Consider the following 72,089-nt stretch of genomic DNA (forward strand, 5'->3'; position numbering starts at 1 on the left):
AAATGCGTAAAAATACGTCACAATGCTGTAGACACCTTGGGGAATACGTAGAAAGCGTAAGCTCATTCGTAGCCCATTCACAGCCATATAAAATATGGGGCACTTCCTGACTGGATTTTTATCTGGGTTTCACCTGTAACATCAGTTCTGTTGCACTCACAGACAATATCTTTGCAGTTTTGGAAACGTTAGAGTGTTTTCTATCCAACACTGTCAATTATATGCATAGTCGAGCATCTTGTCGTGACAAAATATCCTGTGTAAAACGGGAACATTTTTTATACAAAAATGAAATACCGCCCCAGAGTTTTTTAATTAATGTAACTTTAGTTGTTCTACAAACGTTGGGCTATATGTTTAGATTTTTAATACATTGTAAGGCTGCATGATGAGAGAGCGCATGATGAGTGCATGAGCACTGCTTTGTTTTTGCGCAGACTGTACACACAACATCAGTCACTCATTCACAATTTGAGAAGCACTTGATAATGCCCTTCTCCCTGAGTGCTGCGCGCTCAATCATGTGATTGGGTCTTTCTCACAGGCTACAAGTGAAGGCAGACACATCGGGGACACAACTGCATGCATCCTTATCCAATTCCTGAGGTGCATATTGAAGATATCATCAGCCAACAAAATGAGTAGGCCTAACAAACAGCAAAAGCACTCGTCTATTTCAATCTACTATTCCCCACAGTACAAAGGTTGACCTATTCTGTGCGAGAAATAAATATTCCAAACATAGACTGGGACAGTTGTGGACAGATCCCATATTAATACAACCACTAGCATCAAAACTTTTTTTCTGCAATGTGGCTGACACAACAGATCAGAACCTTTAGCTTAACATGTTGATAAACTATTAGGTTATTTCTTCACACTATAAGCGCAGCAATGCACACATGGTAGCAGGCTATAAGCCTGAATGTTCCAATAGCATAAAAAAATATTATCAAAAGTGACCGTAAATGCAATTATGGATGTAATGCTTTGATTATAAAGGTGCATTTTTATGGTAAAATTATCTTCCCCAAACGTGAAACTCACGCGCCGCTTATGTATGCCACTTAGGTTCTACACCCCTTGTAAAGCGGATTAATGTGCTTAATTTTAAGAAGTTATTTGGCCACTTCAGTGATAGAAACCTATAGGGCTATGGGCTACATGAGGTGTGCAAAAAAAAGGCATTGTTTCTTATGCTGGGCATCATTCACAAGTGATAAGCTAATATTGTCATCCATCAGACTGTTCTTGATTTAATACTGTCTTTACATATACTAAATAATATACAGTACCAGTCAAAAGTTTGCACACACAAAAAAATATGTAATCTTTGCAAATAGCGAATGGAGGATGCTTTTCCCTGTGGTTTATTTTCATGCCAGCCAGGTAGGCTATACTCATGTTGTAAATATAAACAATGTGCTTAATATTAGGAAAGTTGAGAAATAAATATAGTAGGCCTAGCCTATAGAAAGCTGATTCTCCTCTTTTTAGTAGAGGAGTATAAGAGGCCTCCCTCTGTTTTCTTGCGCAATTCAATAGACTACGCAAGCATCTCGCGCAAGCATTTCGCTACACCAGCAATAACATCTGCTTAACACGTGTATGTGACCAATAACATTTGATTTGAAATGTTATGCAACATGAACTCATAGGCTCTCATGAAGTGTTTGATTTGATTTTTGAATACATGCATTGATGTCAGAGTGATTAGAGGGACAAGAGAGTGCTGAGTACCAGGCAGTTAGCAAGTTTGGAAGGCTACTAATGACCATCAGCAGTATCAGAGCTTGGAGAAGCCTAATTACCGTGACGAGACATGAACAACCAATTAATATACTATAATTAGAGCCCGACCGATATATCGTTTCACCAATATTTTCATCTGATATTGCCATTTTACCACCGTTATTCATGCTTATTTGAACACTTGCGGCAGATCTCATGTCATTATTGTCACAATGTAAGAACAAAAAATTTGGAGCATTGACAATTGCTCTTTTGGATATTGATTTATGAGAACTCAGTTTTGAAATTTTTTGTATATCGGCAGATGTATAAATATTGGCAAGTTTCAGTGAACAGTTGTGACAGCTTATCAAATGTTTTTGAAAGCTTAGCTCAACATTTTTTTGTTTTTGAGCAGGTGATGTGTTCTATGGTTCCAGATGGGGAAGAGAGTGCCATTTGGGACAGAACCACAGCCTTTGCTGGACAGTATAGAAGCATTCAAGTTGACACTGGTCTGTAGCGAGTGTATGGATACACAGTAGTGTCTGTGGTTTATGTGACTATGTCCATGCATATGTATATTTGATCGTGTGTACTGTTCGTCTAAGTTTGTACAGTACCGATGTGACAGTTCATGCAAGTCCCAAGGAGCTTTTGGGGGTCGTAGAGTAAAACAGAAAACGCCATTGGCATTCTCACACCCCTCTGTGTAAAGGTGAGACGCTCACGAACATGTCTGTTGTTCCATGTAGTGAATCTGTCATTCAATGCGTTTGTATGGGGTAATAGCAGTAAGGCCAAATAAAACTCTTCGTCAAATAATGTTTTTAATATAGATTTTTTTACATTCCTTAATCAAATAGCAAAATTATCCACGGTATGATCATCTTAAAACTATTCTATATAGCTTAGTAGACCCTCCCCCAGCTTGGACAGGGCTTAAGACTGTTTAGTGCTAAACATAAGGGGTTAAATATATGTTTAATAAAATTGTTTCCTGATCTTTCTTATATCGCTCAGATATAAGACCTCCACTTCAGAACAAACTTTATTTTTGCGGGGACTATCTGTTCCATGTCGTGAATCTGTTATTCAATGTGTTTGTATGAGCTAATAGCAGTAAGTCCAAAAATTCATTTATCAAATAATTTATTCATATTATTTTTTTTGATACTTCAAGGGGTCTTAAAATTCCAAATCAAATAGCAAAATTATCCTTGGTATGACCTTAAAACAATTCCATACAGCTTAGTATTACCCCCTCAAGTTTAGACTATTATGGTTGAATGATTGAACTTGAGCGGCAATATTTCTATATAGCCTACACAAGTGGCTAGGTGTCGGCTATCACTGGTTAACGCTTGATCTGATTGAATCTACGCGTAGATTCTAAGATTGGACTTAATCTTACAGTTGGTGAAACATTTGTCACAGAATATGTTTCATTTCCTAACCTCCCGTTGCTTTTCCAATGCATGTGACCCTGATCCTGGCTAAAGCTCATGTCCCTATGCGACCCTAGGCGTTTTATATTTTGTCTCTGACAGTATGTCCGATTCAGTGAAACAATGAAATAAAATACTGACTGTTCATTTTTAGAGCAGATGGGACAATTATAATAGAAGTATAATTATATTTCTATGGGTAGGTTATTGTTTGACATGGCCTGGCCAAAAGCCATGACTGCTCAGCAGAAGGTGAAGTGCTACCCTCGAACCTTCTGTGACCTACTTCCCTCAGCCAGGTCGCGACGTGATTGACAGGTATGCCGTCAGACTCGTCACAGCTTACAGGAGGCTATTTTGTGAATTGACGGAACGTAGAGGGGGAGGAATTAGTGGTCTTTGACAGACAGGTGTTAGGTAAGGTAGCCAATGTCCAAGGACAGGGTAGTTCAAGGGAGGGCAGGTACAGCTCAGGTGTTGCGTCATTCACCCACCTCTATAGAGATCATGTGACCCAGAATGACTGGGTCCCTCTATCCTTCCCTCCCTGCTCTGCAGGCAACTACATTTAGTGTAATCCTTCAAATTACACCCTAATAGGAACAGAAAGGATTTAGGGCTCTATTCAAGCCGTAGCTTTATAGCGCAATTGACAATTAAGACATTGTTCCCACGGTCGCGGCGACTGCATTCACGCTAAACATGTCGGCTCAATCGGAAATTCTTAATTTTTTTATGCTGCTCTTCCGCAATGCGGATTGAATTCTGATATTCTTCCACAAATTGGTCTATTGACCAATCAGATCAGATATTTTGCCAATTAGGCAAAGGATCAGAATTCGACTGCATAGACCATGCTGCCATACATTTCTGCTCATGGAGAGAAATGCTATAGTCGGGGACAGTAATTGTGTCCTGGTGGAAAAAATAGTGACTTGCAACATCCAATTGGTGGAAGGTTTATAGAATGTGTATAAATCAGGTTTTCATTAGAACCCCGGGGTGGAAATTTCCCAATGCTACCTCAAAGACAGCAAGTCACTCCACTTTAACAAACCAGTCAAACCTGACTCTTAGTTCTAGTACTGTATTGAACTGTAAAACTAAAAAGAGGACAAACAGTCAGGTTGAAATGGTTTATTAGTTAAGAAATATCAGCTTGTTACAAATGTGATGGAGCACTTTCCAATTGAATCATTCTAAACTCACAAAAGAAAATCGAAGCCAAATATCTGAACCCCTTTCAAAAACGCTCAACACAACAGCATCTCCATAATAGTAGATTAGTCAGAATGCAGCAACAAAAGAGTTGGTTAGCGTGTGTGTTACTAAACTGGCACTGGTTTCGTTTGATGACTCAGACATGTGCGTCCACTACTTCCTCGATTGGTAAATCAGCAGTGTATAAAAATATAAAAAGGGCATTAAAGATCTATGAAGCAATCCAGCTTCAGTCTAAACTACACTGCCATGGGAGTTACCCTCCTTTGAATAAGGCTTCAAAATGGCAGATATTTAAATGTGTGAGCTAAAATGACAGTTCAAAATGGAAAAAAATATTCAGAATCACTTTCCTAAAACAAGTCAACTCAGTTTTCCAGTACTGTCACCTATTCTGAACACACCAGTAAGTCCAAGGTAGTTTTGGTGACCAAAACAGTAGGTGTTTCTCTGTAAACCCTCAGAAAACAATACACAGAACTTTCCAAGAAACCCAAGATGTTGGCATTCTTAATACAAAAAATAAAAAAAGCAATCTAAATATATACAGCACAAAAAATATCGTATGCAATATGCAAAGGCTTGATGTTGCTTTAGGCAACCCTCCCAAAATTATTCCCGTCCCTCCCGCTCACATACAGAAAATCACAAAACACAATTAAAAGCACTAAGCATGTTAGTTTGAGACCCCCCCCATAACCCCTGACCCTCAGACGGAAGAGGAGAGGGCCTCGGCGCAGTCGCTCCACTCGTCCGTCTCAGGGTCGTACACCTCGAGCGTGTTCAGGAAGTTGTTTCCGTCGAAGCCGCCCACGGCACAGATGGCGTCACCCAGTGCAGCCACACCCGCATTGCTCCGTGCCACGGTCATGCTACCCAGCATCCTCCACGTGTTATGGACTGGGTCATACACCTCTACGCAGCGCAGTGCATGGGAGCCATCGAACCCACCAACCACAAAGAGCTTCCCTAGAGAGGGGAAGAGAAGGAGATGAGAGAGAACAGAGAAAGAAAGAGCAAAGGGTCAGCACAAATCAGATTTTACCTGAGGAGTAATGATTTGGACATTTCTGCCAAATTCCAAGGTTGCAACCCCAGAAACCTGCATTCCTACACCGAACTGATTACCCTATACATGGTAATCCTCTCGAGCCCGCCCCCGTTTAGAGCAGACCATAGAATTGGAATATTTCATTTCTATGGAGTAGTCTCTTACCATTGTAGACGGCCACCCCAGCCCCCCTGCGAGCTACGTTCATGGGGGCGATAAGGGTCCAAGTGTTATTCTCAGGGTCGTAGCGCTCCACTGTATTCAGGCAGTTCCACGACTCAGCACCTCCAATCACGTACATGAAGCCATCCAGCTCACATACCGCAGCCTGGTGCCTCTCTAGGAGAACACAGAGTTAACACGGCACATTAGTCAATTTTCACAGAACTCAAAGCTGTTCCAGTTCTTCACGAATACAGTATATGCGATACAGCGAAATCGGAAAGTATTCAAACCCCTTCACTTTTCCCACATTTTGTTACATTTCAACCATATTCTAAAATAGTTTAAATAAATAATGGAGTGCTGTATGAGATGACCTGGCCACCACAATCACCCGACCTCGACCCAATTGAGATAGTTTTGGATGAGTTGGACCACAAAGTGAAGGAAAAGCAGCCAACGAGTGTTCAGTATATGTGGGAACTCCTTCAAGACGGTTGGAAAAGCATTCCAGGTGAAGCTGGTTGAGAGAATGCCAAGAGTGTGCAAAGCTGTTATCAAGGCAAAGGGTGGTTACTTTGATGAATCAAAAATATATTTTGATTTAACACTTTTAGACTTACTACATCATTCCGTGTGTGTTATTTCATAGTTTTGCTTTCTTCACTATTATTATATAATGCAGAAAATAGTACAAATGAAGAAAAACCCTTGAATGAGTAAGTCTCAACTTTTGCCTGGTACTGAAAGCATTTTGCACCCTTCCCCTTTTCCACATTTTGTTACATTACATCCTTATTCTAAAATGGATGAAATACATTATTTCCCTCAGCAATCTACACACAATACCGCACAATGAGAAAGCAAAAACAGGTTTTTACAAATGTATTAGAAATAAAAAACAAATACTTTATTTACATAAGTACTCAAACCATTTGCTATGAGACTAGAAATTTAGCTCAGGTGCATACTGTTTCCATTGATCATCCTTGAGATGTTTCTACAACTTGATTGTAGTCCACATGTGGTTGATTGGACATGATTTGGAAATGCACACACATATATACATATATATATATATATATATATATAAATAAATCGACGGAATTAAATCGAACAAAAGGGACCATTTGTGATGTTTATGGGACATATTGGAGTGCCAACTAAAGAAGCTTGTCAAAGGCATGAATTTTTATCTGTGTCGTGCCTGTGGGGTTGAAATACGCTTTCTCTCTTTGTTTACTATGGTGCTATCCTCAGATAATAGCATCGTTTGCTTTCGCCGAAAAGCCTTTTTGAAATCTGACATGTTGGCTGGATTCACAACAAGTGTAACATTAATTTGCGGTCTTACATGTGTGATTTAATGCAAGTTTGATTTTTTATAGTAATTGATTTTAATTTGGCGCTCTGCATTTTCCCTACGCTAGCGTCCCACATAGCCCAGAGAGGTTAATCTTCCAACAGGACCACGACCCTAAGCACACAGCCAAGACAGCATCCCACCGCTTCTGAACAATTCTCAATGTCCTTGAGTGGCCCAGCCAGAGCACAGACTTGAACCCGATCGAACATCTCTGGAGACCTGAAAATAGCTGTGCAGCGACGCTACCCATCCAACCTGACAGAGCTTGAGAGGTTCTACAGAGAAGAGTAGGTGAACCTCCCCAAATACAGGTGTGTCAAGCATCATACCCAAGAACACTTGAGGCTGTAATCGCTGCCAAAGATGCTTCAACAAAGTACTGAGTAAAGGGTCTGAACACATTTCATTTTTTATAAATTGGCAAAAATGTCTAAACCTGTTTTTATTTTGTCATTATGGGGTATTGTGTCTAGATAGATGAGGGAAAACCCATCCATTTCAGAATAAGGCTGTAATCTAACAAAATGTGGAAAAATTCAAGTGGTCTGAAAACCTTCCCGAATGCACTGTACATAAGCACCATACTAAAGCATTCAGTCCTGTGACAGATCAAAGAAACCCTTTTTGGTATAATCTTAAACCCTTTTTGCTCAGTGTGTGTGTGTGTGTGTGATATTGGTACAGCATGTGTACAGTACAATCATATTTGAACAATGAAGCTAAAACTTTTAATTTTTCTTTATACTTCAGCATTTGGGATTTGATATAAAATGTTTCATATTGAGGTGACAGTAAAGAATTTAGCCTTTTACGTGAGGGTATTTTAATACACATCTGTTTTACCGTTTAGAAATGAATGCACTTTATGCATCTAGTCCACCCATTTTAAAGGTGTCAAGTACTTTGACAAATGTACTTCGTGTATTCAATTTAGTCAAAAGTTTAGTATTTGGTCCCATTTTCCGAGCATGCAATGACTAAGGTTGTGACTCTTCAAACTTGTTGGGTGTATTTTTAGTTTGTTTTGGTTGTGTTTCGAATTATGTTGTGCCCAATGAATGGGAAATCATTTGTCATTTTTGAGTCACTTATTGTAAATAAGAATAGAATGTTTCTGAACACTTCTACATTAATGTGGAAAACCCCTCAAATAATCGTGACATTCTGTACTGTCGCCTCATATAAAACATTTGATCTCAAATCAAATGCTGGAGTATAAAGCCAAATTCAAATAAATATGTAGGGAAGTGTATGTGTGCTATTGGTACGTACTGATGTTGAGGGGGGCACAGTTGTTCCAGGTCTTGGTCACAGGGTCAAAAGCATCACAGTTCTTCAGTCCTTTCTGCCCACAGGGGTCTGACCCTCCCACCACAAACAGCTTATTGTTCAACGAGCAGACACCTGCGTTGCAGCGATTGGTCCGGAGCTCTGCCACCTGAGCCCACGTGTCAGTGTGGGGATCGTAGGTCTCCCCACAGCTAAGCTCGTCTGAGTGACCGTTGGAGCCACCCATCACATACAGCTGACCCTAAGAGATCAGAGGAGACAAAGAGGCAGGTTTAAGTCAGAAAACTATTGATCAGACAGGCACCTGTCAATCATAGGAAATGTGGGTTCAAAGGACAGGGGTGTGTTGTACCATGAGCACGGCCATCTGGAAGCGAGCCCTGGCAGTCCGCATGGGAGCAGTAAAGGTCCAGAGGTCCTCTTTGGGGTCGTAACACTCCACAGTCCTCAGGCACTCCTCCCGGTTATACCCTCCTGGAGGGAACATACACAGAAAATACAAGGTCAGTAACAGGAAATTTGGACAATGTAAGATTTGAGACCTGTCAGTGCCAGTCTCCAGATAGAGAGGCCCATTGATTGGTTAACCCTGCATACCTGCAGCGATGAGCCTGCCGTGCAGGGTGGCAGTGCCCAGGCCAGAGCGGGCGTAGTGCATGGAGGTCAGCGGGTGTTCCTCCAGCTCCTCAGACTGAGCCTCAAAGCTCAGGCTCTTCATCAGACATGGTGTGGCAGAGGGAGAACCCTGGGGAGAGTTGCGGCCATGCAGGAAGATCACACACAACACCCCGTCCAGTACAGCCAGACACAGGTAGGTGTTGTCTGGAAGAGATGGAGAAGGAGGGAGGTGATGTATGAGCGGAGGTGATGTTAATAACTAAATAAAATTTAGGAAATGTTATTATCTTAAACATTAGGCTATTCATACACATTATTATGCTATACACCCACTCCTTGACATCGAAGGCTTCAAACATTCTTCGACACATTCACTTACTGGTGGTCTTCTCGGAAGCGATGTACTTCCACTCTCTCCTGCAGGGTTTGGGTGTGTTGGAGGCCAAGCCGGAGTGTGAAGAGCTGCCGGAGGTGGAGGAGCTCGGCTGTCCCTGGGTGTTGCTGTTCTCACGGGGGGGCTTCTTCTGCAAGAGCAGAAAGCAGCTACAGAAGCCCAGCCAGAGGCAACAGCCACATCATCCCACCACTGCCTAATATACCAGCTGGCTGCAGAACGCACACTCCACAATTTGGCCTGAAAATGGACTAAACCTGGGTTTAAACCTGCATAGAAATACATCCAAGGACATTCTTTTAGCAGTGCCAGTCCCCCTGAAATGTTTCAAACCAGCCTACAACAAATTGTAAAACATCTGAACAAGCTGAAAGACAATGGGAAGACTTTTACAAATGCAGAAGCAGCTACATACTGAGACAACACACACAAAAGGGTAGTAATCACGACCCAATCGCCAAGACTGATCTGAGAACCAGTCTAATATAGAACATGAGCTAAGCAAGCAGGTCTGTAGTATCACCAGGTTCTACAAACTAATTGTTTGCCTTGTTGCCAGGCTACATAAGGTGGGATAAAAGCAAAGTTGGGCCAAGCGACACTCTGGTAGGCCCAGGAAAGGTCCAGGTAGGGGTGGGTTGTGTACCTGAACCAACTGCATGTGGTCCTCCTCCGCACCAACCCCAAACATCCCATGTTCCTCAATGATGAGTGCGCCATCGAGCAGCTTGTGGTCGGCTGAGTAGTACAACGTTTGCACCTGCAAGACACACAGCGACATCACCCATGTGGCAGGCTGTCTCCATGGCAACACAGCAGCATCCCGGGCAACAAGAAAGTGAGGGAGGAATGAAGGAGGACATTGAGGGAGGAAGGCTGATCTGTTGTCACTGGTAGGAGCCAATGCTTCTTTATCAACATAGACACACAGAACGAACAGAGGTGGTTACAGGACATGTAGGGGTCCACACAAAATCAGCAGTTTCTGCTTCTGTGCTGCCCTCTCTTCATAAGATCTAAAAAAGGAGGAGTCTGGGTTTGGTAAATACGCAACATTTGGAAACGTCTTCAGTCCGCATGACCTCACAGGCTGCTTGGAAACCAGAAACCACGCTCCTGGCTGGCTGGCTGAAGTCGGGCATTATAATTATAATAAGAAAACGTTTTTTTTTTTAAAGGCACTGCAGTTTCCTGATGTAAAACCATGAGGTATGCTTTCATACAGCAGGTGAAGGCAAAGCTTCAACATACATTGACGTTTCATACAAGTAGTCATAAAATAACAAAAAAGTTGTTTTCAATCAAAGTTAGTATGACAAATCTGTTGAAATAAGTGATTGGATTATGATGTGGGCATTTAGATTGTGTGTGGAATATGCTTGAGCAGAGACGCATTTCAAAAGGTGGTTTAAATGGCCGTCATTCTGCTCTTGCCCACGTTAAAGGACAAAGCTCTTAAAATGTACTGTGCAATCACTGATTTGGATAAATATGGTTCATATTAAATGCGGTTCCAAAATAAGGGGTTAGATCAGTGAATTATGAGGGGTGTATCAAGTCTCAGGGGGGGTGGGCTGGTTGGGGTAATCATGGTTATGTGCTAAGCAGATGTACTGTTCAGTGGATATGGGTTTCATTGAGTAATTTTGTATATCCGGATGATCAATCCGGCTGTATATCCGGCTGTAGAGAGAGGGAGGTGCTTCTCTCCTCCCTCTTTTTCTCTCCCTGTTTCTCGCACTCATTACCCTGGTGGCTCAGTCTTGGCTCTTCAGTCGTCTCCTGCTGCTGTTAATAAACCTGGAGGACAGAGAAATCGACGGGGAGGAACAGTCATTAGAACTGGAGCGCTCACTGACACACGCACAATTAATGCGCACACACACACTCCTGCTCAGAAAGAGAAGGGCATCGGTGAGACAGAACAGAGTCAAAGACCTGCTCACTCACTTTATTTCAATGCAAAAGAGACCAAAAGTCAATACTGTGGGTGGAACCAACTGATCTCTAAAACATAAATATCAAAGAGCGAACAGCCACACGGCTGTGTCTCTGCTCACCTCTAGTTTGCAGTATGGCCAGGTACACTGTACTGCATAACTTAACACTTAAAAAAAGAACGAAAAAACAAACAGTCCTAACAGTGTGTGAAATGACATCATGCCACGTTGAGTTGTGAACAGTGCCTTAACTTGGTTAGAGGAAAGTGCAGAAAGGAGGGATGCATATGGGGCGGATGAGTGCAAGCTCGTCTCCAGCTACGGTACTGACCTCCTCCATCAGTCTATCCAGTTGGTCTCCATTCTCCCACAGTCTGCGCTGGACCCAGTTAAGCACCTTGGAGTAGAGCTTGCCATTGCTGGGCAGGCTCAAGCTGTCTTCCAGCATTACTTCTAACTGTAGAGACAGATAAGAGGAGACCAGTCAGAAGAGGTGCTAGGATCAACCATGGCTAGGGTCAAATCATAAAGACACTGATTCCTTATTGAACCATCATAGCCTAGCTAGGGTTATGATGCGTTCTACATTAACTGGAGACAAAGACTCTTCAATCAAAACCTGTAACTGGTGAATTCTGTAGTACAAAAGTAATAATGCAACTAAGTGTATTTGAAGGCCATAAATAACCAGTTGGGTCACATTTTGCACTAAACGTGCAACACAGAATTTCTAACCTAGCCCACAATATCTACTGTGTAGATCGAGCAGTCATTTGAAAGAGTAAGAACATTTCAATGGGACAACTCAAAAGGCGAAATCCATTAAAGCCAAGATAATGGAATTCATTGTCCTTGACATTCCACTGTTCTCTGTCGTGGGTGATGTTGGCTTTCGCCGACTGGTCGAGCACCGGTACACAATACCAAGTGCGCTATTTTTCCCCAGATGTTGCCCTACCGGAGTTACACAGTAATAGCGTCACGAGATACATGCTATGGAATCCAGTTTGGGTCTTTGCGTGTCAAAGATACAGTAGCACTGTCAAAGACTGGCCACGAACGATGTGTTTACAATACCGCATTAGTAAAAGCATCATTTGTTCGACCGCAACTTCAGGGGTAGCTAGCTTTAGCTTGGTACCTAGTTAGCACCAATATAACCAGCCTGAAAACAATGACCAGTAGAAACTGAAATCATTTTCATTATTCTTAGCAATGATTTAGGAATCCTTGTGAGTAAGTATTAACTAGGTTGCCACTTGATGTTTGCCTACTGAAATTGAACTTCAGTTCATGAAAATGAATAGCTAGTCAGCAACTTAACTCTGTTGCCCAAAGCTAACTTTATAAGCAGCTAGCTAGCTTCATCTGGCTAATGAGACTTAACTTCGTCGAGATAGGGGGCGCTCTTAATTTTTGGATAAAAAACATTCCCGTTTTAAACAAGATATTTTGTCACGAAAATATGCTCGACTATGCATGTACTTGACAGCTTTGGAAAGAAAAAAACTCTTGACGTTTCCAAAACTGCAAAGATATTATCTGTGAGTGCCACAGAACTGATGCTACAGGCGAAACCAAGATGAAACTTCAAACAGGAAGTGAGCAAAATTTGAGGCGCTGTTTTCCATTGTGTCCTTATATGGCTGTGAATGCGCCCTGAACGAGCCTACACTTTCTGCCGTTTCCCCAAGGTGTCTGCAGCATTGTGACATATTTGTAGGCATATCATTGGAAGATTGGCCATAAGAGACTACATTTACCAGGTGTCCGCCCGGTATCCTTTGTCGAAATTGGTGAGTAATCTTCAGCTGCAAGCATTCTTCCATGTGATTGTAAGTCGCTCTGGATAAGAGCGTCTGCTAAATGACTTAAATGTAAATTCAGAGGAGAAAGCAGACTTCCACGAACGATATATCATCGAAGAGATATGTGAAAAACACCTTGAGGATTGATTCTAAACAACGTTTGCCATGTTTCAGTCGATATTACGGAGTTAATTTGGAAAAAAGTTTGGCGTTTTGATGACTGAATTTGTTTTTTTTTTTGGTAGCCAAACGTGATGAACAAAACGGAGCAATTTCTCCTACACAAAGAATCTTTTTGGAAAAACTGAACATTTGCTATCTAACTGAGTCTCCTCATTGAAAACATCCGAAGTTCTTCAAAGGTAAATTATTTTATTTGAATGCTTTTCTTGTTTTTGTGAAAATGTTGCCCGCTGAATGCTACGCTAAATGCTACGCTAGCTATCAATACTGTTACACAAATGCTTGTTTTGCTATGGTTGAAAAGCATATTTCGAAAATCTGAGATGACAGTGTTGTTAAAAGGCTAAGCTTGAGAGCTAGCATATTTATTTAATGCTAATGAGTTTGAGGCTGTATTCACGATCCCGGATGGCTAGTATCAAGAGGTTAACCGGACCGGGTTGTGAAGATAGCCACATTAAGGATTGGCCACATTAAGGATTGGCCACAATAGCGGAAATTGCAGTTTGCCATCAAAATAATGTCATTGACAGTGATGCAAATGAATACAAATAGTAGAATCATTCCATACATTTATTTTGAAGGCTAACCACAAAGTCCCTATTGTGGTTAATCCTTATTGTGTCTAGCTTCACATAGATGGGTCCGACCACCATTAATAAAATAAGAACTGTCTTGTAAATTAGGGTTATTTTAGATGACGGGGCGGCAGGGTAGCCTAGTAGCCTGAGCTGACAAGGTACAAATCTGTCTTTCTGCCCCTGAACAGGCAGTTAACCCACTGTTCCTAGGCAGTCATTGAAAATGAAAATAAAAATGTGTTCTTAACTGACTTGCCTAGTAAAATAAAGGTAAAAAAAAAAATACAAAAAAAATTACACCTAGCTATATAGTTAGCTAGCTAATTAACTATAGCTACTGAAACAGATGTTATTTTGCTTTTAGGGGAAGAACTACATTGTTTGCACTGTAGGTGCACAAGCCAACTTTACCAGCATCATAGCATACTTATCGATGAATCGTTGTGACATATGAAATATGAGTGAGTGTAATAACTACGTAAAAAATGAATGAAAGCGTTAAATTATTTGACGTGCAGTCATATTCAGGTACTGATTGGTCAAATCGTGTTATCTTGCATGCATCTTTTTTTGACACGTGAAGACCCAAACGGCATTCCATAGAAATCCTGGTTGAGAATGAAACATCTGAAGAATGAAACAGCAAGTAAGTGAAATAAATAGGTTTTGATTATGTTTTACTGGTAATTTATTTGATCTTTATTTAACTAGGCAGTTAAGAACAAATTCTTACTTTCAATGTCGGCCTAGGAACAGTGGGATAACTGCCTTGTTCAGGGGGAGTAAATGGCAACAAAATAACCCTTTGTGTGTGTAACCTTAACTTACTTGCCGAGTTCAATTTAAGAACAATTATTTACAATGACGGCCTGGGTGATGCTGGGCCAATTGTGCGCCGCCCTATGGGACTCCCAATCACAGCCGGATGTGATACAGCCTTGATTTGAACCAGGGACTGTAGTGACGCACGCCTCTTGCACTGAGATACAGTGCCTTTGACCACTATGTCCGTGTGCATGTTAACTATTTAACTGTACTCAAACGATTTAACTTCTTGGTGACTGGGGCGTAGTATTGAGTAGCTTGGATGAATAAGGTGCCCAGAGTAAACTGCCTGCTACTCAGCCATAAAAGCTAGAATAAGCATATAATTAGAATATTTTGATAGAAAACACTGAAGTTTCTAAAACCGTTTGAATGATGTCTGTGAGTATAACAGAACTCATATGGCAGGAGAAAACCTGAGAAAAAAAATCCAACCTGGAAGTGGAAAATCTGAGGTTGGTCGTTTTTCAACTCATTCCCGATTGAAGATATTCCTAACGCTATTCCTAAGGCTTCCACTAGATGTCAACAGTCTTTAGAACGTTGTTTGATGCTTCTGCTGTGAAGTGGGGCCGAATGAGAGGGGATTGGGCCAGGTGTCTGGCAGATTGCTATGAACTCGTGACAGAATTCTCCGGTTGGAACATTATTGAAGATTTGTTAAAAACATCCTAAAGATTGGTTCTATACTTAGTTTGACAGGTTTCTACGACCTGTAATATAACTTTTTGGACATTGTCTGACCTTGCACTCGTGTTTCGATTTGTTTACCAAACGCTCTAAGGAAGGTATTTGGACATAAATTATTAACTTTATCGAACATTTATTGTGGAACTACCCAAATGAAACTGCCTATTTCTCAGGCCCAGAATATGCATATAATTATCAGATTAGGATAGAAAACACTAAAGTTCCCAAAACTGTCAAAATATTGTCTTTGAGTAGAAGAGAACTGATATTGCAGGCGAAAACCTGAGGAAAATCCAACCAGGAAGTGTTGTTTTTCCTGAAACCTCTGTTCCATTGCATGCCTTCCCTCCATTTAAAGCAATATCAACCAGATTCCTTTTCTTATGGCTTCAGTCTTTAGACATTTTTCAGAATAAAAGCCTGAAAGATCACATCGCGTCAGTGGATGGCTGGGTGCCAGCAGAGTTTTGCATGCACGAGCAGCTTGGAGCAGACATTCTCTCACTCCTATTGAAAAAGCTACGGTCCGGTTGAAATATTATCGATTATTTATTGTAAAAACAACCTGGGGATTGATTATAAAAAAATGTTTGACATGTTTCTACGAACTTTATGGATAGTATTTGGAATTTGTCTGCCCCGTCGTGACCGCTCGAGCCTGTGGATTTCTGAACATACCTCCATTTGGTTGGCGCGTTATTTTGGATTGAAAAAGAAACTTTATGGAACTGAGAGTCTGAGTTCAAACATCCGAAGATCAGAGGTAAGCGATTAATTTGCTGCTAGCTCTTTGTAAAGTTTTGTCTGCTGAGAGAGATGTCTTAACATAAACGCTTGGATAGCTTTCGCCGAAAAGCTTTTTTGAAATCTGACGCGCCATGTGGATTAACAACAAGCTACGCTGTGTTTTGCTATATTGCACTTGTGATTTTATGAAAATGTAATATTTTTTGTAATTTAATTTGAATTTGGCGCTCTGCAATTCAGCGGATGTTGAGAAAATGATTCCGCTAACGGGATGGGTGCGCCAAGTTATGGAGAAGTTTATCTAAAGTTCCATGTACAATAGTTGTATCTTTTATCAATGTTTATTATGAGTATTTCTGTGAATTGATGTGGCTCTCTGCAAAATCACCGCATGTTTTGGAACTACTGAACATAACGACAATGTAAAATGAGATTTTTGGATATAAATATGCACTTCAGCGAACAAAACATACATGTATTGTGTAACATTATGTCCTATGAATGTCATCTGATGAAGATCAAAGGTTAGTGATTCATTTTCCCTATATTTCTGCTTTTTGTGACTCCACTCTTTGGCTGGAAAAATGGCTGTGTTTTTCTGTGACTTGGTGGTGACCTAACAATAGTTTGTGGTGCTTTCGCTGGAAAGCCTTTTTGAAATCACACTGTGGCTGGATTAACGAGATTTATCTTTAAAATGGTGTAAAATACTTGTATGCTTGAGGAATTTTAATTATGAGATTTGTTGTTTTGAATTTGGCGCCCTGCACTTTCACTGGCTGTTGGGGGGTGGGACGCTACCTTCCAGATTATCCCAGAGAGGTTAAAGGCCATAACATGTTTTTATATCGGTGTCGTTTAAATATTTTTTTTTTTTACAAGGAAAATATCGGATATCGGCCAAAAATGTCATAATGACAACCTGAAAAATCGTGTTTAACCTGTTAGTCCTATAGGGGCAGTATTTCATTTTTGGATAAAAAGACGTGCCCGTTTTTAGCGCAATATTTTGTCACGAAAAGATGCTCGACTATGCTTGGAATTGATAGTTTTGGAAAGAAGACACTGACGTTTCCAGAACTGCAAAGATTTTCACTGTGAGTGCCATAGAACAAAATCTACAGGCAAAACCAAGATGTTTGAGCGACCAGGAAATCAACAGGATTTCTGACGGCAAGTTTTCCATGATCGCCTTATATGGTTGTGAATGCGACAGGAATGAACGGACACTTCCTATCGTTTCCCCCAGGTGTCTGCAGCATTGTGACGTATTTGTAGGCATATCATTGGAAGATTGACCATAAGAGACTACAATTGCCAAGTGTCCCGCACGGTGTCTGCGTGGAAATTGGTGCGCAAAAAGTCAGCTACCAGTATTTTTCCATCCGAATCAGAGAAGAATGCACACTTCCAGGGACGGCATTTCAATGAAGAGATATATGACAAAACACCTTGAGGATTGATTCAAACAACGTTTTCCATGTTTCAGTCGATATTATGGAGTTAATTCGGAAAAAAGTTTGACGTGTAGGTGACTGAATTAGTTTCGGTAGCCAAATGCATAGTAACAAAACGGAACGTTGTGTCCTACACAAGCATCTTTCAGGAAAAACTGGACATCTGCTATGTAACAGAGTCTCCTCATTGAAACATCTGAAGTTCTTCAAAGGTAAATTATTTTATTTGATCCCTTTGCTGGTTTTTGTGAATATGTTGCGTGCTAAATGCTAACGCTAAATGCTAAGCTAGCTATCACCACTCTTACACAAATTATTGATTTTCTCTGGTTCTAAAGCATATTTTGAAAATCTGAGACGACAGGATTGTTAAGAAAAGGATAAGCTTGAGAGCAGGCATATTTATTTCATTTCATTTGCGATTTTTAGAAATCGCTAACGTTGCGTTATGGTAATGAGCTTGAGGCTATGATTACGCGACCGCATGCGGTGTGTGTCGGCCTAAGAGGTTAACTGCACTGCCCCATTAAGGTTGCAGTAGAACATTGCTCAGGGAAGGCTTACTTTGAGGCGGGGGAGTTTGAAGAAGTCCTCCTGCTCAGAGACCTCCAGCAGGTGTTCTTGGATGTAGATGTCGATCTTGGAGAGCATGCGGCTGTCTCCCATGCAGCTGGAAAAGTTACGAAAGGAGATGACACTATGGGATTCCATCTTCGATAGCAGGTAGTTGCCACAGATCTGACCAATCAGAGAGGAGAGAAGTTTAAACATCTTAACATTGGGACTGCATTTAAAATATACAATATTGCATATCAGTAGTAGAAAACAGTAAGATCCTACCTGCTTTACTCGTTCCATCTTTAGCCTTTTGGCTGCAGTGTAGACATCCTTAACCAACTCCTCGTCTGCCTTCAACCTGCAAGACAGAACCATTAGTTCGCCAGACAGACAAACACAGACAGGAGTTGTACGCATGCCTGACAGGTGATGAGCATAGTCAAAAAGAAAGCCAAGCAGAGAGAGCGGTGAAGGGTCCAGGAACTATATTTTTTTAAACCCATGGTCTTTTTAATGTATTATTATTTATATTATTCTAATATATACATGTTTTCATAATATATTTTCCTGTGCCTCCTCGGGCCACTGAAACTCTCAGTCTGATGGTGTGGGTGTTAGGAAACAAACTTGAATATGAAATTACACAGCTGGAATGGCTAATAGAATGGTCTAGAGCCCACCCCCTTACCCCTTTAAAAAACAAAAAAAACAAAGGCACATGGTATTCGACCTGTCAGTTGGAGCGAGAGTTGCACCCTGAAAGTAGCAAACTTTCACACGTCTGTAGGCTACTTTCTTAAAAACAAAAAGGCATACATAATGCATCTACATTTTCTTTATTGTTGTTGTACTGTTTTCAATAGGGAAACAGAAGATTCAGGACCAGAACAGCCTGTTTGCATGGTGGACCATCTTGGCCTATGCCTGGTTTGCCGTCTATTTATTGCAGAATACCACGATTATATACAGGGCCGACTATAGGCTGAGTCGGAGAGGCCAAACACAGTAAGTAATACTTATTATTACTTGCTGTGTTACGCTTCAGAGGCAATGGCCCATGGTATAATCTACAGTATAACCAAAGTCCATTTCATCATTGAGAAAATATCCGTGTCTATAACATTTCAAATGTTAAACACTGGAATTCCGCTGTTAAAGGTAAATAAAGAAACCAGATTGCAATGAAGTTATTCTTCATGCATTCTCAGTTATTTACAAATACTAAACAGATTCAGTTCTTTATTGTCAACAGTTCTCAATTGTCAAGTGCGCCATTGTGATATGGACAAGTTTTATTTTATTTACACACATTCACCTTCTAAACAAGTTTATAATGAAAGTAAAACTTATGGCATGTAAGTATATTTTCAAGTTATTGTTTTACAACTAAAAGCTCTGGAAGTTACAACTCATTCAGTCAAAATTATTTATATTCTGATCCTTAACAAAATAAGGACATCCAGGCCAAAAAAAACAACACTTACTTGCCCACCACGTAGTGGTGAAAGTTGAAGGACATCTAACAAAGCCTAGGACTCATTGCACAATACATGTCTTAGAAGATTTACTCACTGGGCAGCGTAGGCATAGTTTAGGGGTCAGAGGGTAGAGGTCGTGGCACTTACTGGGCAGTGTAGGCGTAGTTAAGCAGGATCTCCACAGCCTCTGGGTCAAGGTCATCGAAGGTGACGTGGGACACGCCGTGAGGTTCAATGTCGCTGTTGAAGATCTCAAACAGGTAGGGGCTACAGCAGGCCAGCACGGCACGGTGAGCCATCAACTCATGACCACACACCTACACAGGAGATAGATCAGAGGTCAGGGCTAAAACCAGAGAGACCATTCTCCAGAGGTGCTATAATTTATACTGAACAAAAATAAAAACGCAATATGTAAAGCTTTGGTCTCAAGTTTAAGAGCCATAATAAAAGATCCCAGAAATGTTCCATTTGCACAACAATCTTATTTTTAAATTATTCAATTTCTGTTCATCACATGTCTGTGGGACTTGTTCAGTTTGTCTCAGTTGTTGATGCTTATGTCCATACAAATATTTACACATGTTAAGACTGCTGAAAATAAACGCAGTTGACAGTGTGAGAAGACGTTTCTTGGGTAAAAGACATAAGGGTCAAAGACATAAGGTTTTCAAAGGTTTTCCCTAAAAGGCTTTATGTTCATTGGAGTGTCAACCTATGCCATTAGTTTTATTCAAGAATAAAGCCAATAATTCATATGAATGTACCCTAGCAAAATGGCATATTTTAAAAAGCCAATTTTTCATAATCACAAGGTTATATATGCATGCTTAGATGGCAGAAATATAACTACCCAGAAAAAAAGACATTTTATTTTGAATAACACATTTCGTGTGTCACAAGTACAACTCAAAATGAGTTTTTTTTTTTTTACAAAAACTTCCTGCCTTACACTGAAAAATATTTTTTACATTTATGGAAAGTTGAGTTAATGAATTTTAATATAATACTGGTGTTACACTATGACAATATTTTGTTACCCTGAATGACACCACTACGGCCCACAAATATTGACTAAATGTGATTCCTTCAGCAATAACAATAATGATCCTATGAACCATTATAGTAGCAGCGACTGTATTTTTCTTTTAGCTATTTCTTTTGTTATACATCAGTGTAAAAAACAAGATAAGATGTTTATAATGTGCGGGCTAGCTGAACTTAGATCGCTTCCATACTAGAGAGAGAAATGACCCATATGCCACACACATGAAGAACATGGGTTTTTACTATGCAACATAGTTTAACTCACACAACGTACAATTTCATTCACAGAGGATTAAATTAATAGTTATGACACTGGCAGAGAATAAGAGTCACATCCATTGAATGTTATTAGTTGTCTAATTGTAGGCTAACTAGTAAATTTAGATTCAATGCAGGTACACAAGTGCAATGGCAAGATACCTACACAAAATAGCTACATAAAATGCCCATCAAACTACCTCAATCCAAACTTGGAACAGTCTCAATTTTTCATAAAGTGCCCCAAATGTGAAGCAGCTATTAATATAATTCATAATCCATTTTTAAACCATAAGTGTGTGTGTGTGTGTGTGTAATATCATATTAACTAATATAATCCATCAGTTATACTTCAACTGAAATGCAATAAAACATTAACTAGTGTAATAGTTCAACTTACTGTTAACTTTTTATGGCTTGGGGAGGTATTTCGACATCTGGATGAGAAGCGTGCCCAAAATAAACTGCCTGTTACTCAGGCCCAGAAGCTAGGATATGCATATAATTGGTAGATTTGGATAGAAAACACCATGTAGGACGCCAACAGAGACTCTGGGTTCGCTCCCAGGCCTTGTCGTAACCGGCCGCGACCGGGAGGTCCTTGGGGCGACGCACAATTGGCCTAGCGCCGTCCGGGCTAGGGAGGGCTTGGCCAGTAGGGATGTCCTTGTCTCATCGAGCACCAGCGACTCCTGAGGCGGGCCGGGCGCAGTGCACGCTAACCAAGGTTGCCAGGTGCACGGTGTTTCCTCTGACACATTGGTGCGGCTGGCTTCCGGGTTGGATGCACGCTGTGTTAAGAAGCAGTGCGGCTTGGTTGGGTTGTGTATCGGAGGACTTTCAACCTCCGTCTCTCCCGAGCCCGTATGGGAGTTGTAGCGATGAGACAAGATAGTAGCTACTAAAACAATTGGATACCACGAAATTGAGGATAAAAAAAAGGGGGTAAGAAATAAAATAAAAACCACTAATGTAACTGTTAAAATAATGTCTGAGTAACAGAACTGATATGGCAGGCAAAAACCTGAGGAAAATACATCCAGGAAATGGGATTTTTTGATGTGGGTAGTTTAACGTATTTTTTTGGGGGGGCGCAACCGTCCCCTATACCATAAGAAGTTAACAAGTTCATCTTTAAGCCGATGTATAAAACTTGTATTTTTATGAATGTTTATTATGACCATTTCTGTATTTTGAATTTGGCGCACTGCAATTTCACCAGATGTTGTGGGTCGCGAGCGGAACGCCTGCGCCAAAAAAGGTTACGTGTTATCCACCCAGCTTTGTTTCCTATTCTGTTGCTGACAGTAGCATGAAACCATGAAAACAATACCTTGCTTTTCTTCTGGCTAGTCTTTCATCCCTAGCAACTGAATCTGCGTTAATCTTTTGCCATGCAGCTCTCTCCAACGGCATATACAGTTAATGTGCCTTGAAATACCTTAAAAGGCCATAATATAGTTTAAAATGATAATATTCAGTATTCATATAACAAGTAAATATGAATTGCATGATTACATGGGATAACAAAGCAACTGTCATTCAGCATAATGGGTGACATGAAACTTTTGCTGTGCCGTAGGACAAAAGCGTGATACTAAAGGATAGATTTCATACATGAGCTGCCTGTTAAATGTTTCTTGGCCACATAAAAAGCAATGACCTTCACCTATAAAGCTAATACTTAATTTTCTTATTTAATATAGCTTTTTATAGAACAATAACATTAAAAGTATGTTCTGTGTTGTACGGAAGGATGTGCGTTTTTATTACAAAGGTTACTAGAGGGTGAATAGGTGAAATCATATATTACAAATAGATTACGTTAGATATTGCTGTACTGTCGGAACTAGACGCACAAGCATTTCGCTACGATCGCAATAACATATTCTAACCATGTGTATGTGACCAATAAAATGTGATTTTCCGCCTGGCCACTGCCATAAAGGCCTGATTGGTTGAGTGCTGCAGAGATGGTTGTCTTTCTAGAAGGTCCTCCCATCTCCACTGAGGAATTCTAGAGCTCTGTCAGAGTGACCATCAGGTTCTTGGTCAACTTCCTGATGAAGGCCCTTCTCCCCAGATTGCTCAGGTTGGCCGGGCGGCGAGTTCTACAAAGAGTCTTAGTGGATCCAAACTTCTTCCATTTAAGAATGATGGCGGCCACCGTGTTCTTGGGGACCTTCAATGCTGTAGACATTTTTTGGTACCCTTCATCGGAGCGCTACGGACAATTCCTTTGACCTCATGGCTTGTTTTTTGCTCTGACATGCTGTGTCAACTGTGGAACCTTATATAGAAAAGGTGTGCCTTTCCCACTCATGTCCAATCAAATGAATTTACCACAGGTGGACTCTAAATCAAGTTGTAGAAACATCAAGGATGATCAATGGAAACAGGACACACCTAAGCTGAATTGAGTCTCATAGCAAAGGGTCTGAATACTTATATAAATAAAGGTTGTTTAAAAAAACACTTTTGCAAACATTTCTAAAAACCAGTTTTCGCATTGTGTAGATTATTTTCTTCAATGTTTTCATCCATTTTAGAATACGGCTGTACTGTAACAAAATATGGAAAAGGGACTGAATAGTTTCAGTACCAATCAAAAGTTGACACCTACTCATTTAAGTTTTTTTTGGGGGGGGTACTATTTCCTACATTGTAGAATAATTAGTCACCAAAACTTAGCCTAAAAGTGTTCAATCAAAATATATTTTAGATTCTTCAAAGTAACCACCCTTTGCCTTGATGACAGCTTTGCACACTCTTGGCATTCTCTGAACCAGCTTCACCTGGGATGCTTTTCCAACAGTCTCGAAGGAGTTCCCACATATACTGAGCACTTGTTGGCTGCTTTTCCTTCACTGCGGTCGAACTCATCCCAAACCATCTCAATTGGGTTGAGGTCAGGTGAATGTGGAGGCCAGGTCATCTGATGCAGCACTCAATAATTTTCCTTGGTCAAATAGCACTTACACAGCCTGGAGGTGTGTTTTGGGTCATCCTGTTGAAAAACAAATGATAGTCCCACTAAGCACAAACCAGATGGGTTGGCGTATCGCTGCAGAATGCAGAGGTAGCCATGCTGGTTAAGTGTGCCTTGAATTCTAAATAATATCACTGACAGTGTCACCAAAAAAGCAGAACCACACCTCCTCCCCCATGCTTCACCGTGGGAACCACACATGCAGATATCATCCATTCACCTACTTTGCATCTCAAAGACAGCGGTTGGAACCAAAAATCTCAAATTTGGACACATCAGAACATGTGTTTTTGTTATTTTTAGTCCCATCCTTCAGCTCCATTCAACCCCTCCCATCCATCTCTGAACACCATCCAGTTGATTACTATTTGCCATATATTTTTCAACAGTGCTCTTTCACAAAAGTTCTGAACCTTTCTATTCTCATAGTTCAAGACTCAGTAATGGTATCATTTCCCAAAAGATGGGGGGGGGGGTTGAGCGGAAAAAAAAAGAGGGAAAAAAACACGTACCTGCAGTCTCACGTCACAGAACTGTCCACTCTTTCTCAGGGCATTCATCTTGGCTACGGTGGAATCCAAGAGACTCTCATCTTCAAAGAGCAGATAACCATTGGGAATCATCTCACTGTTTAATGTTGGGGGCTGAGCCTGACCAGCAAGGGATGGAGGGGAAACATGAAAAACACAAAAAAAGTATCTAAATTTCTATCCCCATATGACTACACGTCAACCATCAGTCCCACACAGAGTAGTGGCATGATGCTGGCATCGTTCATAAAAGCTTGTTTGATTAATTCATGATCACAATGACTTGGATTAGGCACATGTGCATTGTGCGTGTGTAATCCGCCCCTTGCATTAATAATAATAATAATAATAATAATAATAATAATAATAATAACAAAACATACCTAATACAGGATTATGTAACTCCAGGGACTGCTACTAATGTCCGTAGAGGGCAGGGACCGATGGAAGAGAAGGCAGGCAAAGTAGACAGAGACCACAAGGGAACCCAAGTCTTATTAACCAGTGGAGGAGGAAGGGAGCTGTCAGAAGTAATGCCAGTTGACCAAAGGGATGTGAGCCGGGGGTAGGGGGGCAGCCGCACCGGTGCAAACTATCAGGCTTGAAGCGACTAATCAAGTCCTCAGGATCCCGTTGGCTATAGAGTCAAACTTTTTCTGTGTTGGTCGTGCATTATAACCTGGAGGAGAGAGGAGAAAGTTTGTCACAACTAAATTACACCAAACTGCAGTGAGATCAATATATAGGATAGAAGCACATGCTCAGAACAAGGTCTGAATTTAACCCGTGTGTTTAAACTAGGCTACTTCATGGCATCTCCAGCAGGCAAGCAGAGTGACTGCTGCAGTCAAGTAGCACACCGACAGTCCAGTCACTAAAATAGTCTTTCAGTAGCATTAACCCCCACCCTCCCATTTTCCACTCCTTCAGTGTCCCTCTCTAAAGTCTTAAGAACAGGCCCTCTGATCCCTGCCCCCTCCACACCGGCTACCCAGCCCAGACACTACCGCTGAATCCGGCTCAAACTCGTGGATGTGCTTTGCCGAGGACTAGGACTATTCCTCATCCACTAGGACTATTCCTCATCCACTAGGACTATTCCTCATCCACTAGGACTATTCCTCATCCACTAGGGATTCCTCATCCACTAGGACTATCCCTCTGTCTTAATACATAAGAGAAGGAAGAAACTGTCACCATTCCAGGAAATCTGCCATTATGTGTGAGATTCTCACAAGGCAACATGGAACTACCCCTGCTATTTTACTAGTGTACTTACAATGTTATAGCCAACCTAACTGCTGTCACTGGTGCTGACAGCTACAGTGCCGTGAAAAAGTATTGATACTGATTCTCTATTTGTGCATATTTGTCACTGAATACCAGATCATCAACCAAAACCTAATATTAGATCAAGGGAACCTGAGTGAATGAATACAAATTGGATACTTATATAATAAAATGTGGGTGTGGGAAATTGTTCATTTCAGCTCCTAACATAACAGAATGTTTGACTAGGCCATTTCAAAACTTTCCATCTGTTCCTTCTGGTGTAGACTTGCTTGTGTGTTTTGGATCATTGTCTTGCTGCATGACCCAGCTGTGCTTCAGTTTACAGACTTGATGACCTGACATCCTCCTGTAAACACAGACAGGGATCTAAATAAATGTTTCATTGGTAGCACTGGTAGTCTCAACTTAAAGTTAGGCGCACCAGAAAATATATATATATATTTTATTTGGTTGAGATACAGACTACATGAATTCAAGCTACTTTTGAAGCACATATGAAACTTCAGCACTTCAGTTTATTATAAGAGCTAAGATGTTGAACGAATAACAGTCATTGAAATGACCAAGTCATTTGTGGAACATTAGGCTTCTACATTGTGTAAAAGCACTATTTTCATATTGAGACACATTATTCAAAATTGCACACAGACAAACCGACAGACAAACTGCTCTTTGTGTGCTGCTGGAAATAATGACGACCATGTCTTCCTCCAGTCCAAGACTGTTCAGACAGAAGAAACAATACACACGCTCACATTCTTAAAACCGCCACGAAGGCCATGTGTGAAAGAGACTTTTGTCAAACTTTTTCTCAGCTGGTTTGGAAACTGTAGGAGTGTGAATGTGTAGTTCATATGTGGGGGTCAGCAACAGGCCAAAAAATATCCCCCTAGAGTATTTTACATTTTTGTTATTGGTCCAAAAATACTAACATCGCCAGGAATACTGCCCCCCAAACATTTTAGCGTTTAGGAAATCTGATCCCAAGCATTCCAACAAATAGAAAAAAAAGACCTGATCTTGTCTCATAGTCAAGGAATTAAGTGATATTGCAAGTACCTCTTTTTGGGCTTGGTAGCGGTGAATTTGTAGTGTATAAATTATAATTATGTTCCGGCTACCCAACCATCCCCCCGATAAATCGGGCCGCGGCATTCCAACAAAAAAGACCTGATCTTGTCTCATTATAGTCAAGAAATTAAGTGATATTGCATTTGAAAGTAACTTTTCTTGGGCTTGGTAGTGGTGAAATCTAGTTGCCTGCCCCTGGGTGTAGGGCAAAGTAGCATTTTAGTTTAGCAAACAACACTTTAACATTGCTTTTCCACCATTTAATCAAATACCAACTAATTAAATTAGGTGCCATTTGCCAAATTAAACTGTTAACCTTGGCGTATCATGATAGCACAATTGCAGCCAAGCCACCACCCGGTAGTTCTTTGAAAGCTCTTTAGTTAATATCCCTGGCGGACTTCAAAACCACCCAACTTTCATCTGAAGAAAAATGTGTCTAGGATCTCAATACTAATATTACCCACAAGACAGACCGCTAACTTTCTTCCTAACACACAAACATATTCCTACGTTGTCTTGGTTGTGTGCTTAGTCATTGTCCTGTTGGAAGGTGAACCGTTGCCCCAGTCTGAGGTCTTGAGCAGGTTTTCATCAAGGATCTCTGTGCTTTGCTCCGTTCAGCTTACCATCAACTCTGATTAGTCTCCCAATAGTCACGTTGAGCAAGTTGGAATCAGTGTTTTTCTGGATCAACCACTGCAAATAAATGGACATTTCCGAGATATAAAAATCGACGGAATTAATCGAACAAAAGGACAGTTTGTAAACGGCCTATTTCTCAGGCCCATATGCTAGAATTGACAGATTAGGATAGAAAACACTAAAGTTTCCAAAACTGTCAAAATATTGTCTGAGTATAACATAACTGATATATATATTTTTTTAAATGAGCGAGAAAGATAAACATGCGAACACCGGACGCAATGTTTGCTTGCGCAACAGAGCTTGGGCAGCTATCGTCTCCCCCTCTCCTACTGAAAAAGACAGTGCCAGTTGATATATTATCGATTATATATTTTTTAAAACAACCTGAGGATTGATTATAAAAAACGTTTAACATGTTTCTGTGGACATTACGGATACTATTTGGAATTTGTCGTCGTGACCGCTCGAGCCTGTGGATTTCTGAACATATCTCCGTTTGTTTGGCGCGTTATTTTGGATATAAAAATAATCTTTATGGAACAAAAGGAACATTTATTGTGTAACTGGGAGTCTCGCGAGTGAAAACATCCGAAGCGATTCATTTTATTGCTTTTCTGATTTGTGTCCAAGCTACTTTAATGCTAGGTGTTCATAATGTGTTGTCTAGTGATCGATAAACTTACAAACGCTTGGTTGCTTTCGCTGTAAAGCATATTTTCAAACTCTGACAAGACATGTGAATTAACAAAATGCTAAGCTGTGTTTCTATATTGCACTTGTGATTTCATGAATATAAATATTTTTTTGTAATATTATTTGAATGTGACGCTCTGAAATTCTGCGGTTGTTGATGACAATTATCCCGCTAACGGGATCGGTAGCGTCAAGAAGATGAAAGTTTGATTTTTATAGTCATTTATTTGAATTTGGCGCTCTGCAATTTCCCTGGCTTTTGGCCAGGTGGGACGCTAGCGTCCCACATATCCCAAAGAGGTTTTAAGCGTTCAGGCCAAAGAGTTCAATCTTTGGTCCAACAAATTTACCACAGGTGGACTGCAATCAAGGAAACAGGATGCACCTGAGGACACAAACATGCAAAGCAGATTTCTCCACCAAGTCTTTTAAACAGACGCATCACAACAGAAAGCAACTTGAATGAGTATTATGAAGTGTTAAGGGATCAATGACACTCCAGCCAGAAGCATCCAAATGCAGTTCTGTTCAGCAGCCAGACTCTACAGAGGCAGAAGACGAAAGAACACACAGATCAGATTCCTCTCTGCCTGCCTTCCGTCGTAATAAAATGAATGATTCCCTTACTATTGTTGATCACATGCCTTACACAAGTCTTACATAACAGCATGGTGACTGGAGAGGGGGAGTAAGGACAAACTGTACAGGCAAGGAGGGGAGAAAAAGGGGAAGTACAAGGGGAACTATGAAAAATGCATTGCATTGCTGTGAAACAGAACGTCACATGACTAACGCTACACTACTGAAATCTGGAACGTGTTTTTGAATCTGGGTGTGTCTCCAGCCTACTCCGTGTGTGTGTGTGTGTGTGGCGGATGTGCTATAGCTTGCATGGCAGAATGAAGTGACAGAGTTGGACAGGCGGGTTATAAAATTGAATGTGTGCCCAACTGCGTATGTGTGTGTCCTTGCATATCTATGTAAGCAAGAGTTGAATCAAGGATGTTTGTAGGCCAGTGTGTGTGTGTTAGAGCAGCAGCCATAGCCTCTGTATGTACTGTACACATGTGGGTCAGTTGGCCCACTTTACTAGCGGTTATACAACATAACATCTGGCAGAAGATCCTTCTGAATGCTCCACTGGCTCTCTGCTCCTTTAGGTCCCCCCACACTCTTCTCTCCTACATATCTCTCTCCTCGATATCCCCCTCTCCATATCTTTCTTTCCCAATCAGAGACACTCTTCCAGATTCTGATAAGCATTTTGACTGATGCTATCAGGGCTGCTCTACAAAGGCCAATGAAAGGTGAATGAGGAGAGGCACATTTAAAGTCTTCATAAACCACAGTGAGGTAGAGACCAGTTAGTCTGTCTATATTTCAGCAATCGATTTAGGGCTATTTCCGACAACAACAAAAAATGTTGGTCGACAGGGTCGGTTTGCGTATTTCCCCCCCACATATTTTCCACACGTTTGAATAAAATAAAACTATATGTAGACTAGAGCTTGTCTGATGGTTTCAGCACTGCGATTAAAAAATAAAAGACAAATTACTGAAGAGGGAGTCAGATTGATATAGCCTAACCGGAAAAATAAATGTCCAGCCTAACCAGAAAAATAAATGTCCAGATGGTTCTCCTCCCGCTGGTCTTCACATTGTGCCTTTAACCTGTTAGTCCTATAGGGGCAGTATTTCATTTTTGGATAAAAAGATGTGCCCGTTTTAAGCGCAGTATTTTGTCACGAAAAGATGCTCGGCTATGCTTGGAATTGATAGTTTTGGAAAGAAGACTTTCACTGTGAGTGCCCTAGAACAAATGCTTCAGGCAAAACCAAGATGTTTGACCGACCAGGAAATTAACAGGATTTCTGAGGCTACGTTTTCCATGATCGCCTTATATGGCTGTGAATGCGACAGGAATGAACGGACACTTTCTCTTGTTTCCCCAAGGTGTCTGCAGCATTGTGACGTATTTGTAGGCATATCATTGGAAGATTGACCATAAGAGACTACAATTGCCAAGTGTCCCGCACGGTGTCTGCGTGGAAATTGGTGCGCAAAAGTCAGCTACCAGTATTTTTCCATCCGAATCAGAGAAGAATGCAGGCTTCCAGGGACGGCATTTCAATGAAGAGATATGACAAAACACCTTGAGGATTGATTCAAACAACGTTTTCCATGTTTCAGTCGATATTATGGAGTTAATTCGGAAAAAAGTTTGACGTGTAGGTGACTGAATTTTCGGTTAGTTTCGGTAGCCAAATACATAGTAACAAAACGGAACGTTGTGTCCTACACAAGAATCTTTCAGGAAAAACTGGGCATCTGCTATGTAACTGAGAGTCTCCTCATTGAAACATCTGAAGTTCTTCAAAGGTAAATTATTTTATTTGATCCCTTTGCTGGTTTCTGTGAATATGTTGCATGCTAAATGCTAACGCTAAATGCTAAGCTAGCTATCACCACTCTTACACAAATTATTGATTTTCTCTGGTTCTAAAGCATATTTTGAAAATCTGAGACGACAGGATTGTTAAGAAAAGGATAAGCTTGAGAGCAGGCATTTATTTCATTTCATTTGCGATTTTTAGAAATAGCTAACGTTGCGTTATGGTAATGAGCTTGAGGCTGTAGTAACGCGACCGCATGCGGGGTGGGGCGGACTATGAGGTTAAGTTCCTTAGGTTGCCAGTAATAGGCTACACCAGCAGTCGGCAACCGTATCCATTTGGAGTGCCAAGTTATACCATTTCTACTGATCTGCGTGCCTGTTACTTAAAAAAAGGAAAGCACATTCATTTAATTCATAATAAAGTCATATAGATTTTTTATTTTATTTTTTAAATCTAACTCAATGTCATGTGCTTAATCTAAACGCTATCTAAAAGTAACGTCTAGTGCCATTGCCGATACATAAAAGTTGCCGACATAATGCCAACACATAAAAACATTGCAGTCCACAGGTATAACATATCCTGATAAAAATAAATATCCTATAAAATCACATTGACTATGCATGGCCTGTTTGAAACATTGCATCAACAAATAACTTAGTCTGGCCTAAATCTTATGCAAGCAAACTTGCAACATTGTATAAAATATTCTGGGCCCTCAAGTTTCCTGCTCCAGACAGACGGCTGTAGGCTATTTGCCAAGGGATAAGAAGTAGTCAGGTAAGTATGCTCCCTCTAAGTCTCTCTCTCGGAGGACCTGACCCCTAGGACCATGCCGCAGGACTACCTGGCCGAATGACTCCTTGCTGTCCCCAGTCCACCTGGTCATGCTGCTGCTCCAGTTCCAACTGTTCTGCCTGTGGCTATGGAACCACTGACCTGTTCACCGGACGTTCTCACTCGCTAACTCACTATCTCTGAATGATTGGCTATGAAAAGTCAACTGACATTTACCCCTGAGGTGCTGACTGTTGTACCCTCTACAACCACTGATTATTATTATTTGACCCTGCTGGTCATCTATGAACGTTTGAACAGCTTGGCCATGTACTGTTATAATATCCACCCGGCACAGCCAGAAGACTGGCGACCACTCAGTGCCTGGTTCCTCTCTAGGTTTCTTCCTAGGTTCATGCCCTCCTAGGGAGTTTTTCCTAGCCACCATGCTTCTACATCTGCATTGCTTGCCGTTTGGGGGTTTTAGGCTGGATAGCACTGTGACATTGGCTGATGTAAAAAGGGCTTTATAAATACATTTGATTGATTGAGGTAGGCCTCTTTTATGACGTTTCCACCAGATCAGAGCATGACATTTTTTCCCCTTTCATGCTGAGTGGTTATCGAAAGGTAGAGAGCAGAAAAGATTTTTCAAATAGGCTAAATTAAGAAACCATTGTCATTCTCAATGGATGTAAAAGGCCTAGTTTACTTGCGGTTTGATGCAAAGAAAAAATTACTTTGAAGCGCCACAGTGATGAGTGAAGACTAGTTATGCACTAATACCACATTTCTGGCCAATATTTAACATTTTTGCATCCTTTTAAGCATTCTAGTACAGTTTAATAGTTTACACAAACATGGACACAGCGGTCTACGGCACTGCTTGCTTCTCAGTGCAAGAGCCAATTGTGCACCGCCTCATGGGTCTCCCGGTCGCGGCACAGCCTGGGATCGAACCCGGGTCTGTAGTGAAGCCTCAAGCACATCGATGCAGGGCCTTCGACCGCTGTGCCACTCTGGAAGCCCCACAACAGAGCTCGTTTTTAAAAGAATAATGGGTAAATATTGTACAACCCGGGTTTCCAAAGCTCTTAGAGAAGATTTAAATCACTGCAAAAATACACTGATCAAAAAAATAAAGGGAACACTTAAACACAATGTAACTCCAAGTCAATCACACATCTGTGAAATCAAACTGTCCACTTAGGAAGCAACACTGATTGACAATAAATTCCACATGCTGTTGTGCAAATGGAATTGACAACAGGTGGAAATTATAGGCATTTAGCAAGACACCCTCAATAAATGAGTGGTTCTGCAGGTGGGGACCACAGACCACTTCTCAGTTCCTATGCTTCTTGGCTGATGTTTTGGTCACTTTTGAATGCTGGCGGTGCTTTCACTAGTGGTAGCATGAGACGGAGTCTACAACCCACACAAGTGGCTCAGGTAGTGCAGCTCATCCAGGATGGCACATCAATGCGAGATGTGGCAAGAAGGTTTGCGGTGTCTGTCAGCATAGTGTCCAGAGCATGGAGGCGCTACCAGGAGACAGGCCAGTACATCAGGAGACGTGGAGGAGGCCGTAGGAGGGCAACAACCCAGCAGCAGGACCGCTTCCTCCGCCTTTGTGCAAGGAGGAGCACTGCCAGAGCCCTGCAAAATAACCTCCAGCAGGCCACAAATGTGCATGTGTCTGCTCAAACGGTCATAAACAGACTCCATGAGGGTGGTATATGAGGGCCCGACGTCCACAGGTGGGGGTTGTGCTTTACAGCCCAACACCGTGCAGGACGTTTGGCATTTGCCAGAGAACACCAAGATTGGCAAATTCGCCACTGGCGCCCTGTGCTCTTCACAGATGAAAGCAGGTTCACACTGAGCACGTGACAGACGTGACAAGTCTGGAGATACCGTGGAGAACGTTCTGCTGCCTGCAACATCCTCCAGCATGACCGGTTTGGCAGTGTGTCAGTCATGGTGTGGGGTGACATTTCTTTGGGGGGCCGCACAGCCCTCCACGTGCTCGCCAGAGGTAGCCGGACTGCCAATAGGTACCGAGATGAGTTCCTCAGACCCCTTGTGAGACCATATGCTGGTGCGGTTGGCCCTGGGTTCTTCCTAATGCAAGACAATGCCCGACCTCATGTGGCTGGAGTGTGTCAGCAGTTCCTGCAAGAGGAAGGCATTGATGCTATGGACTAGGAATATATTCCATCCCTGGATTGAGTTACATTTGTCAAAGGTTCAGACCAGTAAACTGTACCTTTCATTTAATAGTAATAATGTAGAAAGCCATGATAAATTGTAGCTACCTATCAATCTCAAAAGCAAAAAGACAAATTGTAGACCTACCCGTTTTGCCATGCTACCGACCCAGTTGGTGGGCAGTGTCAACGAGTGTAACCACCGCCCCTCGCAGATGATGGGTCCAACACCCAATCTGAAGCAGTTCTATTGGCTGGCTCAACTTGTCTGTCGCTGAGACTGGTGTCTGGGCGTGCACATAGCGTACAGTGGAGCATGCTTGCACGAGACATCAGACCACAGCGCTGTGACTACATTTACATTTAAGTCATTTAGCAGACGCTCTTATCCAGAGCGACTTACAAATTGGACTAGTTTGTCAGTCTACCCCAGTCCCATAACACAAGCATGTAGGTCAGCGGAGCCAAAGCCTCAATAGATGGCATGACTACACACTACCAACTATGCACACACAAAAACAAAACACGAAGGACATGGCAATTACAGTGTATTACGAAAGAGGCCGCACCAGGAAAACATCACAAAATGCTATTTTTTGTTTGGTCGCCTGCCTGCTATACTTGCCAGGGCCTGGTTTCCCGATAGCGATGGAATTTAGCGTTTTAACGATGCATCTTCCCCACAACAGCCGAAAAAGTCATATACGTTTCACAGAGAGAAAGTTCGCTAAGTGAATCATTGAGAGTTTGAGCCGAAAAACATAGGATCGAAAGAAAAGCAGCGCTTCTCTCGGATCAGTTTCCCCCATTAAAATCTTACCATAACGTTAGAATTATTTCACAATTCTGATGACGGATCAGCTCCTAGAGAGATATCACATATGGATGAAAATAATGAGGGGGTCTAAAATGTATGCTTACCCTATAACAATGCACTATATTTGCAAAAAAATCTGGACATTTTGTTACATATCAAAATATATTGGGGCAAAATTTCAATTAAATGAATATGAGATGTACTTCAATATTATTTAATTATATAGGCCTATGTAACCTTTTCATATTTTAATGCAGTCATTTCTGTTTTCATCTGAAGCATATTGATATCCTTTGCTTATTTGTAGCAGTTGCAAATACATTGGCAACTTTGTATGTGTCAGATTCCTTGTGTGTGAAGTTATCAGCAGTCAGACAGCTCTTGATTCCACGTTTAGCGGAGATCTGCATATAAACCGTTTAAAGGAGGGGGGGATCTAACAATGGAAAACATGCAGGCTACAGTGCAGTAAAACCCGTCTACATTTAGAAAAACTACCCGACAGAGGTCAGAATATAAAAATGTTTTTAAAAAACAGCCAAGCAAGCAACCTCGTGTTAAATGTAACGTTACACACATTTCCCGGTGGGCTAGGATTGGCCTACGACAGAACGTTACAGTACAACATCTACCAACAATGACAATACGCAAAATTGGAAAGAAATAAAACCTTACCTGGGGCTTTTGACAGCTGGAGGTGGTAGACATATTTAAGGTAAATTCAGAGTTGTGTGGATACGGTTCAGTTTTTGGACAGGTCCCGCTCTTTTCTCTCTCCAATGCGACTGAAGTGCAGACAAGTCCGAACAAGGCGCGACAACAGGGGCGGCTCGAGCACGTTCGCAAGGGCGAAGTGCCAACAAAGGAGGTGGAAAACTGACGATAGTTCACTCAGACCGTTTACCATTTGGGGGAAAAAATAAAAGGTTAGTTCTGGTCTGCCTAACTGGGGTGTGTTTCTCCCATAAAACCCAGTGAAATAGCAGATAGGTCGGGTCAACTTAGTTAATTGAATCAGAACTGCGAGTGGGGTGTCACTCTCCCCCACATGTACCACACGTAGCAATACCCAAGATGGAGCAAGGAGCCAGATATTCCACCGGATGTCTAATTGTGAAGCATCCGGTTGGCGTTTCCACACTACCAAATATGATGATGAGAGGAAGCCCAGCGGCCGGCAGTGGGATGTATTTGTTTAACTTTTTTATTTCACCTTTATTTAACTAGGCAAGTCAGTTAAGAACAAATTCTTATTTACAATGGAGGCCCACACCGGTCAAACCCCGATGACGCTGGTCCAATTGTGCGCCACCCTATGCTCTTTTATTTAATGATGAAACATTTGATATCAAATTTTCTGTTCGCCCCAAAAAATCTGTTACAAACAGTGTGAACTAGTTTGTAAGATCTCAGTAGTTTGTGCTTGGCTCTGCCTCCCTCGTTGCTTGTTCTGCCCACCATGACTACTTTGTTCCGATTGGAAATGACAGGCGGCGGTCTATCTTGGGTTAGTTATTAAAGTCTTTGGTTAATATAGCCTAGCCTGCCTAAAGACAATTACAACTGCAAGATGGCGCAATCAGTTGGGTAAGAGATCGGTTGCGTTCCAGACACAGGAGGTTGGTGGCACCTTCATTGGGGGAGGAAATACTTATGGTAATGGCTGGAGCGGAATGTGTGGTATGACATCAAATACATCAAACCAAAGGTTTCCATTTATAAAATTGAAAACGACTTTCTGCATTTTAAAGGCCCAATGCAACTGTAATAAAATAAAATAAATCTCTATCAAATCATTTCTGGATAGCAACGATGTACCTTACTGTAGTAGTTGTGGTCAAAAATAAAATAATCATGTTTGTTAAGCAAAAAAAATATTTTTCAAGTAAGAATGTCTCTAGGACTGATCTGAGTGGGAAGGGCACCAAAGTGGTACATTAACCACAGTGTGGGAAAATCCACCAGAGCAGAAGGGCCTAATGAGAGGGAAATGTAGCCTAACCCTAAAACAAGCTTTTATTGGCAGAGAGATTTTGAACTGATCTATTATGCATCATCCCGACTCTATTTCTGTATTTATATGTCTTCAAAATTTGATTGCTGACATGCAAAACATTTTCGGACTTTATCAACAATGCAATAATGAAACACATACCAAATATATCATTTTTGGATTGAATTTTCTTTAATGCTGAGTGTCAAGCAGAGTGGCATCATATCCAATTCTCAACTAGGCATTGAATCTCGGGGTGTACTTTTCAACCACACGGTCAAGGCAGTTATTTAAAAATGTATAGGCCATTATAATCCCCTTTTTTCATGGTATCCAATTGTTAGTAGTTACTGTCTTGTCTCAACGCTACAACTCCCACACGACCTGGTCAGCGTGCACTGCGCCCGGCCTACCACAGGAGTCGCTAGTACGCAATGAGACAAGGATATCCCTGCCGGCCAAACCCTCCCCCACCGGGGATGCCAATGTCTGCTCTCACCACACACACACACACACACAGGATGCTCTCACCACACACACACACAGGATGCTCTCACCACACACACACACACACAGGATGCTCTCACCACACACACACACACACACACACACACACACACACACACACACACACACACACACACACACACACACACAACCAGTGAGGAGACATACACACACACACACACACACACACACACACACACACACACACACACACACACACACACAATTAGACTTTCTATCAAGTTTTATACATTCAATAAGGGATGCACCAATTTGAATATTGAGGGCCAATACCAATATCCTATTTCATTTTTAATTTTATAGCTTTTCTAGGAAAGATAGAAATTGCAATCACGTTTAGTCATAGGCTAATAAGAAAATATATTAAATTATTTGATTCATTTTTTGTTATATGCATTCAAAAGGATTTGGAAAGTTCACAAAACCATCAGGGAAGATCATCAGGTAGGATATCTGCCTTTGTAGAAACGTGGTTGCAGTTTCTATCTGTGCTAGAAAAGCCATGTAACTAAAAAAGGTAACATGAGAATGGCGCCGGAGGAGATCCCTGCCGTTTTACGGTCTTCTGACCAATTGTGCTATTGTGTGTGTCTTTTTGTGTTATTTGTAACTTATTTTGTTCATAATGTTTCTGCCACTTTCTCTTATGACCGAAAAGAGCTTCTGGATGTCAGGTCAGCGATTACTCACATTTTTTCTTTAATGAGTCGGACGCAAATTATTTACTTCAGACACTCGACAAGGCCAAAATCTCTTTCTCGTGTGAATGACAGGGATGGAGATATCGAGGACATAGGTTGGGGTGCCTTGTAAGGATCCGACGGCAAGTGGGTAATCTGCCTCTACCATCAGTCCTATTAGCCAACGTACAATCATTGAATAACAAAAAAGACAAGCTACGATCATGAAAATCCTACCAACGGGAAATAAAAACTGTAATAGCTTATATTTCACTGAGTCGTGCCTGGAAAACAACATGGATAACATACACCTGGCGGGGTTTACGCTGCATTGGCAAGATAGAACAGCTGCCTCCGGTAAGACAAGGTGTGGCAGTCTGTGTATATTTGTAAACAACAGCTGGTGCACAAAATCTAATATTAAGGAAGTCTCGTGGTTTTTCTCTGAGGTAGAGTATCTCATGATAAGCTGTAGACCATACTATTTACCAAGAGAGTTTTCATCTATATTTTTCAGAGCTGTCTATTTACCACCACAAACCGCTGCTGGCACTAAGACCGCTCTTAATGAACTGTATAAGGCCATAAGCAAACAGGAAACCACTCATCCAGAGGTGGGGCTTCCTAGTGGCCGGGAACTATAATGCAGGGAAACTTAAATCCGTTTCACCTCATTTCTACCAGCATGTTAAATGTGCAACCGGAGGAAAAAACACTCCAGACCACCTTTACTCCATACACAGAGACGCATACAAAGTTGTCCCTCGCCCTTCATTTGGCAAATCTGACCATAATACTATCCTCCTGATTCCAGGTTACAAGCAAAAACTAAAGCAGCACGCACCAGAGACTCGTTCAATAAAGAAGTGGTCAGATGACGCAGATGCTAAGCTACAGGACTGTTTTGGACATGGATATGTTCCGGGATTCTTCCAATGAAATTGAGGAGCACACCACATCAGTCACTGGCATCATCAATTCATCAGTGCATCGATGACATAGTCCCCACACTGACGGTACGTATATACCCCAACCAGAACATATGGATTACAGGCAACGTCCGCACTGAGCTAAAGGCCAGAGCTGCCGCTTTCAAGGAGTGTGACTCTAACCCGGACGCTCATAAGAAATCCCTCTGTGGCCTCTGACGAAACATCAAACAGGTAAAGCGTCATTACAGGACTAAGATTGAAAAGTGCCCTCAAAGCTCATCACTAAACTAGGGACCCTGGGACAAACACCTCCCTCTGCAACTGGATCCTGGAATTCCTGACAAGCCAGGTAGGCAAACAACACATCTTCCACTCTGATCCTCAACAAGTGGGCCCCTTAGGGGGGCGTGCTCAGTCCCTTCCTGTAATCCCTGTTCACCCATGACTACATGGCAAGGCACGACTCCAACTCCATCATTAAGTTTGCTGACGACATGACAATGGTAGGCCTGATCACTGACAACGATGAGACAGCGTATAGGGAGGAGGTCAGAGACCTGGCTGTGTGGTGCCAGAATAACCTCTCCCTCAACGTGATCAAGACAAAGGAGATGATTGCGGGCTACAGGAAAAGGAAGACCGAGCACACCCCATTCTCATCGACGGGGCTGTAGTGGAGCAGGTTGAGAGCTTCCTGGAATAAGGCACAACAAAGCCTATTCCCCCTCACAAGACAGAAAGAATTTGGCATGGATCCTCAGATCCTAAAAAAGTTCTACAGCTGCACCATCGAGAGTATCCTGACTGGTTGCATCACTGCTTGGTATGGCAACTGCATGGCCTCCGACCGCAAGGCACTACAAAGGGTAGTGCGTACGGCCCAGTACATCACTGGGGCCAAGCTTCCTGCCATTCCGGACCTCTATACCATGCGGTGTCAGGAAGGCCCTAAAACTTGTCAATGATTCCAGCCACCCTAGTCATAGACTGTTCTCTCTCCTACCACACGGCAAGCGGTACTGGATCGCCAAGTGTAGGTCCAAAAGGCTTCTTAACAGCTTCTAGCCCCAAGCCATACGACTCCTGAACAGCTAATCAAATGGCTACCCAAACTGTTTGTATTGTTCCCCCACCCCCTGCATACCACTGCTGGCTTGTATCTGAAGCTAAGCAGGGTTGGTCCTGTTCAGTCCCTGGATGGGAGACCAGGTGGTGTTGGAGGGCCAGTAGGAGGCACTCTTTCCTCTGGTCTAAAAAATATCCCAATACCCAGGGCAGTGATTGGGGACACTGCCCTGTGTAGGGTGCAGTCTTTTGGATGGGATGTTAAACGGGTGTCCTGACTTTCTGAGGTCATTAAAGATCCCATGGCACTTATCGTAAGAGTAGGGGTGTTAACCCTGGTGTCCTGGCTAAATTCCCAATCTGGCCCTCAAACCATCCCGGTCACCTAATAATCCCCAGTTTACAATTGGCTCATTCATCTCCCCTGTAACTATTCCCCAGGTCATTGCTGTAAATAAGAATGTGTTCTCAGTCAACTTATATGGGTAAATAAAAACGTTGCTGCTACTCTCTGTTTATTATCTATGCATAGTCACTTTAACTCTATTACTTCAATTATCTTGACTAACCTGTGCCCCTGCGCATTTACTTTGTACTGGTACCCCCTGTATATAGCCTCACTACTGTTATTTTACTACTGCTCTTTAATGCTGTTATTTTAATTTTATACTTAACATGTATTTTCTTAAAACTGCATTGTTGGTTAAGGGCTTGTAAGTAAGCATTTCACTGTAAGGTCTACAACCGTTGGAATAATGACACGGGGCGAGACCCAGATGCAGACACCAGAGGCAGATGGTCCGAGTCTCTGATATTTATTGAAAAACAAGGTGCAGGAAGAGGCTAGTCGAGGACAGGCAGAAGTTCATAAACCAGGTCAGAGTCCAGAAGGTACATGGCGACAGGTAGGCTGGAGGTCAGGGCAGGCTGAATGGTCAGGCAGGCATACTTGGAATTCACATCTCAAAAAATATAAATGAATTTACCACAATTCATTTCAATAGAAAGTAAGCACAAATAGATAAGATTCTGCAATCATGGAGAGGTAAATACTTTTTAATTTAAAAAAAGAAGAATTTTGGAATGCTAAGCGAGGCAAAATTAAACGTGCCTATTTATATAATGAATATGAGATTGGGGGGATAAAATTATTAAATATTAAAGCTTTTAACCTCTCACTAAAATCTTCACTCATACATAAATTATACTTAAACCGAAAAGGCTTTTCCAGTAGATTATTAAGAAAGGCCCAGCCTTTGGTCAAAAATGGTATTTTTGCCTTTATACAGATTACAACTTCTCATTTCCATTTGTTTTTTAAAAAGGTATCGCCCTTTCTGAAACAAGCCATACGAAGCTAATTACAATTTCAGTTTTATCCTCCAGATAAGATAGAACAAATGTTATGGTTATATTCAAATATACTGATTAATAAAAAAAATAAACATTAATATGATATAAAATAGATAATATGAATAGGAACGGAGAAATTATGTCACATATGCAGTTATGGAAATTATATAGGAATATCTGCTCAATCCAAATTTACAACCAACTGATTGCAGCACTATCACAAATGGAGGAGGCAAGTGGAAAAGGGAGAAGATAGGAAACTTGTTTGCCTGCCATATATTAAAGCTACAAATTGGCTGAAAGGAACTGGCATAAATAGAAAATATACCAGTTTCTTCTGAGGCATAATTAGAAAATATACCCGAGGACAGAAAATGTTGACAGCAGGTTGCAAAATAAATGGGAAGAGATTTGCGATGTATCAATTCCATGGCATATGGTTTATGAACTGGCACAAAAAAACTACACCTGATTCAACACTTAGAGTTTTTTAATTATTCTATAAAATTCTTGCCACCAACAGAATACTATATCTATGGGGCATACAACATTCACAGTTCTGTAGATTTGCTGCAAAGAGACAGAATCAATATATCATTTATTCTGGTATGTAGCTTGTTTCTTGTCACTGGTTCGGGAATGGCTAAAAAATCATAACATGCAATTAAAATGAACCTTACAAATAGCACTGTTGGACGATTCAGAAAGCCATAGTCAGTCAATAAATAATATAATAATACTCATAGGAAAGGTTTTCATCTTTAGCTCACAATCTGTGGATAATATACGATTAGAAAGGTTAAAAAAAAATCTAAAACCTCAAGGCACAATTTAAAAAAAATATGTGGTACATGAAAACCAAACGAGGGTGGTGTATGGTGATAGGTGGGATGGGCTGAGTGTTGGGATTAAAGAGTTGGTTTGGTATTGTATTATTGTTATGTGACATGTGTATGCATGTACACTACCATTCAAAAGTTTGGGGTCCTTGTTTTCGAAAGAAAAGCAATTGGTTTGCTTTTGCCTGATAAAACTGATCAGAAATACAGTGTAGACATTGTTAATGTTTTAAATGACTATTGTAGCTGGAAATGGCAGATTTTTTTAATGGAATATCTATATAGGCATACAGAGGCCCATTATCAGCAACCATCACTCCTGTGTTTCAATGGTATGTTGGGTTAGCTGATCCAAGTTTATCATTTTAAAAGGCTAATTGAGCATTAGAAACCCCTTTTGCAATTGTGTTAGCACAGCTGAAAGCTGTTGTGCTAGTTAAAGAAGCAATAAAATGGGTCTTCTTAAGACGTGTTGAGTATCTGGAGCATCTGCATTTGTAGGTTTGATTACAGGCTCAAAATGGCCAGAAACAAATAACTTTCCTCTGAAACTTGTCAGTCTATTCTTGATCTGAGAAATGAAGGCTATTCCAATGTGAGAATTTGCCAAGAAACTGGAGATCTCGTACAACGTTGTATACTACTTCCTTCATGGAACAGAGCAAACTCGCTCTAACCAGAATATAAAGAGGAGTGGGAGGCCCCAGAGCACAACTGAGCAAGAGTACAAGTACATTAGACTGTCTAGTTTGAGAAACAGGCCCCTCACAAGTACTCAACTGGCAGCTTCATTAAATAGTACCTGCAAAACACCAGTCTGTGTCAACAGTGAAGAGGCGACTCTGGGATGCTGGCCTTCTAGGCAGAGTTCATCTGTTCAGTGTCTGTGTTCTTTTGCCCATCCTAATCTGTTCATTCTGTTAGCCAACGGCTGAGATATGGCTTTTTCTTTGCAACTCTGCCTTGATGGACAGCATCCTGGAGTCGCCTCTTCACTGTTGACGCTTAGTCTGGTGTTTTGCAGGTACTATTTAATGAAGCTGACAGTTTTGAACATGGCAAAAGTCATGCTGGATTGACAGAATGGATAGTGTATTCAACCTTTTCTGGCCCATGGTGTTGCATGTGAATGTTTATCCTTTTTAAGCTCGGAAAAGAGACTCTTAAACACAGACAAAGACCACACACCCTCTCCACTTGCAGTTAGCCACTGATTCCTTCTAAACCACTCATTGCTGAATTTTCGATTTCCAAATTGTTGTGTGATGTTTATGTCCAATGGCCACCAATACGTTTTTATCTATAATTTCTGCTCATATGACAAGGATTGAGAAGGATTTGCCAGTAGATTGTCAACTTGATTCATGATGACTGCTTGTTTAGCTTGCTAGCTAAGATATTGAAAGTATGATGTTGACATGATCAGTCCAGTCACAGCTACGGTAGATATAACGTGATTTGACATAATTTTATCTGTGGCCAATGAACTTGAGCCTTCCTGAATGGGCACTTATAATGTACATCTATTTTTGAGTTCTCCCCTGTAGATTTTGAGGTCGCACAATGACAGAACACTGAGTCACACTGAGTCATTACCAACCGCTATGCTCTGTATTTTCTGCTGGCTGCCCCACAGAAAGCATTGAACTAGGCTGAAACACTTCTTTGGAGTTGCCTTAATCAAGATAGCAAAAAAGAGACCATATTTGTATGCGTGTTATTAACTCAGTGATAAAAAAAAGAAGAAGAAACATTTAGATCAAAAAAAGATGAAAAAAAACAAACATTTAGGAACGTAGTCGTGTTCTAAATTTACCGTTGAGAGTTAGAGTAGTAGAATACATAAGGTGCAAGTTTGAAATTTGGTTTTGCATAAGCAGTTTTTCTCTTGTTTTATCAGTGACTGTCACCTAATTAGCCATGTAAGCTAACCATTTTTAGATATGTAAATTAGTTTAGCCAGTTATCTAAACTTAGTAGTAATCCTGGCCGAATAACGACTCCAGGGCCCTGATCCCCAGGGGCCCCCCATTTTGTTTGTTAGCCACTCTTACTCAGTTATCATAAACATGGCATAAGTCATGGAACAAATGTGTAGAATTGCAGAAAAGTAGCTTTAAAACTGCAAAAATGTATCTCTGCCCCATGGCAAAATGAGTAGAACTGCAGAAAACTGGCTTTAAAACAGCAAAAATGTATTTCACATTTTGTCTCCGCCCAAGGGCAAAATATGTAGAACTCCAGAAAACTCGCTTTAAAATGGCAAAAATGTATACAATTGTGTACAATTGCATGAAATGGTTGGGCTCCCCCAACCAAATCTTGTTTAGGGCTCACTGATGTGATCTTCCTGTCTGGGTTGGCGCCCCCCCCTTGGGTTGTGCCGTGGCAGAGATCTTTGTGGGCTATACTCGGCCTTGTCTCAGGATGGTAAGTTGGTGGTTGAAGATATCCCTCTAGTGGTGTGGGGGCTGTGCTTTGGCAAAGTGGGTGGGGTTATATCCTTCCTGTTTGACCCTGTCCGGGGGTATCATCGGATGGGGCCACAGTGTCTCCTGACCACTCCTGTCTCAGCCTCCAGTATTTATGCTGCAGTAGTTTATGTGTGGGGGGCTAGGGTCAGTTTGTTATATCTGGAGTACTTCTCCTGTCTTATCCGGTGTCCTGTGTGATTTTAAGTATGCTCTCTCTAATTCTCTCTTTCTCTCTATCTTTCTCTCTCTCGGAGGACCTGAGCCGTAGGACCATGCCTCAGGACTACCTGGCACGATGACTCCTTGCTGTCCCCAGTCCACCTGGCCATGCTGCTGCTCCAATTTCAACTGTTCTGCCTGCGGCTATGGAATCCTGACCTGTTCACCGGACGTGCTACCTGTCCCACACCTATTATTTCACCATGCTGGTCATTTATGAACATTTGAACATCTTGGCCATGTTCTGTTATAATCTCCACCCGGCACTGCCAGAAGAGGACTGGCCACCTCTCATAGCCTGGTTCCTCTCTAGGTTTCTTCCTAGGTTTTGGCCTTTCTAGGGAGTTTTTCCTAGCCAACGTGCTTCAACACCTGCATTGCTTACTGTTTGGGGTTTTATGCTGGGTTTCTGTACAGTACTTTGAGATATCAGCTGATGTACAAAGGGCTATATAAATACATTTGATTTGATTTGATGAGCGTTAGTCAGTGTTAGTCAGTGTCATACCAACAGTGTCTGTAACATGGCTCCTCCCGCCTACTTATTCAGTGACAGTGACAGCACAAAAGTGTTGAGCCAAAGCCCTACTTTAGGAGAGCTCTGTCTGTCCTTTGTATGTAGCTAACCTAACAATCAAGCCCAGTGGGACAATCAACATACGGATCAGATTTGTCAACACAGTATTGTATGGTTTCTGGCTGGGATGAAGCAAGGAATCACGGCAGAACAGAACATTACTTGTGCTGGCTAGTATTTATGCATGGAGACATTGTCATTGTCACTCTATCTGTTACCAACGTGGGGGAGACCTCACATTCCTGGTTGAGTGAATGTGTATATCCTAAAATGCATCATGTTCCCAATTAGTGCACTACTTTTGTCCAGGGCCCATAGTGCACTCAACTGGGTACCATTTGGGTCTCAGACAATGTGTTTGTGTTGGACATGCTCTTTAAAGGGGCATCAGAGGACCTGTTGCTAGCTAGGCAGTCTGGTCCATGTGTATCACTGAAAAACAACAGGTGCCTGCATCAGATTTCACCTGATTCCTCCCCCTTTTGTGTGTATGCATAATGGCCTGAACCTTGGTAGGGAAAGACAGAACTATAATTGAGAACATAGTCCACAGTCAGTTGAACTCCTTTCAAGACTTTGAATGTGGTTTGAAATTAACAGCCATTGATATGTATCAACTCTACTCTTGAGGTGAGTGTGTCATTATTTGCAAATAACTTGTCCCTTCTCCATTCCTGTGAGATTCCCCTCATAACAGAACACGAGCATTGCTGCAGCAGAGGACACTTGTCAGGTTGTCATAGAGGTGAATGAAGTTCCTTTGGCAGTACTCTGTCTCCTCAGAGAGAAGCTAAGAGCCAGTGGTGACTTGGGCTCAGTCAGAGAGATGTTCCCAGCCAGCATCCTCAGCCTGAATCAGTCTCAGATCCACAACAAGCACTATTCACTATCTCCTGAATAAACACACACACACACACACACACACACACACACACACACACACACACACACACACACACACACACACACACACACACACACACACACACACACACACACACACACACACACACACACACACACACACACACACACACAGATAGCTCTTCCTGTCTTTCAGGCATACATTTTTAAAAACTCCCCCCGCCCTTGAAGTGTGCACTCATTCACCCCCTTGAGGATTAAAAAAGGGTTGCATTGATGTGCATAAAGTCTTGTCTACCATATACCCAATGCTTTTTAAATCATGTAGGGTACGTGAACATGCACTTTTGTGGAGAATTGGAATGTGGTTTTAGACTGCCTGTAGCACCACAGTTTCCCTCCTCTCCCTCCCTCCGTCAGCCAAGCCAGGTCTCAGCTCTCTGCAGCCCCCAAAATGTTCTGGGGGGTTTCAAAGATTAGCCCTGACAAGAGCAGTAGGGGGGAGTGGTCTAAATTGAGCCACCCTTGTTTTAAGGAAACCATACACCAAATAAATAATTGTATTAAATATTTAGGAAGAGGTCAGATGGAAAAAGTGGTAAGAAAATGATTGTTTAAAAAGGTACAAAGGGCATGTTAGGTGTTAAGCCTGTGTTGAAATGTGTTTAAAATGATTCAAAGAAGAAAATTGATTGTGAATGTATTGAATTGTGTTTGGGAAATAAAGATAGACATAGTTTAATAAAGGTCGTGGTAATATTTCATTTAGTACAGAAATGTATAGGCGATTTAACATACTCATACCCAGGTTATGTGTGCCAAGGGACCACTTTTTTTGGACAAGCTATGTTTTTAAAACTGTAATGTTTACATGAATACTGATTATTTCCATTGATACACAACATCCTGATAATACGGTACCAGTCAAAAGTTTGACACACCTACTCATTCAAGGGTTTTTCTTTGTTTGACTATTTTCTACATTGTAGAATAATAGTGAAGACATCAAAACTATGAAATAATACATGGAATTAGTAGTTGACCAAAAAAGTGTTTGATATTTGATATTTTTCAAAGTAGCCACCCTTTGCCTTGATGACAGCTTTGCACACTCTTGGCATTCTCTCAACCAGTTTCATGAAATTGTCACCTGGAATGCATTTAAATTAACAGGTGTACCTTGATAAAAGTTGATTTGTGGAATTTTTTTCCTTCCTAATGCGTTTGAGCCAATCAGTAGTGTTGTGACAAGGTAGGGGTGGTATACAGAATATAGCCCTATTTGTCAAAAAACAAAGTCCATATTATAGCAAGAACAGCTCAAATAAGCAAAGAGAAACGACAGTCCATAATTACTTTACTTTTTTTACGCATATGTGGCAACTCCTTAAAGACTCTTGGAAAAGCATTCCAGCATTCCAGCATACCTAGGATAGGGTAAGTAAGGGTAAGTAATCCTTCTCACCCCCCCAAAAAAAAAGATTTAGATGCAAGTGGCTGTTCCACTGGATGTCATAAGGTGTATGCACCAATTTGTAAGTCGCTCTGGATAAGAGCATCTGCTAAATGACTTAAATGTAAATGTAAATGTAGGTGAAGCTGGTTGAGAGAATGCCAAGAGTGTGCAAAGCTGTCATCAAGGAAAAGAGTGGCTACTTTGAAGAATCTCAAATACAAAACACTTTTTTTGGTTACTACATGATTCCAAATGTTTGACTGGTACTGAATATGTAGATATTTTTGTCAGAAATAATACTATAATAATACTACATTCCCTGACAGAGTGATGCTGAATGTAAAAAATGCCTCAATTTACCCAACTCTCCCCTATGAATATTTCAGCTATGTCGTGTTCTGTCTCTGACAGGTGGCAAGTGCTGATGACTGTGCTACTGGTATGAGCTGATCAAGAAGTTAAGACACAGTGCAGTGGAAGACAAACTCAGATCCGAACGCTGAGCAGAGTGCTGGAGAGCCTCGCCCTGGGGGTAACATGTGTCTGGACATTTAATCAATACATTTAGCTTTTTTTTACAGGTAAAATAAAATAAACTAAATGATGGATATTATGGGGCACATATGCAAGGACAAATTATGCTGTACTTTATCCCAACCCTTACACACTTTATAATGTTGGATTTTGGGGGGGAACGTCTGCTGAAGGAAGGTAAAGATTCATTTTTAAGTATCAGGAAAAAAATTGTTCTAGAACTGGCCAAGTTATTTATGTTTGTGTCTGGAGAAATGGAATGGAATATGAGAAGGGTGTCACAAGAGCGAAGTCACATCTGATAAGCTGTGACAAACTTTCTCACACATTACTATAGCACCATATAACCTTAATAAATATGAGGCAGTGGGTTTGTGTATCTTTCTCTGGTCATTGCTCCAAAGTTGGAATGACTTACTTTCAAAGTAAAAGTAGTTGGATGTACAAATGATGTGCTGAAATGTTATGGTCCAGAGGGTCAGAGTGACAACATTTAGACCTTTTAAGAGGTGCTGCCAGGTTGTATGGGTTTTCCCCATTGAATAGTACCTTATGTCAATTTAAAGTTAATCCTATCCTATTCTCCACACTGGTGTTAAAATCAGCAGCCACATGGAACACAAAGTGTGACTGTTAATTGGCTCATTATGCTGTGACCATGGCAAAAGGGTGTCTGTTGCCCCAGCAACGTGTTCACTCATTTAACAGTGTCAATATTAATGGTGTAGCTATTGGACATTTTGAACTTTTGTGACCGTCACAGAAGTCTCTGACTCTTCATCCATCCACTTTTATATTTTGTGAAATATTTTATATGCTAACTCTGAAATGCTAACTCTGAAATAAGTAAAGCCTGATCTTCTATAGTTCTAAAAGTTGAGTCAAAAGCCAGTATGAATGAGAGCCTTGATGACAGTATGATTAAGTGATAATGCCCAAGAAGCCAGTGTTTGGAGGATATATTGGCATGGGTGTTTTTAGGCCTGAGATGAAGTCGAGGGCTGCCGAACCATGTCAATATATCCTCCAAACACCAGCGTCGAAAGCATTATCACTTTTATACAAAGGGTTACCAAAATATTCAAATAACGATAGACATATTTTCATTAAAAAAATGTTATTTTGATGAATTTATTCATATTTCATCCTTCCACAAGATATAGTTCCGATACAAATCTATGATTGCTACCCCACCCGGCTGGTCGTTCGTTCTATTGCCAGAGACGCAACCCAGTCGTTTTGTTCTGTATCTATGGTCGTTCGTTCTAAATGTTCCATTGCCATACTGGCTTGCAACGTTGTTATCCCTTGCTTGCTAGCTAGCTAACTACGGCTAACTTACATTCACGTAAAAAAGTGCAGCCAGAATAACAGCAAAGTAGCTGCATTTGTATTTGTTTAAGCTGTTTCTAGTGACATTTTGAATACATCCATAACAATGAGCTAATGAGGTGCGATTTTGCCTGGCAAAGAACATGTGCTCACTCGTCAGGACACCGTTGTTCAGAGGAGCTAGCCAACAACACAGCTAACACAATCACCTCAAACTGAAGCTGGAAAGACTGCAAACTAGCTGCACTTCATTTGGTTTGACCTTTTTTCAATTGACATTTCTTTGTATATATCCATAAAAATTACACCAGCTAATTCATGATTTCGACTGGCTGAGAAACGCTGCCTGCCTGCCTGTCTTGTCCTGACTCCTGCCTGACACGTTCATTATACTATGGGACAGCTGGAGATTTAATTTGAATATTGAAACAATGTTGCAAATGTCGGAGAGGCGGACAGCAAGATTTATGACACCTGCAACAAGTCGTAATGGACTATCTATATAACAACTAACAGTCTACATAGTATCTCAGGTCACACTGTAGCATCATAACCAAACTGGGCTAGTTGGCATTGCATCACAGTTCCACTTTTAGTTCCTCTGTAAAACTCAGTCACCTCCCAGTAAGCAAAGTGACATCAAAATACCAAACTTTTCTAATTCATTTGATATATGAAATAGGAGCCAACTGATGATTGCAACATATTGCTCCCATCTGTCACGTGCACTTATGTTACTCTTTCTAAACCTTTAAAACTGGCAACAATGATGTTCAAGGTAGTGTGCAGTTTGCGAACAATTTGTTCTTTTTGAACAACTCTTTTTACTGACTCGGGTCATCAAATCAAATCAAATCAAATGTATTTATATAGCCCTTCGCACATCAGCTGATATCTCAAAGTGCTGTACAGAAACCCAGCCTAAAACCCCAAACAGCAAGCAATGCAGGTGTAGAAGCACGATTGGTTTTTGTGAGTGACTCGTTCATTTTAGTCCTTTGTTTCACCTGCTGGTTGCAATAAGTCCTACAGCAGGATTGATACACCCCCTTGGCTCAGAGGAAGGGCTGTTGTTAGCAGCACAAGAAGCCCAGTGCATTGTAGTCATGTGAGTAGCATGGAGACCATGGCTAAAGCTAAACCAACCATGATTGCTGTGTGTTGATAACTACCGTGACTAAGTCTGTCTGGACTCTGTTGTCTCTTTACTAAGACTGATGCAAGTTCCCAGTTACGCCCAATGCACCCAGCCAGGTGCAAGACATGTGCCACGAGAGTGTTTGGCCTCTGTTGAGGTAGATTAGTATCTTTTGCCGCGTACAAGACCTCTTGGAACTCCGAACTCCAAAATCTCCAACATCAGACTTCAGTGTGTTCGAGACATTTTGCGAACTCTTGGAAAAAAACGAGCCCCGACTGTGAAAAATCGTTTTGAACGGTCATCCAACTCAGAAATCCAACTTGGAAACTCAGGCATCATCTTAGAGCTCTGATTTCTCCGACATAAAGACCGGTGACGTCGCTATTAGACCAGTTTTTTTTTGTAGAGTTCCCAGTTCTCCTGAAAGCAGCGTTTGTCAGTGTTGAGTAATCGTATTCATTCTGATATTTCTTAATTCCTGTAGTTATTTCATTTGGATTTGTGTGTATTGTTTTGTATTACTGCACTGTTGGAGCTAGAAACATACAAATTTCACTGCACCCGAGATAAGATCTGAAAAATATGTGTACGCTACCAATACAATTTGATCTGTAGTCCTAAACTGACTGATTCACAAAGCAATCCAGGTAGTAGACTGCTTTATAATGTAAGCCTACAGTATACAGTGTGTGTGAGGGGTGATAGGACACGCGTATGCAGTGCCTGGGGAATTTTGCATACCACTGCTGGTCAGTATTCAAGACACCTGCCCTTTTACATGGCCTCTCCTTGATGTGTGCTTGCTGTGGTAGGACTATTGGTTAGGATTCTAGAATAGTGATGAGCCTGGAAGGGTGTAAAGTTTATGGTCATTTGAAGTAAATATTGTTGTGTGGTATTTTTGAGTCTGTGTGTCTATATTTGTGTGTGTGTGTGTGTGTGTGTGTGTGTGTGTGTGTGTGTGTGTGTGTGTGTGTGTGTGTGTGTGTGTGTGTGTGTGTGTGTGTGTGTGTGTGTGTGTGTGTGTGTGTATGGTAATGGAGGGGGTATAACAGCAGAATGTGCAGATGATAAATCATTGATCCTTTTTGTAAAACTGCCATGGAACAAAGTCAAACAAGCCAGCAGGTTCAGGCCAGGTTAGGTTTATAAGGTTATAGACTGATGAGCGAATGACTTGGAGCTCTCTACCTTTTAGTTTAATATTACACTGGCAAGGGAACAGGATGGACCAAAGTGAAGTGTGCTGACCTTAAAACAACAGAAGGCACAGATTGACTAGATGCTCACCATTTTTAGACGGCAAAAATAACAAAAATAGAGACCCTATGGCAGTATTTGTCTCTGAGCTTCTTCCACTCTCTCTGACATGATAAAGCGAGGATTAGCAAAGAGTCTTCTGTGTCAGAATTAATTAAAGGATACAGGGGCGTACTGGGACCACAAATCGGCCCTGGCATTTCTAACACACCGGCCCATATTTTTTCTTGAGGCACCAACATAGGCCCAAAGGCCCCATTATTGGCTTAATTATATTTTTTGTGCCAAAAAAACTAGTTAGACAGGCCCACTGGGCTAAAACTGGACCAACTCTTCTGGCACTCATCTGTAAGATGCCTCAGGACTACCTGGCCTGATGACTCCTTGCTGTCCCCAGTCCACCTGGCCATGCTGCTGCCCCACTTTCAACTGTTCTGCCTGCTGCTATGGAACCCTTGTGCTACCTGTCTCAGACCTGCTGTTTTCAACTCTCTAGAGACAGCAGGAGCAGTAGAGATACTCTGAATGATCGGCAATGAAAAGCCAACTGACATTTACTCCTGAGGTGCTGACCTGTTGCACCCTCGACAACCACTGTGATTATTATTATTTGACCCTGCTGGTCATCTATGAAGATTTGAACATCTTGTCCATGTTCTGTTATAATCTCCACCCGGCACAGCCAGAAGAGGACAGGCCACCCCTCATAGCCTGGTTCCTCTCTAGGTTTCTTCCTAGGTTCTGGCCTTTCTAGGGAGTTTTTCCTCGCCACCTTGCTTCTACACTTGCATTGCTTGCTGTTTGGGGTTTTAGGCTGGGTTTCTGTACAGCACTTTGTGACATCAGCTGATGTAAGAAGGGCTTTATAAATACATTTGATTGATTGATTTGCCCAAAATGCCAGATGGCCAGTCTTTGGTTTGTCATATTTAGGCCCTCTGTCTAGTTGTGTTGTGGTTTTGGTCCTATTTTTGTTTTGGCATCAGCAGTGATGGACACCAGTCTTATTAGGCAATGGCAGACCATAATATTTATGAAAAGATTCAGCTAATGGAACCATCATCTCGGGTGCTCTAAATATAGTGGAAGAACCCTTTGTTTCTGAGGTGTTATGGTTGAGTCTGTCTGTTTATTCCCCTCTTTCTCACATCCTCACTCTGAAGTTCATGGTCTTACCACCATGGTTTATTGTGGTTAAAATAACCACTTTACCTCCAGGTATTTAGTCATTTTTTGACCTTTTGAAAAATACTCCATGCTATTACTATCTCAAACACAGAGAAGTCAGCAAAATAAAGTTGAGGAAATGACACTGTCTCTGGGGGATCTAAGAAACCCAGTCTGTAGTATGCACATAGACTTATAGACACTCAAAAAAAATGCAATAATGAAGTACGATGCCATTGTATTCTCTAGGCTACAGGTGCCTGGTGGGTTCAGCTCCATTGTCCTTCCCACATCCCCCCCTCATGTCATACATTGGCTTTAAGCCTCAGGCCCTGCAGCTATTGTGCTGACCAACATGTGTGTGTGTGTTTGAATACACAAGGATTACTCCTTGCATGAATGGTCAGGCCACAAAACCCACAACAGATATTCCTGGTCCTCATGCTTCATCAGATATAAAGATAGAGAAACGGGAGAGCGAGAAAGGAAGAGGGATAGACAGCTGTTTTCCCAGCCAAAGAGAGGAGTCACAAAAAGCACAAATAGAGATAAAATGAATCACTAACCTTTGATGATCTTCATCAGATGACACTCATAGGACTTCATGTTACACAATACATGTTATGTTTGATAAAGTTCATATTTATATCAAAACGTTTACATTGGCGCGTTACATTCACTAGTTCCAAAAACATCCAGTGATTTTGCATAGCCACATCGATTCAACAGAAATACTCATCATAAATGTAGATGATAATACATGGAATTATAGATATACCTGTCCTTAATGCAAAAATGTGTTTCGCTTTCTGAAGTTGCTAACCAAGCGGCCTGGTCGTTAGTTCTATTTTCATGTTTTGACCCAGTCATTAATTTTCATAATTCTATTCATTCGACGTTGCTATGCTGAACAAATCAATGGCACTCCAGAGTTTTCTGTTCTCCATGTTAAGTGCTGACAATAATTATTGAATAAGCTCTCACACCGATGGCCACTCACCGCCATGATTTCCCTTGCATCCAGGCCAGCATCGGATAATATATATATTTTTTTATATATATATATATATATATATTTATATATATAACTTTTGTATTCTGAAGTTGCTACAAAAGTGGGCTGGTCCTTCGTTATTTTCTCATGTTTTGACCCAGTCATTAATTTGAATCATTCTATTCATTCAGCGTTGCTATGCAAAACAGATCATTGGCATGTAGCTAGCTAGCAGAGATTCAATGATGATGAGAGACAAGAACTTCAATAGATAATGATGTAATAAATATCCAATAGGCTTACATAGGCCGGAATGTGCTGGTTAATGAATGAATGGAACTCTGAATGTTACGGTTTCCGTAGTGAATTGTTAATTTCACTTTCATTCTTGGGCTCGCTAGCCTACTGTCACAGGAGATATCACATTAGTAAAATTATACATTGTTGTACAGGTCGTAGAGGTAAACAGGTAGGTTTATACAACCCCCAACTGTTGCAAACCAAATGATAGCATGGAAACATAATGTGTAGATGCCTTTTCCCGAGGAAGATGAAGTTTATGAATTTCCTGTTTGGGCTGCAGGACAGTGGAGTTATGATATAAACACCTAATGGCACACACGTATATCAACCAATCAGCATTCAGGAGTCCAGTGATGACCTACAATGTCAATGTCTATGTATAAAATGTATAATTTCTTCAAAAGTGCACTCTTCGATTAAAAAGGTGCTGTCTCGAACCTAAAAGGGTTATTCGGTTGTCCCCATAGGAGAGGCCTTTGAAGAACCCTTTTTGGTTCCAGGTAGAACCCTATTGGGTTATATGTAAAACTCTTTCCCCACAGGGTTCTACACTGAACCCAAAATAGTTCTATCTTGAACCAAAAAGGGTTCGACCAGGAACCGAAAATGGTTTTCCTATGTGGACAGCCAAATAACCCTTTTGGAACACTTTTTTTCTGACAGTGTAGCAGAGAGCCCACTCTGGATATTTGACATGTTTGAAAAATATATTGTTTCCAACAATATTTAAGCAAAAGCTAAATCAAATTCAGTAGACTGGCCTTTGTGTCATTGTCTGGTCTTTCAGTGGTGCATCACATGACATGTGTTCTCTCTCAGCAGCACAGCTACAGAATAGGTGTTTTATCTAACCAAAATGTAATACAATGATGAATCTGCTGTGGTCACAATAACACATGCCTTTTGTTTCACTGACTGTGTCTGTCTAGTGTTGCGTTTTATTTTCTCTGAATGCACACAGTATAGCCAATATCACAGTGGACTCAGCTCCACCCTTCATTGAATCAGATGGCTCATTCTTCGGAAAACTCTCTGATATTGCTAAATACTTGAATGACTTTTTAATTGGCAAGATTAGCAAGCTTAGGCATGACATGCCAACAACAAACTCTGATGCTTCATACCCATGCATCATTGAACGAACTGTCTGTTCAAACAGGTAACACACAGCTCATGCATACCCTACAAGACATTCTACCAGGGGTCTCTTCATAGTCCCCAAGCCCAGAACAGACTCTGGAAAACACACAGTACTACATAGAGCCATGACTACATGGAACACTCTTCCACATCAAGTAACTCAAGCAATAAAATCTGATAAAACAACACCTCACGGCACAACGCGGACAGTGACGACACACACACACACACACACACACACACACACACACACACACACAAACGCACACACACTCTATCACACACACTGTAATGTTGTGGTATTATGGATTTTATATTGTAAATGTGTAATATTAGAATAATAATGTAACGTATTGTTTTATTTATGATGTGGGCTGTTGTTGTGATGTAACTGTTTTAACTCTGTTTGGACAGCAGGAATCCTGGACCCACTCCAATTAGCATACCGCCCCAACAGACGCAATCCCTATTGCACTCCACACTGCCCTTTCCCACCTGGACAAAAGGAACACCTACGTGAGAATGCTGTTCATTGAATACAGCTCAGTGTTCAATGCCATAGTGGTCTCCAAGTTCATCACTAAGCTAAGGAACATGGGACTGAATATCTCCCTCTGCAACTGGATCCTGGACTTCCTGACGGGCCGCCACCAGGTGGTGAGGGTAGGCAACAACACATCCCCCACACTGACCCTTAATATGGGGCCACCTCAAGAGTGCGTGTTTAGTCCCCTCCTGTACTCCCATGTTCACCCACTACTGCGTGGCCAAGCACGACTCCAACACCATCATTAAGTCTACCAACTTCACAACAAAGGTGGTAGGCCTGATCATTTATGACGATGAGACAGCCTATAGGGATGAGGTCAACAACCTCTCTCGCAAACTGAGCAGGACAAAGGAGCTGATCGTGGACTACAGGAAAAGGAGGGCCGAGCATCCCCCATTCACATTGACAGGGCTGTAGTGGTGTGGGTCGAGAGCTTCAAATCCGTTAGTGTTCACATCACTGAGGACCTACCATGGTCAAAACACAACAGACAGTGATGAAGAGGGCACAACAATGCCTGTTCCCCCTGATGAGGCTGAAAAGATTTGGCTTGGGTCCTCAGATCCTCAAAAATGTCTACAGCTGCAACATTGACAGCATCCTGACTGGTTGTATCCCCGCTTGGTATGGCAACTGCTTGGCTTCCGACCGCAAGACAATACAGAGGGTGGTGCAAATGGCCCAGGACATCTGCCATCCAGGACATCTGTACCAGGTGGTGTCAGAGGAAGGCCCCAAAAATTGTCAAAGACTTCAACCACCCAAGTTAAAGACAGTTCTCTTTGCTATCACACAGCAAACGGTACCGGAGCGCCAAGTCTGGGACCAAAAGGCTCCTAAACAGCTTCTACCCCCAAGCCGTAAGACTGCTGAACAGTTAATCAAATGGCTACCTGAGTATTTGCATTGACCCCTCCCTGTTTTATTCATATTTTTTTGCAATGCCTCTCTGGCACAGGCTCGAAGTACACTCACTGGACTCTAACCACTCACTCACACATACATAGTACACTGACACTCCATCACACACACGGACATACACACACAAAACACACATTCACATTCCTTGACACTCTTCATATACGCTGCTGATACTCTGTTTGTTATCTATGCATAGTCACTTTACCCCTATATACTGTACATATTACCTCAATTACCTCGACTAACCCGTACCCCTGCACATTGACTCTGTACCAGTACCCCTTGTAATATAGCCTTGTTATTTTTACTTAATATATTTAGCAAATTTGTTGTACTTTTTAAAACCTCTGTATTGTTACTGTATTGTATGTGACAAATAAAATAGCTTTTGATTAGAGGAAGAGTAAGGGGATCCTACTAAGTACTAAATATTGTGTGCGTGTGTGCGTGTGTGTGTGTGTGTGTGTGAGTGTGTGTGTGTGTGTGTGTGTGTGTGTGTGTGTGTGTGTGTGTGTGTGTGTGTGTGTGTGTGTGTGTGTGTGTGTGTGTGTGTGTGTGTGTGTGTGTGTGTGTGTGTGTGTGTGTGGGGGGGGAATACAGTATAGAAGAGATGGAGATACATTGGATGTGAACATAAAAAAAGTCCCTTTAGGGGAGTGCAACTGTGCTTTATGTAATGCAGTAAGCCCTCTGAGAGGTCTGAGTGGTTGTGAGTGGACTGCGGTCGAGTCTGTGTGGTCCTGACCAGGCTGTCATCGCCCTCTAGGGAGATCAACCAGTTGTTATGAGGTCATGATGATCATGAGGTCACAGGCCTGTTGAAGTGTGAGGGGGAAGAGAGCAGCGCCACCCCACTTAAACTAGAAAAAAAATACCCATGAGCCAGTTTCACACAGCAGGAAAAGAATCCTGCAGCAACATGAATGTCATTGTTATGTGGATTGTAATTTTATTTTATTTTTTGTAGGTGTTAATACATTTTCCGTTAGGGCAAATCATATCTGACATTTTAAAGTGGACATTATAAAGTTTAGAATACTTTTTTAACCTCGAATACACTACAAGTTTGCATTTCCTGTGGTGCAGGAGAATTCAGGATGATCAAATTAAGATACGGCATCTGCAGAACACTAGGGGGTATCTTGCAGAATTTATGACACAGTTCAGACATAATAAAGGGCAGTGATGCTTTCAGAAAGTATTCTTTGTTTATTCACAGGTTGGCCAATGATAATCTCATATATACAGTCATTTTGGACAGATTTTAAGGGTTTTTCTTTATTTGACTTTTCATTTATGACATCACAGTTCATGTTGTCATCCCTCCGGTCATTCTGTGCACCGGCTCTGGTGTTCTACGTCACCGGCTTCTAGGTGTCACTGAACTGGTTTATTACCATCAACCCCAGACTGTCTTGTCTAATTATCCACACCTGGTTCCTGCTTCCCCCAGATTAGTAAATGTATATATGTGCCCTCTGTTCACCATTGTCTTGTGGATTATTGTTACGTTGGGCATGTGAGTACCTGTGGTTCGGCTTTCGCGCTGCGTGTTTTGTGCAATTGTTATTATGGGTCTCATGCATTGTTATTACGGGTCTCCTTCCATGCATTGTTGTTATGGGTCTCGTCCCGTGTATTTATTAGAAATTTAACCTCGCTATTTTGTTTGGACATCCCTGTGTGTTTTGTATATGTTTGTTTTGGGCTTCGTCCCCGTGCCTTTCATGGCATGTTGTGTAATTTGGGTGGAGTATTAACCCCCTATGTTTTCCTGCGCCTGTCCTCCAATCACTTATACAATGTGACAGTAACCAAAAAAGTGTTAAACAAATAAAAAAATATATATTTTAGATTCTTCAAAGTAACCACCCTTTGCCTTGATGAAAGCTTTGCACAGTAGTTATGTAGGATGAGCCGTTATTAACGTGACGGGTGTGTATGGACAGTATATGAATAGAAAAAAGTGCATACAGCAGGTGGATGAGAAATTATTAAAGTGACCAGTGTTCAATGACTCTATGTACATAGTGGCAGCAGTCTCTATGGTGTAAGGTAGAGTATGAGTAGCCGGCTAGTAACAGTGATTAATGTTCAGGGCAGGGTACTGGGTTTTAAGTCTGACCTCTCCCAAACTATGATCAGTCTCTCGGTCTCAGCTTTGATGCAGCTGTACTGTCTCTGGCCTTCTCAATGGTAACGGGGTGACCAGGCCATATCCCCAATACAGCTTGATTTTCTTCGTGTCTCCTGCTACTCCTTTCCCTTCATTTATACTCCATACCCACATCCTGCTACATCAATCTTTCATTTTGTATCCCACAGGTTCCACTTTACTCAATCCCACAGGAGACTGGTGACCTGCTACTGACCCCACTGACATCCGTTATCAATCTGACAGATACATCAGCAGGGATGGATAGAGGGATTGATGGAAGAAAAGAAGGATGAAATGATAGATGGAAGTAAGTACAACACTTATGTACCACAAAGGAGCCAGATGGGCAGACACATTTCACTCAGACATCACTGTCCCAGTAACACATCAGGGCAGCTGAGCTGAGTGGGGGTTATGGGCCGGTGGGGGTTGGGGACAGGCAGGGGCAGTCATTTGATCGATCCAAGTTCCCCTCAGTCAGACCCGACCAGCCAGTCATGTTGCAGTTCCAGTAAAGCTCCCATATCATCATAACAACATGGGCATTACTGTAAGACTGTCACAACCTACAGTAAAGGGGATCAAAGCCTGGGGATTCCTGTGGAATGTTTATTTTTTTGTAAAATGGAGCTCTGACAGGCTGCTGCACAAACATGATTCAACTGGCTACTACCAGCATCCACTGATCGCTAGTTTTCAGTGCTAGTACAGTATAAGGCTGCTGCTCAATACTTTTGTCATATTGATACCACTGTACAACACTGACTATGGGGCATTACTGAGTACAGACCAATGGCTGATGTTCTAAAACTTTCCACCAAGCTGTTCACTGACTACTACACAGCACATCAATTTGAATTATATAAATCAAATATAGGGATAGTTTGGGATTTTGGATTTATCTACTTCTGCAGTCAGATGAACTCGTGAATACCATTTGTGTATCTGCGTGCAGTTTTTAGGTCGTTGCTAACTAGCTTTTGCGCAATTGCTAACGAGCATTAGAGCAATGACTGGAAGTAGACTTTCAGTCATTGTGATAACGCCAGCGGTGGGAAAAGTACCCAATTGTCATGCTTGAGTAAAAGTAAAGCTACCTTAATAGGAAATGCCTCAAGTAAAAGTGAGTCACCCAGTAAAATACTACTTAAGTAAAAGTTGTAAATGATTTGGGTTTAAATATACTTAAGCATCAAAAGTAAACATAATTGCAAAAATGTACTTTACCATCAAAACTGTAAATCATTTCAAATTCCTTATATTAATAAGCAAACCAGATCGATCGCACAATTGTTCATGTTTAAAAAATAAATAATTGTGGATAGCCAGGGGCGCACTTAGACATCATTCAGAAACAAAGCATTTGTGTTTAGTGAGTCCGCCAGATCAGAGGTAGTAGGGATGTTCTCTTAATAAGTGCGTGAATTGTACGATTTCTGTTCCGCTAAGCATTCAAAATGTAACGACTACTTTTAGGTGTCAGGGAAAATGTATGGAGTAAAAAGTACATAGTTGTAAAAAATATAAATAGTAAAGTATAGATATCCCAAAAATCTACTTAAGTAAGTACTTTAAAGTATTTTTACTTAAGTACTTCACACCCCTGGATAACACGAGTTAGGGTTGACTGGTGAAGTTACCTCTAACGTCCTTCATACTGGACGCAGATACAGTACATACAAATGGTATCCATAAGTTCATCTGACTCTGGGGAAGTATATAACAGGCATCATTACCAAAATCCCAAATTATTAATTTAATTTATCATAGGGATGTTCCACTGAAAATGCAATCTAAAATGCCTTTTCACTTATCTTGGTTTAAGCCGAGCTCAATTCCAGGGAGCGAGAACATTTTTGTAATGTTACCCGTAATGTTTGAATGTCCAGTTTTCCATTACGGGTACATTATGAGGGTTAGGACAATATTCCATTACTGGGAATATTGCCCATTACTGCTTATCACTTATTAACCATAATTTATTCACATTACTTTACTTAATAAAATATTTGTTTAATTTGATGAATAAAAAAGTAATCTCTATAGAGCTGTTGCCGATGTTGTCTCACAAAATGGCTTTTAGTAGTTCTTCAAAGTAAATAAGGTATACTTTTATGACTGCTGAATACCAACAATCAATCACTTAGATCATGCATTTTCATGATCACGAAGCAACTGCTTTCTCAACTGCTTTCTATCTCTCCGTGTCTGCACAGACCTGACAAGTTTAAGCAGGCGCGCAATGGTTTATGGTCATTGTAGTTAATAACCATTTTTTAGCCTGTGCTAAACCATGTAGAATATTGGCCTGTTGGAAACTACAACTCCCTACTACATCACACAGTTCAGGCTTGATCTGATTTATCTCTACAGTAACTGCACATCGAGCTCACACACAAATAATTGTACTGATGATGGTCAATTGTAAAAACTGGAAAATAAGCGACATTTTGGTTAAATGCGCAGCGCAACTAGAACATGATTATTTTATTCTGAGAATGTGGCAATAATGTTTGGTGGTACGTTGATGGAATATTGCAACGGTCTGAAAGTGTCGAACATCCAATGTTATTGGTCACATACACGTGTTGTGGAGGTGTTATTGCGGGTGAAGCGAAATGCTTGTTTCTCGCTCTGACAGTGCGGTAATGGCTAACAATTTCACCAAATATATACCCAATACACACAAATCTAAGTAAAAGGAATGTAATAAAGTATATATAAATGTATGGACGAGCAAAGTCAGAGCGGCATAGACGCATTGTCTGTGTGGGTGGACCATTTCAGTTTGTCAGTGACTTGTACGCTGCGGTCCCGTGGCTGTGGAATGGGGGGTGCTCCCTCTGCTGTTTCCTGAAGTCCATGATAATCTCCTTTGTTTTGTTGATGTTGAGTGAGGTTCTTTTCCTGGCACCACACTCACCTCTTCCATGTAGGCTGTCTCGGTGTTGGTAAAAAAAAAAAAAAAATCTGTAAGTTTGGTGGGATGTTGATGGAACATTGTCCTGAGAACTGGATACAGTGATGTTCTTGAAACGTGTCTAGAACATTAATAATATATATTCTGAAAACATGGTCTCTTGGAAACTGTCCTTGCATGTCACTGGAACATTCCTATGAAAGCGTTAGGTAATGACCTCATGAGACTCTTAAAAGAACGTTCTTTAAAGTTGTGGGAATGTTTGCTGTTAGCTGGGAGTTTAGTTGATTCACTGAAACAGTTGAAGGGGTATACACTGAGTATACCCAACATTAGGAACACCTTCCTAATATTGAGTTACACCTCTTTTTTATTTCCTTTGGGTGGTGGATCGTTCTTGATACACAAGGGAAACTGTTGAGTGTGAAAAACCCAGCAGCGTTAGTTCTTGACACAAACCGGTGCACCTGGCACCTACTACCATACCCTGTTCAAAGACACTTAAATATTTCGTCTTGCCCATTCACCCTCTGAATGGCACACAATCCATGTCTCAAGGCTTTAAAGTTTTTTTCCTGTCTCCTCCCCTTGATCTATGCTGATTTGAAGTGAATTTAACAAGTGACCTCAATAAGGGATCATAGCTTTCACCTGGATTGACCTGGTCAGTGTTAATGTTTTGTATAGTCTGTATGTTTCTTAGTGATTTTACTACTGCCAAGATTGGTGGAATGGCAAATCATGTTCGGTTGTCTCAAACTCTCTGTCATTGCCAAACGAAGCATGCAAGCTGAGCGCTTATTTAACTTATTTAACCCCCCCCCCCCCTTCACTAACACACGTCATTACCGGGCCTCTGAACCTACGACAGGAAGAGGATTGTGCAAACTGTAAAGAACCAGGGAGCGAGTGAACGAGGTCAGTGAGAGAATAAGGGGCTCGAGGGGGACTGGGAAAATAACATATCAGTTTATTTTGTCTGGTGTTGGATGGGATTCAGATGGCAGCTGGACAGCATTCCTACAGACCTCATTTGACTGGAAGTTTGTGTCTCTCTCACTTTCACTGTCTATCCTCTAAACATTCTCTCCCGCAATCTCTGCACTACTCCTCCGTCTATCCGTCCTTCTGTCTCTCGATTCACCTTTATCACGTTGTCTTCCTGTGACCTCTCTCTTTGTCCCACCTTTCCCTCCCTCCAAGTGTACGTCTCTCCCTATCATGACCCAAATGCAGACAGGAGTCGGATAGTTTGATGCAAAAAGGAAGGTCGAGGGCAAGCAGAGATTTGTATTCAAAGGCAGGGTCACACAGGAACAGAACGGCGGTGAGGAACAGTTGTTGATGGAGGCCCGCCGGAGTCTTATTCTGCAGACACACATGGTGCAGGCGGCAATGAACTCGGAGATGTCAGGAACCATGTTGGGCCACCAAAAAAACATTGTCGAACGAAAACCATGGTCCGAGTCTAGCGGAATGGGCCCATTCCAGGACTGGAGAACGGGCAGAGTCTGGGACAAACATCTGGTTAACCGGGCCCCCTCCCGGCATCCGGCTGGGAACGCTGTGCCTTACGGACTTGGCCTTCTATACCCCAGATGAGTGCAGTGACCAGACAGGAGGTAGGGAGGATAGTATCGGGGTCAGACGGTATAGCAGCGGGGCTATACAGGCGTGAGAGCATGACCGTTTGACGTTCTTGGACCCAGGTCATCACCAGGTACTCGTAGTGCCCGCTAGCCGTGTTAAAGGCTGTCTTCCATTTGCCTCCTTCCTGTGTCTGAATCAAATGGTAGGCATTCCCAAAGGACGAACTTTGAAAAGATGGTAGCCCCCTGGAGAGGCTCAAAAGCTGAGGAGATGAGTGGTAACGGGTTTTTAACCGTGATATCATTTAGGCCTCGGTAGTCGGGTCCTTGATATCACAGGAGGCGGATTGTTCGATACGCAGACTATTTATTATGCAAAAGGCAGGTCGAGAGGCAGGCGGAGGCATGGTCAAATGGACAGAATGGCATGCAGGCTCATGGTCAGGACAGGCAGATAGATCAGATCCGGGAAGACTAGAAAAACTAACTTGAGAGCAGGGGAAACGGGAAAAATGCTGGTAAAACCTGACAAGCCGGGTTGGGATTCAAGAGTTTATGTTTGGTAATGTATTGTTATGTGACTGCTTTATATAAAAGTACCATGTATGCAAATGTGCGTGTGGCAGAAAATCATATATCTATATATATCCTCTGATGAGGGGATGGTGGATGGGTTAATAAAATTTAAAAAAACAAGACGAACTGGCACAGACAAACACAGACAAATAAATACAGATGAGATAATGGGAGACACCTGTTCGGGGGGGGTGGCGACAAACACAAAACAGGTGAAACAGATCAGGGTGTGACACTCCCTCTCTGTCTTCTCTCAGATTGTTTCTCACTATTCAAAAACAATGGAGGGGATGTAGAAAATGCTAGTCGTCATTTCAGCCCATGCTCACTGTGTGTATCAGTCTCTTTCAATGACTTTGTATCTGTCTGTTCACTCATGAGCACGGGTGCATGAGCCCCAGAGGGCTTCTCTGAATAGGGTTGTGTGTGTGTGTGTGTGTGTGTGTGTGTGTGTGTGTGTGTGTGTGTGTGTGTGTGTGTGTGTGTGTGTGTGTGTGTGTGTGTGTGTGTGTGTGTGTGTGTGTGTGTGTGTGTGTGAGAAAGAGATGAGGAGAAAAACAATAGGGCTGTTGGAGTGAGTACATGTGCTTGGCTGGGCTGATTAGCCGTGCCGGGGGACAAACATTTTGTGGGGTTAGATTAAATGGTGTGTATAATCCCTGGGATTAGGGTTATTGAATAACCGGGCCCTGGGCTGCTATTCTGCTGGGCTGATGGAGGGCTGGACCAGGTCACTTGTTTGGGAGACAGTCAGGGGGTCATGTGTGTGTGTGTGTGTGTGTGTGTGTGTGTGTGTGTGTGTGTGTGTGTGTGTGTGTGTCTGTGTGTGTGTGTGTGTGTGTCAATGTAAATAGTCCGGTGGCCATTTTGATTAATTGTTCAGCATTCTTATTGCTTGGGGGTAGAAGCTGTTTAGAAGCCTGGTTCTTGACTTGGCGCTACAGTACCGCTTGCCGTGTGGTTGCAGAGAAAACAGTCTATGACTTGGGTGGCTGGAGACATTTTTGAGGGCTCTGACACCACCTATAATATACTGTAGATCCTGGATGGCACAAAGTTTGGCCCTAGTGATGTACTGGGCCGTACACACTACCCTCAGAGGCCAAGCAGTTGCCTTACCAGGTGGTGATGCAACTGGTCAGGATGCTCTCGATGGTGCAGCTGTAGAACTTTTTTGAGGATATTGGGACCCATGCCAAATCTTTTCAGTCTCCTGTTAGGGGAAAAGGTGTTGTCGTGCCCTCTTCACGACTGTCTTTGTGTGTTTGGGATCAAGATGATTTGGACACCAAGGAAGTTGACTCTTGACCCCCTCCACTACAGCCCAGTCGATGTTAATGGGGGCCTGTTCGGCCCGCCTTTACCTAACTGACGACTGGATTGAAATGTTTGCGTGAATAAGAACGGCATGTGCCTTAAGGTTAGTTACACAAGGAAAAAGGACGTTGCAAGTTGAGTTTATTTTTTATTTGGATCAGCACACCAGCATTCTGGTCCAACCACCTTCTGGTTCGTTCACAATGCCAAACCACCAGCAGAGCCCAAGAGCCAGGCTGACTGTCTCTTATACAGTCCTGGTCCTGTCCAGAATGGCTTAGAGCAGGTATTCCCAAACTGGGGGTACACACATGGATATGCGCAATGCCATCGGGGGTACACCAAATAAAAATGTGATTAACATTTTGAAATGAATTCATTAAAAAAAGTCTTCACATTTTCAAACAGTACATTTATGTTTTCCAACGGGCAATGCATTTGGTTGAGGTTTCATTCTCGCCTAAGTAGCCTTGTTTCACTGCCAAAAATCAAATCTAGTGTTCAGCAAAAATAACAATACAATGTCAAATACAGGTAGCCTAGTCAAATAATGAACATCCAATCACATTACTCATTACTGTCTCGTGGTGTAACGCTTGTCTTCGTCCTCCTCAGATGAGGAGTAAGAAATGTCAGACCAATGCGCAGCGTGGTAGGTGTCCATATTGTATTTAATACGAATACTGAACACTTGAACAAAAATAATAAAATGACAAAAACAAACAGTCCTGAACGGTGAAGCAAAACACAGAAGAGAAAATAATCACTCACAACTCAAAGGTGAAACCAGGCTACCTAAGTATGGTTCTCAATCAGGGACAACGATTGACAGATGCCTCTGATTGAGAACCATACCAGGCCAAACACAGAAATCCCAAATCATAGAAAAAAGAACATAGACTGCCCACCCCAACTCACGCCCTGACCATACTAAAACAAAGACAAAACAAAGGAACTAAGGTCAGAACGTGACAGTACACCCCCCCCAAAGGTGCAGACTCCGGCCGCAAAACCTGAACCTATAGGGGAGGGTCTGGGTGGGCATCTGTCCTCGGTGGCGGCTCTGGCGCGGGATGTGGACCCCACTTCACCATAGTCTTTGTCCGCCTCTTAACCCGCCTCCGTGGCCTCTTTAGAGCGGCGACCCTCGCCGCCTACCTCGGACTGGGGACCCTAGCAACGTGTCCCGAATGGACGGGAGATTCCGGCAGCACCGGACAGGCGGGAGACTCCGGCAGCTCCGGAGTGAAGTGCGATTCCGGCAGCGCCGGAGTGACGGGCGATTCCGGCAGCTCCGGAATAAACAACGGCTCTGATAGCTCCTGACTGACAGGCGGTTCTGGCAGCTCCTGACTGACAGACGGCTCTGGCAGCTCCTGACTGACCGGCAGCTCTGGCAGCTCAGGACAGACAGGCGACTCTGGCAGCTCAGGACAGACGGGCGACTCTGGCAGCTCAGGACAAGCGGGAGCACCTGTAGACAGGAGACGGAGAGACAGCCTGGTGCGGGGGGCTGCCACCGGAGGCCTGGTGTGTGGAGGAGGCACCGGATAGACCGGACCGTGGAGGCGCACTGGAGGTCTCGAGCACCGAGCACCGAGCCTGCCCAACCCTACCTGGCTGGGTGCTCCCCGTAGCCAGGCCAGTGCGTAGAGGTGGAATCGACCGCACTGGGCTGTGCTGGCGAACCGGGGACACCGTGCGCAGGGCTGGTGCCATGTACCCTGGCCCAAGGAGACGCACTGGAGACCAGATGTGCTGAGCCGGCTTCATGGCACCTGGCTTGATGCCCACTCTAGCCCGGCCGATATGAGGCACTGCTAAGTAACGCACCGGGCTATGCCTGCGCACCGGGGACACCGTGCACCTCACGGCATAACACGGTGCCTGCCTGGTCCACCTCTCTCCACGGTAAGCATGGGGAGTTGGTGCAGGTCTCCTACCTGACTTAGCCACACTCCCGGTGTGCTCCCCCCAACAAATATTTGGGGCTGCCTCCTCATACCACCGCCTCTCGGCTTTCGCTGCCTCCAGCTCTGCCTTGGGGAGGCAATATTCTCCCGGCTGTACCCAGGGTACCTTGCCATCCAAGATCTCTTCCCATGTCCAGGAGTCTGGAGATCGCTGCTGCTGCCCGTTACCACGCTGCTCGGTCCTTTGGTGGTGGGTGATTCTGTAACGCTTGTCTTAGTCCTCCTCAGATGAGGAGTAAGAAATGTCAGACCAATGCGGACTAAGGTCAGAACGTGACACGTGGGAAACCTTCACTCTTGCACAGACATTTAGAAACGGAACATGACAATTTGAAAAATAAGCCATGGGAGTTTTTTAGCGAGAATAAAGACTACTTTCGAGTAATAAGACATGCATGAAAGAAACAGATGCCATTAATAAGAAGGGGCTAGAACTGTCTTATATATACATACCATGTGTATGTGACAAATACAATTTGATTTGATTTGAGACGAGCACTGAAAGTAAACTGAAATAAACCAAGATATCCTACAATATAACTTTAACCTAATTTAACTTTTAGTGAGATCGCTAATAACTTGTCATGGTTTAGGACTAAAATTGCAGGATTGAGTGATGGCTGAGACATTACTCTTGCCTAGTTTTGACAACTATCCAGCAATACTTCAGAAGAATTGCACTGAAGTTCACCTGCTCTCACCTCATGTCAGGGAGTTATTGTTGAACATTTTACAGTGACTTTGGAAAATATTCCGACCCTTTGACTTTCTCCACATTTTGTTAGGTTACAGCCTTATTTTAAAATTGATGAAACAGTTTCTCCCCCCTCATCAACCTACACACAATACCCCATAATGACAATGCAAAAACAGTTTTTTTCAAAATGTTTGCTAATTTAAAAAAACAATAAACTGAAATTATATTTACATAAGTATTCAGACCCTTAGTACTTTGTTGAAGCACTTTTTGGAAGCGATTACAGCCTTAAGTCTTCTTGAGTATAGCACACCTGTATTTGGGGAGTTTCTCCCATTCTTCTCTGCAGATCCTCTCAAGCTCTGTCAGGTAGGATAGGGAGCTTTGCTGCGCAGCTATTTTCAGGTCTCTCCAGAGATGTTTGATCGGGTTCAAGTCTGGGCTCTTGCTGGGCCACTCGTGGACATTCAGAAACATTCATCCACTCCTGCCTTGTCTTGGCTGTGTGCTTAGGGTCGTTGTCCTGTTGGGATGTGAATCTTCGCCCCCAGTCTGAGGTCCTAAGTGCTCTGCAGCAGGTTTTCATCAAGGATCTCTCTGTACTTTGCTCCGTTCATCTTTCCCCCGATCCTGACTAGTCTCCCAGTCCCCACCGCATGATGCTGCCAACACCATGGTTTCATCAGAACAGATAATCTTGTTTCTCATGGTCTTAGAGTCTCGAGTCTCATAGCAAAGGGTCTGAATAGTTACGTAAAAAGGTTATTTATTTTTCAAGGTATTTAAAAAAAAAATGTAATCCATTTTAGAATAAGGCTGTAACGTAACAAAATGTGGATAAAGGAAGGGGTCTGAATACTCTTAGTGCCTTGAACAAACATGGATGACTGGATGAGGCAAAAGTCAGACACTTCAGAATAAACAGTCTATCAAATGTGTCAATGTGATGTCAACACCTATACAAAGAAAAGATAGGGATGAAAGTGCTCTCTTACCATCTCTTATATATTATATCAGGTGTTATGTCCTGCCAAGTAAACACTGCAGATTTGCCAGGGTGCATTTTACTCCAGTTTGTTTGTCAGCATAATAATAATTCGCAGGCAGCAGCTCTCAGAACATTTGAATATGTCTGTCTTGGTTTAAACGGTTGGGGCTCCTATTTGAATATTTCCATGCAACATCTTCAACCCTGTCCACAATTTACTAATTACCCCTTTCCCTATCTCTCTTGCTTTGCTCCATCCAGTCCCTCACCACATGTTTGGAGGTCTGATTTACGATGACCTGCATGTCTCCAGATTTTCTCCATTCAAAATGTATCAGCCACCTTGCTGTACTTCTGAACAGTGCCGTGAGCAGACCAAATGGTGAACTGGCTCCCCCAGGTGTCCATAACTCTGGTCTCCTGCTAAATGATAAGACATTGACCCATGGCCATGATGGTCAGTCAATACATGTCCTACAAGCCTACAGTATATATGTTCGTGAAAAGGTTATGATATTTATTTGACTCTTTCTCAGAATGGGTGAGAGCAGTGTGAAAACGAGTGCGTGGGTGGGAAGATCACTTCTACCTCTATACTGTAGGTAGGCTATCTAGCAGCACAGTAGATACTTGAATTACTGGGTCCACTGCCCACCCCCCAAACTAAATCCTTAAAAAATATATATTTTATTGGTTAATGTGTGTTGAATGTAAATAAAACATTTTCTGTTATCATAAATAGTTGCCAGTAGCAATACTGCACATCTCGACAGTACCTTGACGTTTTGCCATGGGGTGGCAGGGGAAAACAAATGTAGAACCACCAAAGATGAACTCGTAGTACTATTCCTGTTGTCAAAAGGAATATCCTGCTGAATCCGCAGTCCTCAGTTAGAGGAAGCAGGGTCATTATGTGTGCAACTGCCTTTAAGCCTTCGGTTGACTCGGACTGACTGCTTTGTAATATCACATTAAGCCCCATGTCAAGATTTCATTTAGTCCAGGATTATAGGCCAAAGAAACAGGAAATAGGAGTGTTTGGGTTCCGAGAATCTGGATTAGTAGAAGAGCAGAAATTATCCCTGGAATGTGTGGCTATAGATTGAGGCCATATTGAGCAGGTGTTCGAAGACAGTTACGGATTACATTTGTTTCAGTTTTATAATACAGGATACAGACTATCTATTTTATTTTCAGTTGAAAAGCAAGTAGTACTTCATGTGATGAAGCTATGTATATACCTGTGCACAATACGTATCCTAAAGACTGTAGGCCTGTACAAGTGTGGGTCTCCTTTACAATTTCATGCAACAGACTCATTTCAAATTTGCATGAAACATTCTATCCGTCCGTGGCAGCTCACTGTGCTGGGAAATTGGCCTTACCAAGTTGTCCATCTCCCTCCTCTGCTGTCTTTAACATCTCTCTTCCCGTCCAATTCACCGGGTGGCCGATGATGTGGATGTCGATTAAGGCAGCCCCCTGCACCTCTCTGATTCAGAGGGGTTGGGTTAAATGCGGGAGACACAGTTCAGGTACATGCATTCAGTTGTACAACTGACCCACACCCCCCAGTCTCTCCCCTCCCTCCCTTGCAACTCCGCTGCCCTAGTAAATCCCAGGGGCTCGTATCCATGTCTTACAATGTGCACAACGTACCGCCCTGGCCCAGTCTGTCCCAACATAACACCTGTCCCACACACCGTCTACTCTCTGACACTTCCTGGACAGACAGCAGACTTGACTCTGTGCTGGACATCTTGTCTGAAGAAGAGGGGGCACCTCCAAGCGCTCTGTTGTGATAACCCTGGGCCGGCCTGGTAGGCTACATAAATCGGACCCACATGAGTCCAAATTGGTAAGTATTTCCTGTGCTCAGCTCTAGGTGGAGCAAGTAGTCTAAAAAGAAAACAGGCTTGGTATTTCACTTCATTGGTCTGAATGAGAAATATTTAAGGCACCATCTGTAATTTCTACAGTCTGACCTCACCGCTTTGTTTGCTAACCTCGGGAAGTGTCTTGGGAAATTTAGAAAGCTATGGCTGCAAGGGGAGAATCTCAATTGCATACTCCTTACGTCCTCTCTCCTTGCATCCTTAGCAAACCCATTGGAGGAGAAAGTCAGAGGGGGACCTCGGGGTTTCTCATCCAATGGCTATTGAAAAGGAGGCGAGGAGTCTGCAATTGAGATTCTCCCAAGGATTCACACGGTAGCCTAAATGAAGTTGACATGATTGTTTTTCACACATTTTTAAGCTATAGCCCACATTATTACTTTACAAAGAATGTAATGACAACAAAAACCTTGTAATATATTGATTAGACTTTCTTAGTTTTGGTTATGATAGGGTAAGACAGCCTTACTACTCATAAGCTGCTTGTAGGCCTGCTTGTATGCTATTGTAGTATCAGCTCCTTTTCATTCACTATGGCCACAGTACTTTTACCATGTACAAATGTGCTTTTCCAAGTATAGGCTATCCTATGTCTTCATGCACGGGCTCCCAGCCAGTACTCCCAAAACCCGCCGGTCCAATCAGAAGGCAGATATTCTGTAAGGAGTCAATGTGCCCTTATCTTTTTCTTCTCCTGAGAGGCTTGGAGAAGTGGACATGCAGAGTTTGAACAAGAGCTCCCGACACGGCAGCTGAGTTCCTTCGGGACCACAGAGGAAGTGTGAGAAGCTCAGAAGGTCCACAAGAGCAGAGGAGGTCACGTGCACTTAATCAGAACATTGAAGGGCGCAAGAGCATATTTGACAGTCAGAGAGGGATTTTGTCATTTTTCTCAAAGTTTTCAACTGCTTCTCTGCTCTTTAGAAGGACAAAATGATTGACATTATATCACTATTGTTAGTGTCTTTAGAGAGCCAATGTGTCTCCTTATACCTCAATTCATCCAGAGGTTCTGAGCGGAGACAGAAACTATTTAGACGCTTTGTAAACCGTTCTGTCTGAAAATGGGCATCAGGCTTGTGCCATTGTTTGCATGTCATTCTCCTGGTTGCTGTGTCCTCCGGCCAGGATACGAGGGGACAAAAGAGGAGATCCCAGTGGGAGCGTCCACCCTGGCGTTTGTCTTTGATGTCACCGGCTCCGTGTCTGATGATCTCGTGCAGGTTATACATTTACATTTAAGTCATTTAGCAGACGCTCTTATCCAGAGCGACTTACAAATTGGTGCATTCACCTTATAACATCCAGTGGAACAGTCACTTTACAATAGTGCATCTAAATCTTAAAGGGGGGGTGGGGGGGGGTGAGAAGGATTAC

At 42.1% G+C, this 72,089-nt stretch overlaps 1 protein-coding gene across 1 annotated transcript; it reads right to left on the reverse strand.

Moving 5' to 3' along the window:
* Positions 1-4,301: 4,301 nt before the first annotated feature.
* LOC118358887 (influenza virus NS1A-binding protein homolog A-like) lies at positions 4,302-35,363 on the reverse strand. Its single transcript, XM_035736869.2, has 14 exons — positions 34,953-35,363; positions 24,756-25,051; positions 24,355-24,492; positions 19,696-19,865; positions 18,353-18,428; positions 18,077-18,250; positions 11,553-11,678; positions 9,928-10,041; positions 9,267-9,411; positions 8,867-9,091; positions 8,622-8,743; positions 8,252-8,510; positions 5,617-5,790; positions 4,302-5,369 (listed from the first exon to the last, which is right to left on the reverse strand). Exons 3-14 carry the CDS (start codon positions 24,463-24,465, stop codon positions 5,110-5,112), a joined length of 1,956 nt encoding a protein of 651 aa, XP_035592762.1. The 5' UTR covers positions 24,466-24,492; positions 24,756-25,051; positions 34,953-35,363; the 3' UTR covers positions 4,302-5,109.
* Positions 35,364-72,089: the final 36,726 nt, after the last annotated feature.

This window comes from Oncorhynchus keta, chromosome 26, assembly GCF_023373465.1.
Source record: "Oncorhynchus keta strain PuntledgeMale-10-30-2019 chromosome 26, Oket_V2, whole genome shotgun sequence".
Taxonomy (NCBI): Eukaryota; Metazoa; Chordata; class Actinopteri; order Salmoniformes; family Salmonidae; genus Oncorhynchus; species Oncorhynchus keta.

What these genes read in the sequence shown, in the direction of transcription:
- LOC118358887 (XM_035736869.2), bottom strand. Translation starts at nt 24,465, where the DNA reads ATGATTCCCAATGGTTATCTGCTCTTTGAAGATGAGAGTCTCTTGGAT. An exon ending in TCTGTGACGTGAGACTGCAG is followed by an intron (nt 19,866 to 24,354) that starts GTACGTGTTTTT and finishes TCTCCTGTGTAG; the next exon opens with GTGTGTGGTCATGAGTTGAT. An exon ending in AGATGGAACGAGTAAAGCAG is followed by an intron (nt 18,251 to 18,352) that starts GTAGGATCTTAC and finishes CTGATTGGTCAG; the next exon opens with ATCTGTGGCAACTACCTGCT.